General features: G+C 47.8%; 1 protein-coding gene and 1 long non-coding RNA gene across 2 annotated transcripts; both read left to right on the top strand.

Annotated features, from left to right (window-relative positions):
• The first annotated feature begins 33840 nt into the window (after positions 1-33840).
• On the top strand, positions 33841-39073 carry LOC309356587. The gene is made up of 2 exons (XR_014162868.1): positions 33841-34926; positions 38938-39073. It is a non-coding gene; the product is annotated as an uncharacterized lncRNA (long non-coding RNA).
• Positions 39074-42914: 3841 nt separating this feature from the next.
• Positions 42915-59620, top strand: ONECUT1 (one cut homeobox 1). Its single transcript, XM_081887741.1, has 2 exons — positions 42915-44380; positions 58481-59620. The coding sequence occupies exons 1-2, from the start codon at positions 43261-43263 to the stop codon at positions 58771-58773; spliced, it is 1413 nt and encodes a 470-aa protein (XP_081743867.1). The 5' UTR covers positions 42915-43260; the 3' UTR covers positions 58774-59620.
• The last annotated feature ends 11943 nt before the right edge of the window (positions 59621-71563 follow it).

The following is a 71563-nucleotide window of genomic DNA, read 5'->3' as shown; positions in this document are numbered from 1 at the left end:
GACACATTTGGCCCAGTTACAACATGCTCCAGTTTAGGCAGCCCCAAGGAACTATGCTGGGCTGCGTAACATGTCCACCTTGGGAGCCAAGGGGTGCTGTTGAGGCATTCTTTTCACTGCCTTCTCCAAGCCAATTGTTGAAGTTATCAGTTTAATTTCCATAGAATGCTGCTTTTAAACGCATTGTGTTTAAATAGTTGCAAAAGAAAGCTTGAGACATGTAACCAGTATTTTTCCGTAGGGTGTGTTAAGTCAACTTGTGACTCATCTCCTGATTTTGTCAGGAGTTAAACCTTAAAACAGTGGGGAGAGGTGCGATCTGAGTATGTACCTTGCCAGTGTTTGTATATTTAAATGAGGTTGCTTGCAGCCTACCAGCATGCAGAAGAGAGAGAGAGAGTAAGTATGTGATCTTCCGAACAGTGGCGTAGCGTGGGTTGTCAGCACCCGGGGCAAGGCAAGTAATTTGCACCCCCTAACCCGTGGATTTGCGCCCCCTAACCCTAACCCCCAGATGTTGCGCCCGGTGCGGCCGGGCCCCCCTGCACCCCCACGCTACGCCACTGCTTCCGAAACTACATTTTAGTAAAGATGTTTAGAACTTTGGATATAAAGATGAAGGACATGTAAAGCCTGTCCTTTTAAAGAAATAAAAAAATGCTTAGTTGAAATATAATGGGTTTAAGGCGATTGTGAATTTGCTTGACACAGAGTCCTTTGTGGAAGGAGAGACAGGCATGGGTGAATCATAGCCCACGCCCCAAATAAGCCATTGTTGAATTATGCAAATGCTAAATTATGTAAGTGCTGGTGTGTTTTCAGAAGAAGTGGTGCAAGATGGGGGTTGGCCCAAATAGCCTGAAAGAAACAGCAGCCCTAAAGGCAGTCAAAGCCACAGCAACCGTCACTCCATGCTTCTTCTGGAAGGCTGCTCCTTCATACTGACACATGGACTCAGCTGCCGCTCTGAAGTCTCCCTTTGGCCTGAGCTTCCTCTGGCTCGGACGGTTTTAACTCAAACGATGCTGTAAATCAAAGCGCTTCCTCCACCCACAATTCCTCCCACATGGTTGATTGCAATCGGGTCCGCTGCTATCTGTACAAGGCTGCATAAGACTGCCTATAAAAACAACTAATTGCTGATCTGCTTAATTGAACTTTTTGTTGTCACATTTACAAAGATAAATGGAATAATCAGCTTTGGACTAATGAGAGATAATCAGATTATGCAGAATGATAAATAAAGACAGATCACCAGTCTACCGTGGGGTGGTTGAGGTCTTAATGGAGATGCGGGCTGCAACATTTTGTGCTACCCCTCTATCCCCTAGAACCCACCCCTCTTTTTAATAAGGGTAGGTTCCATTTTGGCCAGGGGGGGCCCTCTAGCCCAGCTGCCTGCTTCTTACCACAATGACCAACCAAATGCTACAGTGGGAAACCCACAAAGTAGGGCTGGAGCACAATAGCCTTTGGGACTAAGTGGCAAACTGCCCTGGACCATGGAGGCTCCATACAGCCAGCATCCTTAGAATGCAAGAAGAGCCTGATGCATCAGACCAGTGGGCCATGTAGTCCAGCATCCATTCACAGTGGCCCATCAGATGCCTGTGCAACACGCACAAGAGGACCTGGGCACAAGAACACTCTCCCCTCTTGCAGCCTCGAGCACCTGTGATTCAGAAGCACTACTGCCTCTGACTGTGGAGGCAGAGAACAGCCATCATGGTTAGCAGGCTTTGATAGCCTTCTCCTCCATGAATTTGTCTAATACTCTTTTAAAGCCGTTGAAATTGGTGGCCATCACTGCCTCCTTTAGGAACGAGTTTAACTACAGTCATATCTCGGGTTGAATGTGCTTCAGGTTAAGCGTGTTTGAGTTGCGCTCCATGGCAACCCGGAAGAAACGGAGCGCGTTACTTCCGGGTTTCACCACTCGCGCATGTGCAGACGCTCAAAATGACATCACACGCATGCGCAGAAGTGGCATAATGCGACCTGCCGTCGCGTCTTACGTTCCATTCAGGATGCGAACAGGGCTCCGGAATGGATCCCGTTCGCATCCCAAGGTACCACTGTACTCATTCCTTTTATCTGTCCAAATCAGGGGTCAGCAACCTAAGGCCCATGGGCCACAAGTGGCCCACAGAGGTCATTTTACCTGCCCACAAGCCACCCCCAAACCGAGCCGACCACTCGGTGAGTCCCCACACGCGGTGCTAAACCAGTCTTTCTTCATTGTCATTGTATTTGATTCTTTCTGTGAGTTTTGTCATTTCTGCATATTCCATAAGCTTGGCTTGCCATTCTTCTTTTGAGCATCAGCAAACTTGGCCACCTCCCTGCCCGCTCTCACTCACTGCTTAATTCACCTTGATGTTTCATCAGATGAGAGCTCACTCCATGAGCTAGAGGGAGTTGCATCAGCATCCTTTCTCATAGGGAATCCTAATGGGTGAGTGCCTATTGGTTGGGACTCCAAACTGGGCCACCTCAAAATGAAGAAGTGACAATTAGGTACATATTCAGAAATGCAGAAATGTATAAAAATGCATTAAAAGGAAAAACAAAAAACAAAATGTCTCCACAAGCTCCTGTGGGGTTCAAAGGATGGTGATGGCAGCTGAGCCCACAGAGAAAAATATAGGAGGGTTCCCCCCCCCCACCAAAGAAAGCAGAATTTGGGCAGACTGTGGGAAACTCTTTGTGTGCTTGGGCCTTTTTTATACCTTTCAGAATCAAAGGCTCTTTCTGAAACAAAATGTGAGCTGAAACATGATGCCATCCTTTGAATTTCACAGGCCTCTGAATTTTGCAATGCAGTCCTCCAGCCAAGCCATGTGTACAAAAATGGATATACCAGGGTATAGTGTGCATAAAAATGCATATATGCATGAAAACAACCTAAGAAGATGCATCGCATCAAGGGGAAATGATTTGCAAAAATCTGTACAGGCATCTTCCCACTTACGTGTGTTTGACTCATGCACAACCACATATGTGCATGATGCTGGGAAATAATTGAATAAATGGATTTAAACTGTCAAAAGGAGTGAAAACAGCAAAAATGGTGCAAAAGAGCAGGAAAACGACTAGTTATCCCAGCATGGGCATAGCTAGAGGAGTGCATGGAGGGCAGCTGCCCCCCCCCAATCAAATCAATAAGTAAAAATGCTTAACTAACTGATCAATTGGATTGCCGATAACTCTGTTCTGCCCCCCAACATAAAGCCTGCCCCCCCCCAATAAATCCTGGCTATGCCCATGAATTCTAGGAGCCTTTGCAACAACCGTTGAGGCAGATGGTTGGTGTTTGAGAAAAGAGGTTTGGGAGGAGCGATTGTGGTGCAGTTTGGCATTTGTGGATTTGGGGCAGAATTTGGCTTTTTAGATGGTGTTCCCCACTATAAGTGATTTCGCGTGGTACCTGGCAACGTAACCTCTGCATAAACGGGGAGGAGTCTGAATATTAGAGAAAACTGCTGGTTAATTTTCCCAGGAACTTTTAAAAATAAATAAATCACGAACTGATGTGGAAATGTGGAGTGGCAAGTCTGGAGAACTGAAAGGCATCCCACCTCTTAAGAGGAACCCATTTTTATTTAAAAGTTGCAGTTTTGTTGCTTAATATTCCATTGTTGGTGGGCGGCTGTTTCGACTTACGAACCCCTCTGATAATCTGAAAGTATTCCCCAAAGGGCCTACTTTTCTAAGGGTGTTCTGATGACCTAAGCAAAAAAACCTAAGTACAGGAATCTTGATATACAGGAAATGAGGCCTGCGGCACATTATTTACAGTAAAAATTTCATCCCCATTTGCTCTGCTGGCTCATAATAACTTCATAAGTTGTCTTTCAGTTTGTAAAGTGCCCCTTTTAACCTCCAGCTGCTTGATGACACCATCTGTGGTTTCCCATTAAATTAAATTAAGTGAAAATTCAATCAGGAGGGGAAAACGTTGCTCTTCTCACTTCTGCAGGAGGCTAGAGAACAGACACTTCCAGTGCTTGTTGTTGTTGTTGTTTTAAAAAATAAAACACACACACACACACACCTATGAACCATTTATAATTAAACCTCTTCAAGTGGACGTTTCTGACTCCCCCAGGGTCCTATTTATGGGACATGTTATTTCTGTGGTTTAGATAAGCTTTCATTCTTATTAGCATGTATGGGTTTGCCTTTTCAACATACTGTAATTAGCTGTTGCTGTGTTGACCTCAGAGCCCAAGAGACTCAAACAGTCACATTTGGGATATTGGCCTCTGTGAGGCCTCTGTTACCCTTGACTAAGGTGGGCTGTTCTTTTGTGACCAAACGAAGGCAATTCAGCATTAGCTGTGAGCTGCAGGATGCAGTCATTGAAATTTGAAAAGCAGACATTGGCTGTGCAATCCTAGGCAGACCTACTCGGAAGTAAGTCCATTCTAGGGGAGTTCCTTCCAGATTAAGCTTTTCAGAGAGCAACGTTTATCGTCTGCCAGCCCTATGATGCATGCAAGGCTGGCAAGAAGGAGCGCTTCTCTGCCCTCCGCCCAGCTCATCCCCACACCCCACCCCACTGCTAAGCTCGCTTCTGGCTTCTCACAAACCCTATTAAAAAATTCCCCCCACCAACTCTTCACAACAGGAAGCATAACACTTTGAGTTCAAGAGAATACCAGTAAACACATCTCAAGGGGGAAATCCAAATGGCCAAATTCAGGAAATATAGCCACCGTTATTGCATTTGAGATGGCATTTTGCCCTCCCCCTTCATCTAAATGCATCTGAGGGCAGAATGCGCCCTCCTCTTTCTTCCTCAGCGCCTTCCAGGCCTCCTGGCCCAGGCATGGCCAGCATCCTGCCCAAGCTCCCATAACAGAAGGTCTCAAGCATTTCTTATCGTAGGGTTGGAAGACACTTCAGAGGTCCAAGCAGGGTCCAAGTCCAAGCAGGGTCCAAGCACAAGAGCACTCTCCCCAGCATCTGGTGGTCAGAAGCATGGTGTCCTCCATCTGTAGAAGCAGAGCAGAGCCATTGTGGCTGGTAGCCATTGATGGACCTTTCCCACTGAAATAAAAACTTCACTTTCGCCAGACCGTGTGCCAGCTTCCTTCCTCCTTCCTTCTGCATCCATGTTAGCAATCTATTCTGAATAATAATAATGTAATAAATTTTATTTATATCCCGCCCTGCCCAGGCAAGACCGGGCTCAGGGCAGCTAACATCAAATATATAATACATTAAAACATAAGATCAAACAATTGATTGAAATACAGATTAAAATCAGAATTAAATCAGATGGCAACCCATCTAGTAAAGCCGGTAGCGTTTTGATTGTTCTTGCTTTCTGCAGAGAGCCATATGGTTGTGGCCAATGGATGGGCCATTGGTGACATAAAAAGGGTTAGCGGCAGGTGATGGGAAGTTACCGAAGAGAACATCAAGTGCAAGAACACCAAACTGAAGGGAGCCCTGGAGCCTCCAATTTATGTACTTTGCACCTAGGTGGGTAGGTAAAAGGTAAAAAGGTAAAGGACCCCTGGACGGTTAAGTCCAGTCAAAGGTAACTATGAGGTTGCAGCGCTCATCTCGCTTTCAGGCCAGGAGAGCCAGCATTTGTCCACAGACAGCTTTCTGGGTCATGTGGCCAGCATGACTGAACCACGTCTGGTGCAATGGAACACCGTGATGTAAGCCAGAGCACACGGGAATGCCGTTTACCTTCCCCCCACAATGGTACCTATTTATCTACTTGCACTGGTATGCTTTCAAACTGCTAGGCTAGCAGGAGCTGGGACAGAGCAACGGGAGCTCACCCCATTGCAGGGATTCAAACCACTGACCTTCCGATCGGCAAGCCCAAGAGGCTCAGTGGTTTAGACCACAGCGCCACCCGCGTCCCTACCTAGGTGGGTAGCCGTAGCACATTAAGACCGAAGAAAGAGATTATTCAAATGCAGCACATGGATTCCTCTCACAGGTTACAGACAGACAGCACACTTGTTCCCACACATGTGACCATAGGTGGCCCCAGGAAGTGGCCATATGGAGGAAGTGGCCCTCGGCTTGAAGGGAAACTGCATCCCCCCTCCTTTGACCCCCCAACCCCCATATTTAGGACCATCTGCAATGCTAGGCCTGCTGCCCAGGAAGCTCTCAGCTCTCCATGGCAAAGATGGTGAGGTCGAGGGCAAACGGCAGCCTCCACAGGGATGCGCAGCTGTGGGTGACCTTTTAGCTTGAAAATGGCCACTCAGAGTGGTAATGCGAGAGCGAGGAGTCAGGCGATGGCCACTGAGAGGCCTGCGATGGTGACTCCATGCTGAGAGTGCAAGGGGGCATTTAGGGAAGCCCCATCCACTATGGCACACAGAGGAGGAAACATGAAACTGGATACACTCCTCACTGAGGCAACATTTCTTCACATTTCTTCTTAAAAGCCCCATTGTCACCTGATCCCACAGCAAGGGTTGAATTTGGAGAAAACGGAGAAAGGGGGTTATTTAGGCGATGTGGTTTTTCTACCTCAGCAGCACAAAATGACTTTATGTGTCAATCGGTCTCATGGACTAGGCCTCAGGTGGCCAAAGACATGCTGGACAGAGTTGGGTTGAGCCACAGAAAATAATACATAGCCTTGGAATTGCTACTCTCCAGACAGCAGGTCCCTTGTGATGAGCTTCTGAAGGCTTTAAGAGGGAAGCACAAAGTCCCCAGCAGTTGATCACCTTGCTTTTGGCAAGAGTATTGAGCAGAAACAGCAGTGTTATGGGAATGGGGGGGCGGGGGCGTTTTGAGGGTGGGTGGGTTGGCCTAACAGCAGATCAGTCATCATGAAGGAATCGTGTCTCTGTGTGTGTGCTCTTGCCTAGGCTGCCAGAATTCATTTAGGGGCTCTGGGGAATTTAATACCAAAACAGCAGGCAAGAATGCTAACTTTCAAAAAAGAATATGGAAACACATCTTAAGAGTTCAAAAGAAGCCCCTGAAGCACACCCACCCACCCTTTGTTTTTGGCGTTGCTGGAAGATTCTCACAATGCAACTGGGAAATTAAAAATTGGTTCCCTGATCAGGTCCAGCTATATTTAGTTCCTTGGAAAAATGAAGACATGTCTGTGGGTGCAACACCAGATTTACAGTACAGTGGTTCCTCGGGTTACATACGCTTCAGGTTACAGATGCTTCAGGTTACAGACTCTGCTAACCCAGAAATAGTACCTCGGGTTAAGAACTTTGCTTCAGGATGAGAACAGAAATCGCGCGGCGGCAGCAGGAGGCCCCATTAGCTAAAGTGGTACTTCAGGTTAAGAACAGTTTCAGGATAAGTACAGACGTCCGGAACGAATTAAGTTCTTAACCCAGGGTACCACTGTACTGCTTAAAGGATGCAAAAGTCTTCCATGTGTTTAGAGCTATGCCATGTGCATCCTTCAGATGGGAAAAGGGTAGTGATCATATCTGTGCCAAACCGGACTGCTATCAAGTTAGTGCTGAAGATGAAAATATGGTGAAAATTTGCCACCAGCAGTTCCTTTATCATGCGGCTTTTTGATAAACCACTAGGAACTGGTTGCCAAGCAACATACTCAAAGGCATTGCTATGTTTTGGTAAACCCATTCTTTCAAGATTAAGCAGGAAGTATTATGGGGTTTTAGCAATTACTGGCACTGTAATTAAGAAAAAAGCAGGGAGTGGGAGACTGGCCTCTGTTTTAGGGCAGAATCCTGCACTGTGGTTGATTTCCCCTCCCTTCATTGGGATCAGAACTGACAACTGAGTCCCAGGAAATCCTGGGTGGAGAGGAGGGCTAGGGGTGTGTGGGTGTGGGGTGTGTGGGTGTGTAGGACGGTCCACACCCACAAAGCAATTGCAACTGGCCAGAGCAGTCACATGACTACTGGCTATAAATAGGAACTCTCAGAAGCTGGCAACGGTAAACTACTATCAAGCATAGATATTTGATGTTATTTCAATTTATGTTCCTTTTGCACTCATGTTTTAATCAGTTTCTGAATATGTACTTGTGTGTTTCCATGACGTCCTGTGATTGCATGGGGAAGGATGGTACAAAAATTCCTAAATATATAAAAAGAAATAATTGCCACTGCGTGTTATCTATTAAATGCTATAACACAAATATTCATTTGCATGTCAACATTCAAATATGGTCAAGTATTAAGGAGGAGTATGTGGATCTTGCTTCCATCCTGGCTTGTATCTGCAACAACAAAACAAGTTGTGCCAGATTCACAGAAAGCTCCAGGTGTTCTATATAGTTAGAAAGGGAGGTGGGATTTTCTCACCTAGGAAGGGTCCTGCCAGAAGCATCATGTAAGAGGCTCCTGGTGTTGTTGTTGTTTATTCATTTAGTCGTGTCCAACTCTTCATGACCTCATGGACCAGAGCACGCCAGGCACTCCTGCTTCCACTGCCTCCTGCAGTTTGGTCAAACTCATGCTGGTAGCTTCGAGAACACTGTCCAACCATCTCATCCTCTATCGTCCCTTTCTCCTTGTGCCCTCCATCTTTCCCAACATCAGGGTCTTTTCCAGGGAGTCTTCTCTTCTCATGAGGTGGCCAAAGTATTGGAGCCTCAGCTTCAGGATCTGTCCTTCCAGTGAGCACTCAGGGCTGATTTTTCAGAATAGATAGGTTGGCTCTTCTTGCAGTCCATGGAACTCTCAAGAGTCTCCTCCAGCACCAGAATTCAAAAGCATCAATTCTTTGGAGATCAGCCTTCTTTATCAGTCCAGCTCTCACTTCCATACATCCATACATCACTACTGTGAAAACCATAGCTTTAACTATATGGACCTTTGTTGGCAAGGCTCCAGGTAGGTTTGCCATATTTTGAAGAGCAAAAAAGAGGACGCATTTACTGACTTTTTAACTATTAATTGCTTTGACAACTCTCATTTCACATACCCATGAAAAAGAGGACATGTCCTGGAAAAAACAGACATCTAAGCAGCTTCTGACCTGCTTGGCCCCTTCCCGCCACCAACTTGCTGCAGACGCTGGCATGTCAGGAGCTGCAAACAGGACTTGGAGGACCATCTCTGGGGAATGCCAGCTCTCCCCGCCCCATGTTTGCCCAGGTTACATGAAAATACTTGCACAGCATGAAAAAGGCATTTGATCTTTCTTAAGGCTGAGCTTTTTATTTATTTTTTACAAGTACCCTGTGTGTTGTGGGTCCAAGGAGCTAAGGAGACTGTAATGGGATTCATTCAAAAGTCTTTCTGCTCCGAGGCTGATTAAGCTCTTTGCCTTCCTGAGAAATGCTTTGAAAATTCAAACAGACTTGAATCCAATTTCTGCCAATACAGCACAGAGCGGCTACTTCACAATTCAAGTAGTCAGGTATTGACTCCTGGCAATCTATATCTGCATTCGAATGGTGAGCTTTGGATTAATGGGGAGCTAAAAGCCCAGCAGAGCCGCTCTCTCTGCTGCCAGCCAGGCTGTAATTGCAGCCTGGATTTCGCCAGCCACAAAGGGCAAAATGAATGTGATCATCCCAGTAGTCAATGGGACATTGATTTTTTTTCCCCACTCTACAATTTCTACAAATATTGAAGCTCATTTTTAAAGCAAGGTGCATTGTTTATCTGTATTTCTCAAAAACAGCTGCCAAAAAAACTGACCTTGCTGTGATTCAGTGTGTGTGATTATGCAAATAAGGGAGGAAAGGCCTTTCCTTTTGGCTTTTCTACATCCAATTGGAATCCTGACAGGCCACCTGAAAGCCACACCCCATTGTTCTTCTTCTGTGTCTCACTGTTTGGTAAAGAGACTAGAAAGGAAATGTTGACATCACCTTGGACAATGCTATGAGTTTGTGTTGACTTTCATCCGCCACTGCAGCTTCAGAATTTGTACCCTATTTTTGCAAACATGTTTGAGTACATGAGACTTTTCTTTTTTTAAAAAAAATATTTATTAGGTTTTTACAAGAGTACATGAGACTTTTCTTGTGTTGTTTCCCCCAAATTCATTTCAGTTCTAGAAGGAAGGAAGGAAGGAAGGAAGGAAGGAAGGAAGGAAGGAAGGAAGGAAGGAAGGAAGGAAGGAAAGCTATTTGACATATATTATTCAATCAGCATCATTGTTATTATAGATGCCATTTTGCTAGCCTGAGTTTACATTACATTGATGTCTGCATCAGGCCAGAACCTGATGTAAAAGGGGCAGGGTTGTGCAGTTGAAGTTCTTTAGTACTTAGCAAGGATCAATATGGGTTTGTTAAGAACCCGATTTCTTCTACATTTATGTTAATAATAAGAATGAAAATGTCAATTTTGAAGAAAAAAAAGGAATATCAATCAATGGGAAGGTGGGCCATGCAGAAGGCCCCACACAAATTAAACGGGCAGCAGGAGACTCTACTTTCTGGCTATCTGACTGGAAAGGGGTTCCCCTCATCTGGCCGGCAAGGTAAATCATGGAAGGCCAATGAATCCCTTTGCTGTCCAGGTAAAAAGAGTGGACTAAGCTGGTGAACTTTTACCCTCCTTCACCCAAGCTCCTGCCAAAGCAAAGTACAGATTTTTAAAAATCCAATAGCAGTGTGGTGCAGTGGTTAGTGTGTTGGACTAGGACCTGAGGGACCAGGGTTCTAATCTTCAAGAGCAAGACCTCACCTGGAGTACTGTGTCCAGTTCTGGGCACCACAGTTCAAGAAGGACACTGACAAACTGGATCGTGTCCAGAGGAGGGCAACCAAAATGGTCAAAGGCCTGGAAACGATGCCTTATGAGGAACGGCTAAGGGAGTTGGGCATGTTTAGCCTGGAGAAGAGGAGGTTAAGGGATGATATGATAGCCATGTTCAAATATATAAAAGGATGTCACATAGAGGAGGGAGAAAGGTTGTTTTCTGCTGCTCCAGAGAAGCGGACACGGAGCAATGGATCCAAACTACAAGAAAGAAGATTCCACCTAAACATTAGGAAGAACTTCCTGACAGTAAGAGCTGTTCGAGAGTGGAATTTGCTGCCAAGGAGTGTGGTGGAGTCTCCTTCTTTGGAGGTCTTTAAGCAGAGGCTTGACAACCATATGTCAGGAGTGCTCTGATGGTGTTTCCTGCTTGGCAGGGGGTTGGACTCGATGGCCCTTGTGGTCTCTTCCAACTCTATGATTCTATGATTCTAAGACAACCCCCTTCCACATTAATATCATTAACAAATCTGAGCACTGTGTTGCTCAAAGTGGCCCAGAGCTTGTCCCTTCCCCTGCGGCTTTATGGTTCCACAGCTTCCCCAAGCTCACCTCACCTTCCCTTCCTTTCCTGGCTTGCTGCCCAATCTCTCTCCCTGCCTCCCACAATCAGACTGCAGAGGCAGTATGATATATACAAGCTGCCCTGAGTCTATAGAGTGGTGGATTCATGTTAATAAATTGATTTAATTCAACCTGACCTATCTATTCATATTAGTCCTCTGGGGAAAGAGGAAATAAGCCAGCAGAATTAGACAGCAAAGCTTGTACCATGATGTATTTCCAAACCTCCTTTTTCATGGAGATCATTCTCCCTTGCTCAGGTCCCACCATTCTGAAGTGGGGGATACTTTATTGCTCGGCAATTATTTCAGTCAGCTGTGTGTCAATTCATGGGGGAGTTGTAAACATGGAAATAGATATGAGAGGAGGGGTGGCTTAGTCTAATGGTTGCTGGTGATGGGAACAGTGACTGCAGTGCTATCAAATTCAACATATGTGTAATGGACAGTTGCAAACAAAAAAATAATAATTCAGCACCATCATATTTAACTTCAAGAGAGGCAACTTCTGCAAAATGGAGGAGGCTGGTAAAAAGGACGTTGAATGGCAAAGTCTCCAAAATGCTTCAATGTTGTTTTAAAACACGGCAATAGAAGCTCATCTGAAGTGTATACCTCATATCAAGAAAGGTATCAGCAGGACCAAGCGCAGGCCTGTGTGGTTACCAAGCAGCATCGCAGCAGCTAATTGGAGGCAAGAAGGCTTTGTTGAGAAAATGAAAGTCTTGTCCAAATGAGGAAAACAAAAGGAGCACAAACTTTGGCAAAATGCAAGAAGACAATATATAAAGGTAAAGGGATCCCTGACCATTAGGTCCAGTCGTGGCCGATTCTGGGGTTGCGGCGCTCATCTCGCTTTATTGGCCGAGGGAGCTGGCGTACAGCTTCCGGGTCATGTGGTCAGCATGACTAAGCCGCTTCTGGCGAACCAGAGCAGCGCACGGAAACGCTGTTTACCTTCCCGTCGGAGCAGTACCTTTTTATCTACTTGCACTTTGACGTGCTTTCGAACTGCTAGGTTGGCAGGAGCAGGGACCAAGCAACAGGAGCTCACCCTGTTGTGGGGATTCGAACCACCGACCCTCTGATCGGCAAGTCCTAGGCTCTGTGGTTTAACTCACAGCGCCACCCGCATCCCAAGAAGAAAATAAGAGGTGCTAAAAAAGAATTTGAGAAGCATATCGGGACCTGTGTTTTGAAACTTTAGAGCTAAGGATGAACATTGAAGGAGTCAAGATTGTGGATGATACCAAATTGTTCAGGGTGGTTAAAACAATAAGAGGTTACAAAGAACTCCCAAATGAGCTATCCAAACCAGGAGAAGAGGCAGTAAAAGTACACATGCAATTCAATGTAAGCAAATGTAAAGTGATGTACATCAGGGCAAAGAAAAACACCACCCTTAATTTTACAATGGTGAATGACCAGGATTGAGACCTTGGTATCATAGCAGATAGCTAGATGTAGATGTCAACTCAGTGTGCAGCAGCTGTGAAAAGGGCAAATTCCATGCTGGGGTTCATTAAGAAAGGGACTGAAAATAAAACTGCCCATCTCATAAAGCCATTACACAAATTTATAGTGCAACTGGACTTGGAATCCTGTGTACAGTTCAAAATATATTGTAGAGTTGGGTGTGAAGCAAATTGTGCATGGTGTGGAGAAAATGGAGAGAGAAAAGGCTTTCTGCATTTCTTGTATCATTAGAATTTATGGACATCCAATAAAGCTGAATACTGAAAAATTCAGGCCAGACAGAAGAAAGCACTTCTTCACACAGTGTGCAGTTGAACTGTGAAGCTCACTTCCCCAAGAGGCATTGATGGCCATCAACTTGGAAGGATTTAAAAGAAGATTAGAGCACAGTGGAGTCTATGCTCTGACTGCACTGTCAGAGGCATTATGCTTCCATGTATCAGCTCCTGAGGCACACAAGTAATGAGAGGGGCTCAGGTCCTGTTTGTGGGCTCCCCAAAGGCATCTGGTTGGCCACCATGAGAACAGGACGCTGGGCCAGATGGGCCACTGATCAGATCTGGCCTGATCTTCTTAGGGAAACATAACAAAAACTCCTGCCACATAGATTCTGAGGGGGTCCAAATTGACAGAGTCTGCCCAAGACAAAGATCTTGCCTGGAGCCAAGACCCCCTGGTGGCCCTTGGAGTTGCCTCCCCTGGTGGGTTATTGCCTGGAGGGCTATTGTGTTGGTTGGTTCTTTTACTTATGACACTTCACAGTCTGCTTTTCAGTCCCAAATGAATGCTGGCAGGAGGAGCAATGCCATATCTGCTGTCTGCTGCTGAGCATAAGCTGGCAGCCCACCAGGGCAAGGCTGAGACTCTTTGACCCTTTGGCCCATGCCCAGTTCCAAACTTGCTAGGCTCTGCTGGTCTCATTTCAAGGTGAGCAATTGCCCTGGGTCCTCCTGCAGATGGCCTGCTGACTATTCATCCGTCCCCAGGCAGCTTGAAACTGGCTGCTTCTCTACCCATTTTGGAGCCAACAAACATTTCGTATTGATTTATTGATCCCTGCCTGCTGTAGGAGCTCAGAACCAGCTCTTGCAGCCTCCAGCCTAGATGTGTCCCTTCCTTGCTACCTAAGTATTATTGCAGTTTGTGGTAAAGCAACAATTAGACCATGATGGGGTCCATTGTGAAGGGCTGGATGTATGTGCCTCCAAAGATACAGTGGCTCTTTTCTTCCTCTGTCGCCTCATGACTTGCACAAACATTCTCTTGCTTTCTGATTCTAGTGTACCACTGAAGATTAACTCCAGAGTTCCCCCTGCACTGGTCAGTTCCCTGCCCCACTGCTGTAGGGCACAGCCATTCCTTCTTCTGTGTACAAGGCAAAACTGACAATTGCTGCAAGTGATTCCATGTAGGATGTGAGGCATCCATGGAATGGACTTGGTTAGATCTGCATCAAACCTACTGATGACACTGGAGCCAACTCCAGGGGGCCATGTTTGCTTCGGCACCCACAATAATATATTTGTGGGGCTGGGCCCCCACAAAGTCAATGGGCAAAGTCGAAGCCCTTCGTTGCAGGCACCCACAATCTTTGGCACGAGATAGCACCTATGACTGGTGATATAGAAACAAACAGAGCTCCAAGACTATTTTTATTCCAATCCAGAAATGGAGAGCTCACAGCTAGCAAAGTTGGGCCTAAGGCGGGTTCATGTGAGCTCTAAATGTCAAGCTGCAGAATGCCCTTTGAAGATTAAATCTCTCCTCTCCTCAAAATGAGAGGGAAATTCTCAAACGCACAGATGATTCAATAATGGAAGAGAAATTTGCTACCAACAATAGATATCTAGTAGAAACATATTTGGTCTTTTTAGTGTGGGTTGCCCTATGTAAAATATGGAAGTCATGCACAAAGGGCACCATTGCTAAATGAATTCTGAAAGCATCACACAGAGGATTGATTAGTCAGGATTAGGACTTTCCTGCAGGAGAACCAGAGCAAAATCAAGATTTTAAATAATGAAGGCAATAATCATATTAATCAAGTTAACACAAGTGACTCTCCACCCTGGTTCTGGCATAGTGTGTCTCCTGGTTGCGTCAGTGTATGATCTGGAGTGGGTTAAAACTTTTTGTGGGATATGCAGACCTGGTGCTTTCTTTATATATCCACATATTGGCTATTATGGGCAGTGTCCTTGATGGTGGTGTAACACCAAAACGAAGTGTTGAGCTAGATGCACTGCTATGTACATCATGCCTCCCCGTTCCATACTTTGAAACATTGTTGTAAACTATTGGGAACAGTCATCAGGGGATGAGGGGTGAGGTGTCACCAGTTACACTGACAGGGGCGCCGACTTATAAAAAATATTGGGGGGGCCCATACCGACTTATAAAAAATATTGGGGGGGCCCAAGACCTCCAAACCGCTGCTGCTGGGGGAACGAAAGGGGCGAGCCCCGGGCTGCCCCGACCTTAAGTGAACCTGTGAGGGCCCGCCCTTTGCGGCAGCCGATTGGCTGCCACCGTGGGCGGTGAATATTAATGATGTATCATTTTTGTGCTTCATGCTGTGGCCACAGACATGTGATCTGATGGTGAATTTGGGGTGACCCAATGCAAAAATCCTGAGAATCCCTGTGGATCCATGCTTTGTAACCACATTTTTGCACCATTGCAGCCCCAGGCAACAGTGGGTGTGTGATTTTTTGGGGGCAGGCTGTAGCCATGGACATGCTATGTGATCTGATGGTGAATTTGGGGTGACCCAATGCAAAGATCCTGAGGATCCCTGTGGATCCATGCTTTTTAACCACATTTTTGCACCACTGCAGCCCCAGGCAACAGTGGGTGCGTGATTTTTGGGGGGCAGGCTGTAGCCATGGACATGCTATGTGATCTGTTGGTGAATTTGGGGTGACCCAATGCAAAGATCCTGAGGATCCATGTGGATCCATGCTTTTAAACCACATTTTAAGTGGGGAGGGAAGGAAAAACACAGAACGGACAAGGAGCACAAGAGGGGTGTGCAGAGAAGCAGCTGGCTAAGAATGCAGGAGAGGGGTATTACTGGGAGGGAGGAAAGGAAGGCAAAAGTTTTCCCTCACCTACCCACCCAAGCCAGCCAGCTCGCACGCTCTCTCTCTCTCTCCCTCCTGCCTGCTTGCCTGGAGGGGAGGGGCTTTCCCTGCTCTTTGTTCCGTTTGAGCAAACACAGCAAGGAAACAGAGGAGGGTGGGCAGTAAGACCCTGAGGCAGAATGCAGGAAAGCAGCCGCTTCCTCTTTTTGAGGGAAAAATACGGTAAATATTTTCTTAAATTATTGGGGGGGCTCAGCCCCCCCAAACGAATTTTTGAGGGGGCTCGGGCCCCCTCAGGCCCCATGGAGTCGGCGCCTATGTACACTGATGACATCCAGCTCTCCTCCATGTCATCTGAATCAAGTGAAGCTGTGCAGGCACATGACTCATGTCTGGAGGCAGTGATGGTCGGGATAAGGATCAATAAGTTGAAGCTACTGTGTTCTGACACTTCCCTGTCAGGGACTTACGACTACTCTGTAGGGATTTCAGTCGCCCTGAAAGATCAGGTTCATAGCCTGAGGGATGCCTGGATTATACCTTGTTGCTGGAAGCCCAATGTTCTGTCCCAGCAAATGGTCCCAGGACTGGAAATATAAATTAAGTTCAAATATATCCTCTGCTACTTACCAAAATCCATCCAGTAACTTAATCCCCCGCCCAAAAGAGAGAGGGAAAAACCAGCTTCAAATCCACATTAAATTGCAGTGCAGACTCTGATGTAAGGCTGAAAAGAAATTAACATGAATAGCCAAATGCAGGAACTAACAGTGGGCTGTGATTTGCGTTTCCCTTAATTCCAAGCCTCCCTGCAGCCCATTTCCTAGCACCAGCATCCTGCCCTGTCATAAATCCTTGGGCATTATGTGAAGTTTTACTCCAAGAAGAAGGGAGCCTCTCATCCAATCCCTGTAAGGCACTTGTACCCCTCCTTCTCTCAATCTGCATGCCACTTCCGGCACATATGATAATTTGGGTTATGATTTCTCCCCTTCCCCTTTGCCACTCTGCGGCTTCTTTCCACTTGCTATGCCCATGGACCTTCCCTGATCTTGTCCTTTCATATCCTTTCCCCCTGTTGACTTGGTAAGATCACAATATCCCACTCCAAACTCCAGCTGTGAGATTGTGCCTCCAGGTCCACCAATGACACATCAGATCCCTCCAAGTTCCGCCCCTTTCCACTGCAGCCCCACCCCCATCCCATGTGCTCTGGTCCTCTAAACACATGCAGCCATGGTCCTATGCAGAATTGTCCTGTGCAGCTTCTGCCAAGAACAGCCTTAAGGGTTAATAATTAAAGAATGGTGTTCTTGTAATCAATGGAGTCCTCTAGCTGTATTGATCCAGATAACGGGCTTATTTTGCTGTTAAAGAGTGTGTTTTTTTTAGTCTGTTCAGAACAAAGACACCCTGGGGGGCCATTAGACAAATAGGCATTTAAGACCATTTTTGTTGATACTTAATTATTATTAGTGCCCAAATTCTCAATTTAAATAAAATAATCTAATTAACTCCACTTCTGCCTATTTTCTTGGAAGGAATGGCTGTGTGCAATTGCCTGTAAGTGCCTCTGCCTTACAAGATTGGTTTCTTTCAGATTTATTTATTAAGAATTTATAAACTACTCTGCAGTCTGAGAATCCCAGAGCAGGTGAACAGAAATAGGCCTAGAGCTGTGTCAGCCCCATAGTATTCCGAGGAGCTGGTGCAAATGGAATAATTGGGCCAATGGCTAGGTGGCCAGTGGCAGAAATCCTGTGGCCAGCAGGATCAAACACAGCTGGGAAGCCACATTCAGGTTTACACCGAGAACCCAGACTTTCAAAAAGCTTTTGCCAAAGTTCCTATACTTACAAAAGTATAAAAAGAGTTCACTCACATTCTGTTCACAATCAGATCCCAGAAGGCAGACTTAGGCTTAATGAAGTAATATACATTTAGAATATATCTTATAGGAAGATAGTCCCTTTCTCCTCTCTTGGCTGGGAGCCAAGAGGGCATCTTTAGCCTAGTAGATGTTGCTTCTTCGAAGATGGAGAGGTAAGAGAGAGATGGCTGCCCCTGCCCTGTGCTTTTGTCATTACCTGCACAGGTGAGGCCACACCCACCTCTAGTCACATGCGGAGGAAGTCTGTACCAGCCCAGAGGGAAACAGGAAGTTTACCTGCTGGCTGGACAAACATCCCTCCCCATGTCTAAACATGTACACTCTAGGAATGTTGTAATTGACTGCTCCTGTGTTTCACATCCCACACTCTTATGGAATCAGAAACTGTTTCAAGAACAGGAAGTGGAAATAAATGTACAGTTATCCCAGTGTGGAAGGATGTGAAAAATGGGTGTGAAGGACAGCCACACCACACTGCAGGGCTAACCTAGGGGGGTATATCACTACACAGGACAGCCACTTCTCTCTTCTTGCTACCAGTGGCATGGTTTTTACTTAGGGCAAGAGGTGCAGGATTCCCACTGCCTTGCAGTGGTCTGCTTTGGAGTAGAGGGGGACTGCCAGCTGAACCCCAAGTATCCTGCCTGACTGCTTCGCCTCCCAGCTGTCCTGAATTCCCAGACACTAAAACCAGTAGTGTAGCCCAAATGGGGCAAAATCAAATACCCCATGAGAGTGTCCAGAAACCAGTATAACCTAGAAATCTAATTATGCAGCTTATGTAGAAAAATGGGAGAAACAGTGACCAGGCATAATCAAAAATGAAAATGAAAAACTAAAGCAAAATATTGGTGAATCTCATCACATACTGTAGGAATGGGTTTAGGCACTAAGAGAGGCTATATTATTTAGTTATTATCCTTCCTTGTTTATGTGGGTGAGCTCAGCAGAGTACCATCCTTTGCAGCTTTAAACTTGGAAGGTAAGACAAGGTTGATTTAACCTCAAGCTGTCACCTGAGGCTCAGGTGGCCTTAGTGGCACAGAGTGCCTTCCATCAGCTTTGGCTGGTAGCCCAGCTGTGCCCTTATCTGGACAGGGACAGACTAACTACTGCTGTCTATGTGTTTGGTAACCTCTAGGTTAGATTACTACAATGAGTTATATGAAGACAGTTCAGAAACTTGCTCAGTGGGGCAAGATGGTTTGATCATATTACACCGATTCAGTCCAACTGCACTGGCTACCAATTAGTTTCTGGGCACAATTCAAAGTGCTGGTTTTGACCTATAAAGCCTTAAACGGCTCAGGACCACAATACCTTAAGGACCACCTCTCTCCATATGAACTTGCCCAGACCCTGAGATCATCTTCTGAGGCCCTTCTTCATGTGCCACCTCCTCAAGAGGTCCAGAGGGGGGCAACACAAGAATGGGGCCTTCTCTGCTGTGGCTCCCCGTCTGTGGAATGCTCTCCCCAGGGGAGTTCAGATGGCGCCTTCATTATACACCTTTAGGCACCAGGCAAAAATGTTCCTCTTTAAACAGGCCTTTGACTGATTGACATCCAATACACTTACAACATGTGTTCTGGAAGGGGGAGGGTTATTAGGTTGTCTTTGTTTTTGTTTGTATTATATATTTTCTGTTTTCTATAGTATGATTTTATGTTATGAACCTCTCTGAGATCTATGGTGTAGGGCAGTGGCGTAGCGTGGGTTGTCAGCACCCGGGGCAAGGCAAGTAATTTGCGCCCCCTAACCCGTGGATTTTAGTAGGGGCAGAGAGCTGTGAGTGCGAGCGCCCCCCCCCCATGTTGCGGCCGGTGCGGCCGGCCCCCCCGCACCCCCCACGCTATGCCACTGGTGTAGGGGCAGTATAAAAATAACAAATAACAATAATAATAAAGCTTAGGGTACATCTTCTCCCCCCCCCCCACATCACATGCTTTTTATTGGATTTTGTTGGTTCCAGAATCTGTCCCGTCCAGGGGAGCTTCCTGTTCTCCCAGCGCTCAGTGGCAGAGCAGAGGCAGAGGCCTACTCCCCTGGGAAATAGGGGCTCTTCGCAAAACCCCAGGAGGAGCAGAAGACCCAACTGGCTCTCTACAGGCCAGAAGAGCCTGGAGGCAAAGCCAAGGTCTCCAGAGTCGGGGAGGCCTCATCTTCTGAAAGGAACCGTTGCTCCTTGGCAAAGGCCTGGTCAGAGCCAGAGGTCAGGGCAGAAACCAAATGGGAAAAGGGACAACCAGGTCGTTTCCAGGATGGGATGGATCCTGGGAGGAGGGGGACAGAGGGCAGGCCCCCTGGAGCACACAGAGGAGACCCTTTGCGGAGGCGCAGTCTGGTGGCCCTGTTTCAAGGTGACTCCTCCGTCTGGCCTGAGCCAGCCTTTTCTGTCCCTTTCTCTGCCTGAGCCTCCCGCCCAAGTCTCAGCTGTTGAGCGCACCGCCCCCCCCCTTCCATCCTCCGCGGCGCTGGAGCTGCTCTGCAATTACCGCGCCGGTATCGATCCGGCTGCAGCTCAGCTCCCGGCCGCCTCTCAGCAGCACCTCAGCCGAGGCCCCGCCGCTGCCGTTGACACTCTCGCTCCCCTCCCCCTCGCGTGCCCTGAATCCCGGAGGGCAAAGCCTCTCCACCCAACGTGCAAGCCGAGCGAGGGGCCCGGGGAAGCCCCCGAGAAGCCCCTTGCCCAGCCCGACGTGGCGGGAGGGGGCGGCCCGGGCCAGCAGCTCCAGCCAGCTCGCCTGGCAGCCCCTTCCGTCGGGCGGCAGCAGCAGCAGCGACTCCTCGGTATCGAACGCTTCGATTGCTGCAGCTCAGCCTATTTGCATACTGATCTCTCCTCGCTTAGCCTCGCAGATCCATAACGAGGCGGGCGGCGATTCCCAGGCACATCGCCTCTCTCCCCAGGCGAGGCGAGGCTGGCCAAAAAGCGCTGCCCGGCGAGCAGGAGAGAGCAGGCAGCAGCCGGAGGAGGCCGTCTGCGCGCGGCCCCGACGGAAGAGAGCAGGAGACCAGGCTGGACGGCCTCGGAGTCCAGGCTGCAGCCCAGGAGCCTAGCGACTGGGGCTTTAGCCAGGGCCACTGCGCCGGGCCGCCTGGAAGAGCCCACGCCCCACTTCCGACGGGATGGCGCGCCCTTCTCCTGCGCCCACAGGGCCTTCGATGCTGCCGGCCTGCCGGCCTTGCCGCTCAAGGGTCACGGAGTGGACCTCGGGGGTAAGCCTACTCCGCGGAGTGACGGGGAGTTAGGGGCACGTAGGGGGGGTGGGGGGCTGGCTTCTTAGCTAAGCTCAGGAGAGACGGGGTCGCGAACTCCTTCCCTCTCCTGCGGGCCATCAGGAGAGGCTCAGCCTCTGCCAGTCGCCGGCGCGGACACTGCAGAGACCGAGTGCGCGCGCAGGCGGCCGGGGAGGGGGGCCGGAGGGTCCAGCGCCCCGAGCTTCCTTCCCTTGGAGCTGTCGTGCCTGTGGGGGAGAGGAGAGGGAGAGAGAGGGCCCCGTCTGCCTCCTCGGCTTGGCCGCGACGTGGCTTTCGTTCCACCGCCGCCTCGCCGACGCTTGAAATCAACCGGACAAAAGCTGCCTCGGAGGAGGCGTTTCACAAGCACCGACGACCAGCCGGGTCAAGACCTTCAGAAATGTTGCTGACAGTGGGGGGGGGGGCAGTTCAGAAGCGCCCAAAACAAGGTTGCGACGGGTTGGTTAGCTCCCTTTGCAGGAGATGGAGCTGATGGCCAGGGGGCGACCTCCGCCGTCCTTGGCTGTGCTTCGGAGCTCAGGGGGGCTTCCGCTCCAGTGGCGTAGCGTGGGGGGTGCAGGGGGGGCGGCCGCACCGGGCGCAACATATGGGGGTTAGGGGGCGCAAATCCACGCATTAGGGAGCGCAAATCCACGGGTTAGGGGGCACAAATTACTTGCCTTGCCCCGGGTGCTGACAACCCACGCTACGCCACTGTTCCGCTCACTTTCTCTCCCCGCCCCACTGCAATTCGGGGTATGAAGTCTGAGGCGCTTTTTTCTGACTTCCCCTGATGTCCGACAGGGAGAGCGGGGGCTCTTCGAGGGCGTCCTGCCTCGGGTGCGAGACACCCCCCTGCCGTGCCCGCCCCCCAACTCTCCAGCGCCCTGCTGAGCTGCTTAAGGAGTCTGCTCGGGCTCGGCCTGGAGTAGAGAGCGGATCTGGAGCCCTTGGGCTAGGATGCAAAGACGGCCGGCGTCCCCTTGGAAATCCACCCCTGCCAGACAATAGCGTGCTGCGCTCGGCTGGAGGGGCGCGTTTCTCGCTGCCTCTTGCGCCTGTCTCCCATGCTGCTTCCCGGCAGCCGACCTGCGGGCAAGGAAAGCTCAGGCAGCCGGGCCCAGTCGCTTGGGAGAGTCAAGGGCTTGAGGCGAGGCTCAGAATTGCCACCCCAGTCATGGCTCCAGTCGGGGCGGCGTTTTCAGCAAAGCGGGGGTCGCAGATCTACAGAGATGCCCCCCCTCTTCCGCTTCTCCTACGCCCTAAAGCCGGCCGAGCATTTTGCAGAGCCGTTGCAAAAATTACTTGCGGGGAACCGGCGGGAGGGAGCAGGGGGTCCTGGCCCTCTCCAGCGCTGGCTTTGCCGCTCTCCTCGCCGCCTTCCTCGGCCTCCGGGCAGGCGAAGTCTTCCGGTTCTGCCGCTCGCGATTCGCTCCTGGAAGCTGCCCGCAGGGACAGAGGAGGCGAGCTTTTCCCGAGCCTGGGATGGGCCTCAGCTTTCGCCTTTCTCTCACACCGCCTCCCTGTATTTGTCGCGTGCGCCTTGCCTACCCTTTGCAAAAAAAGCGCCCCGTCCCACTCTTTGCTGCGCTTTTAACAGAAGATGCCCAGCCGCAAAACAGTCCGACATAGGCGCGTGGACCACCGACCTTCACAGGCGGGAGCCGATGGGCTCAGAATAATAATAATAATAATAATAATAATAATAATAATAATAATAATAATAATAATAATAAATTTTATTTATATCCCGCCCTCCCCAGCCGAAGCTGGGCTCAGGGCAGCTAACAACAATTAAAATAATCCAACATTCTAAAAACATTCATTATAAAATTAATTAAAATCAAATTAAAATAGAATTAAAATAAGAATAGAAGAGAAGTGGACTATAAAAGGCAGCAGGGACCTTCGAAGATTGAGGGGGAAGTACAGAAGCAGGTGGAAGCGCCTCGAAGACTGGCCACGAAGGGGAGGTCCGGCTCGCCCGCCCCAGAGCAGCCACTTCTGCTCTGCCCGAGCTTCACCTTCCAGTCGAGGCCGCAGGAGGAGGCAGCCAGTTGTGGAGCCGCAGCGGCCTCTGCTCTGCGCGCCCGGAGGAAGAGGAGGCAGCGGAGGCAACAGGCCCAGCCCTGCGTGAGGGGCCCAGCTCCGGGCAGGCGGGGACTTCTCGGTCCGTCGCGTCTTCCTGCGGGCCACATCGGCTTCAGCAAAGGGCCACCCGGGCCACCTGTGGCTCCTTCTCCCCGGCTCTTGTAGGAGCCGCTAACCCGCAGGCAGGCCGCCGACTCCGCTTCTTTACCCCTGGAAAGAACGGAGGAGCTGAGGCCAAAACGCCGCACTGGCGCTTCGCGGTCTTGTGAATGCACTTCAAATGGACGCGGGAGCGAATCAGCTCTTCGGGAGAGGCGGGGAGTCTTTGCGAATGTCTCAAAAAAGCTGATTTCCACCACTAACCATGCCACGTTTCCTGTCATTATAAAAAAAGAAAAAGGGGGGGACGCAGGAGAGGGGAGTGTTTGGGGGCTTTGTTTATAAGTGGCAGCACAGCCCCCCCTCCAGCCTCAACCCACCACCTGATATAAAAGCGCCCTCCCTCCGCTCTGCTTTTGATGCACAACGTGACGTTGAAGGAGCTACATTCAAATTTTTGTTTTCGAATTAATAGAAACAAATTCGTGCGCTCTGTCGGCTTCACAGCAAGGCAAACACCAAATAAATTCAATTCCAAGTTGTGGTTTGGCGGAATTGTGTGAAGTTTCCTTTGCTTAGTTGTTGTTGTTGTCGAAATAGCGCTGTCTTCTACAGCAGATTTTAAAACATGAAGGGTTAGGAAACTAATTGTTTCGAGGTGGCAGAACTTGTAAAGGTTTGCATCGTTAATTCGCATTGCAAATCCAGTCCAACCGTTCTTACCGCAACGAAGGCCGGTGTAATGTTGGAAAGGGAACTTTGCACGAGACGCAATCTCTGGCGATTAAAATGTCACGACAATTAAACTCAATGCACACGAGTGAGTTTTCAATTCCTCTCTGTTCTTAAATCTCCTTATCAGGGCCAGCAAATTACAGCCATTTTTCTTGCTCTAGTTTTAACCACATCAGGGAAAAGGTTGTTCTGGCGTGTTCCGGGCAAAAGAGCATAGTTGGACGGTTAGAGGAGGCTTGAAGGTTTGATGAAGAATTTTAAGCGGATTCGTCGGTTCCGCTTAACTCGCTTTAATAAAACGGCAGCGTCCTAGTGCTCCTCCCCGTCTTTCTTCAGAGGTTGAGAAGAGGGGGCTACGACTTGCCAGCTCAGGGGTGGAGCTCCCTTGATGCTCCCGGGAACGCAAATAACCTCGGACCTCCCGAAAACTAGGAAATGTCACCAAACCTTCCCAGATGTATAACAACTAGCTTTACACTCAAACACAAATTACCTGGTTTAGACAGACATCAAAATTCCCCTCTAAGGGTTTTGCCCCAAAATGGAGCCTCTTCCAAAAGAAAGGAAAAAAACCGGCTAGACACCTCCAAAAATGCGCTGAGAGGACCCCCCTTTTTTATTATCATTCGAGTAAGCAATAAATAAAATAAATGTGGACTTCCGAGGCTGTTTTGAAACGAATGCTGTTCCTCTGCCTGCAGGACAGGCGGAGGGAATCCCGAGCTGCGACCAGCCAGGCTCCATAGCCCGCACCAGGCAATATTTCTGAGGCCGCCACCCCGACCCCACTCATTATAAGCAAGCGAACGATGTTATGCACCCCGCACCTCAAAAGGCTTTCACTTTTCCTACAGGAAAGAAAGAGAGAAAATTGATTTTCAGAAGACAGATCTATGTAGAGCAATTATATTGCCATAAATATTTTAAAAGATACAAAACTGAGGATAAAGAGAAATCTAGCCAGAGATTTGTAAGCACAATCGTGTCCATTTGCTGGTTTATTACAAGATCTATATTTTCTTGTGCCTGAGGGAGGAACGAAAGGGAACAGGGGACCCGGGCAGCTTCACAGCCACCCACATTCCTGGGGGACTGGAGAGGTGGGGGTTGGCGGGCCTCCTAGCGAGCCCCGGGGGTAGCGGGGAAAGGAGACTGTGGTCACGGTGTTTGCGTGACACAATCCCTAACTCAGAGGAGCGATGCCCCGGCCCTCCCGTTGGGCAGCAATCAACGGGACAAGTGGCCTACGACTCTTTTTGTCTGCATCGGAGGTATTCCTTAAACTTGTCGGAGAAAAGGGGTGTGTGCACATGGCCTCTAAGCAGTTTGAAACCCTTGCCTTCCATTTACCCCGTTCTGACTTGGTCAACTCTTCTTTCGCGCTCGGCTGATAGTATTAGGAATTCTGAATCAGATCCCTAAGTTCGACAGAGCTAAATCGGTTTACATCCAGAGACTTCGATGTCTCCAGGGTTGCCATCGCAAAAACCCCGATGTTTCGGATCTGGCCTTTCAACTTTTGTGAGCTACTCATAAATATTGGGCAGTCTCTGTATTTTAAACTGCTAAATTAAATTAAATTAAATTGAGTACTGGAAGTGTGAAAGACAGCAAGGCAGATTCCAAAGGGCATAGGATTAATAACGATAAAGACGATCGGGTGAAAAATATAGTCTGTCATTTTATGGAAGGGAGCTTGTTTTGTTTTTTTGTAAGCAGATTCGCGGTGATTTCTGCCCGGTTCCCAGCCCAGTTTGGATGGGGAAGGCCAGCGCTTTCGAACCGGAAGTCTCAACTCCTTAAAAAACCTTCTGCTAGAAGCTCGCCCTTTGTGGTTCTCTGGAACAACGAAAAACAGTTCTAGCTGCTGATAAATGCGCAGTTCCTGTTTGATACAATTTGCGTTGACGGGACGAGCTCATTTGATCTTTCTCACTCCTAAAAGCGAACCTTCCCCTCCCTTTTCAGGCTGGTCCCGCTTTTCCTCCGCTCCCTTCCTTTTGGATCGCGCCAACAGCCGGCCTGGGGACCCGACTCTTTCCCTCCGTCTTTCCGTCGTTTTCTCCGGTTCGACGGCGGCGCGCCTGGGCTCTCCTCCCTCGCTCCTTGCCTGCCTGCCTGCCTGTCTTGCAACCTGTTGCTTAGGGGTCTTTGCATTCCTCCTTCCTCCCCGCCCCATTAGTGGAGCCGAGGCCCCCAGAAGTTCAGAGGCATGGGGCAGAACAGTTTATCCGGTCTGGTCATAAATAATACCCCGACGACTCTCCCCAGCCCACTTAATTCATGCTTGATGGCCGGGACTTCGACGGCAGATAAAAAGTTCCTAAGTTGGTTGGGGTTTTTGTTTCCCTTTTCCAATCATTAACGTCATGGAGATAAGCTATCAATAACTCCGCTGTCCTTTCGGAGCTGAGTTCCACAGTATTGATCCGTGGGCCTCTTCATCTCTGCCAAGGAAGACACGGAATAATTTTCGCATTACAGTCACTTGGATTTGCTTTTAATTCATATTTAAAGCTGCAACCGACTCGGCGGAGCTTTCTGCGCAAAGACTGGAGGCGCCTAATTAATAATAAGTTAGAAACGAAGGAAGGCACCAGCCGATGAATAATTAATCCAGACATCTATGTCTCTTTGAATATGGCTGCTTTAAAAACGTGGGCTCACCAGCCCCTCCTATAAGTCTGCAATTTATATGGGGGTGATTTAAGATAGCGATTTCCCCCTGAAATACAATGCTAAATTATTTACAGTGTTTTGCAAGCTTCCATAAGTTCCCTCATTATCAAATGCTGCACTCGGCCCTTTGCGGTGGTTGGGGGGCTAGGCGCGGAATGAGTGGGGGAAATGAGGAGGGGAAGAGGGCCATACCTGGGGAGGGGGCGCCTAGAGAAGGGCGAGGAGGCGGCGGAGGCGGCCAGATCTGTTCCTCGTCCCTAGCACTAACTTAACCCTATCCGGCCCCTGCTGGATTAGATGGCGGCCCCCTCACTCTGGGTGTGTAGGGGAGACCGCGTGAATCACCCCCACATCTAGGCACCTGCTGTTTCGGTGCTCTTTGTACTCGAGCCTCTTTGAAAATTGGAGGCGGTGATGACAGACTAGAGATCCCAGGTTCCAGTAAAAGAAAGGAAAGGAAAGGAAAGGTGATTGCCGTAATACATAAAGACAGATAGTATAGAGTTTGATGCCTAGCCTTTGAATAACTTTATTGCTAGTATGAAGGGGGGGGGAGGAGACCGAGTTGGTCCGTGAATGGGTGGGGGAATCAAAAATAGACAGCTGGGCAGCGCTTTTTATTGGGGCCAATAAAATACTGGGCCAGCTTTCAAGTTCTGGAGAACAGGGCAGCTCGCTCCCTTGTCCGGTCGGTTCCAGCGAAGATCTTGCCCACCTACGGATTTTGGAATCGTTGTTAGCAACAAAACCGGAAATGCAAAGCGCTAATTTTGGTGGGCTGCAATTCCTTGGACCTTGTTGGAACTACCCCTGAGGAAGTTACCAAGTTTTTTAAAAATAAAAACACCCTTTTTCTTGTGGCATGGTGGCGATACCAGAAAAGCTGGTGGAAAGCTGTAAAATGTGCCTCTTTAGAGGTTGGCCGTATGGATAGGGTAAGGGCTTCAGTTGCTGGAACTGACACGGACCTGCCCTTTGTCCGCTGGTAGCAGCTGGTCGGTCAGGGGTGGGGGGATGTTCTGAAGGTGGTCACCTTATGCGCTTTTCAGGTACAGGTGGTCCTTTTGAATGAAAGCCTCTCCAGCATGAATGAATGAAAGCCTGTCAGGGTCCTGCAGCCAAAGCGACGAGAAGCCTTCCATGAACTAGAACCAAATGAGGCCATTTTGCCATCGTTCCCCGCGATGGGGAAGCCCACCTCGCTGAAGTCCACATCGGATAACATCGAAAGTCGTTTGGAATGAGGTCCAGTGCCTTCGTTGAGGTCAACAGCAGCAGCGGTCGAGCTTCCTCCTGCCCGACGTAAAGGTCCCCCGCCGACGGCGTAGCCATTGGTGAAGCTGTCCGCCTTGGCTCCATTTCTTCTCATGCGCAGGAATGGACATGCGTGTCTCTTGTGGACTGTGGAGGGGCACCGTTGGCAGCGGGGGCGGGGAGATGAACGCCCCCCGATTCAGTAGGGCGGATGCAATTAGATGCCCTCATAGCGTTCATATTTGGAGACTCTTTGAAGACACCGTCCATTCCCCCCACTTGTAGCCAAACACTCCCCTTTCTTTCTAAGCATTCCCCCTGCGGGGTCCTCAACGACGGGTCGAGGGGGCGTCTGCGCCTCCAGAGGGGCCACAGGAAGAACGGGGGGCAGGGGCATGTTGAAGGGCAATGGGGTGGCCTCACAGAGACAGGCGGAGCGAGGGGCAGCCAATGCTTATTTTTCAAAATGAACTCGCGCCTGGGTGGACTGGTAACTGGAAGGGCAGAGAGCTGGTCGGGCGCCTAAAGGGGCTTCCGGACCGAGGCAAGGATCTGTAAAACGGAGCAGCCGAAGCATGAAATAGCAAAAAGGAACAGCTTTGCCAAATGAAAGGGGCGCGTGCCTGCAAATTAGGAGGAGCATGAAAACACGCCCTGCTGATCGATCCCTTTGAAATCCCTGCAAACGCCGGCGGAGGAAGCGGGGCGTTCCGAAATGCCTGCGCAGCCCCTCGGGTCAAGGCACCCCTGGCCGAATGGGTCGTGTGGCTTTAGGTAAATTGATCAGCCGAGGGAACGATTACATTCCCATACATTTGCGCCCGGAAGGCAAGAGTTCTGCTGCGAAGACGCGGCACTGGCTTTGTTTGAGATCCGGGCCCGAGTTGGGCACTGCGGGTCTCTGAAGAGAACCATCTCGCAGGCCCTGCTCGGTGGGGCTGGGGAAGGGGGCCACCCCGTCGTGAAGACGGAGTCCAGGTCTTTAAGAGGAACACCATATTACAAAATAATAACCTGTTTTTTAGTTGCTGCTGCTGCCTTTATCTCCATGCCTAAAACTCTGGGCAACCTGCTTTTGGGTAGACATACCAAGGATTGCGGTATATTTTCTCTTTTTAAGAAATAAAACAAAAAAAATTCCTTCCAGTAGCACCTTAAAGACCAACTAAGTTAGTTCTTGGTATGAGCTTTCGTGTGCATGCACACTTCTTCAGATACAGAAGGAATTTTTTTGTTTTGACTATGGCAGACCAACACGGCTACCTATCTGTAAGAAATAAAACGATTATCCTGTCAGTTGACATTGCAGCCCTGTTCTAAACAGCGAGTTATACACTTATTTACGACTCCTCGTTTTCCTCCTTCCGCTGATCTGCTGGAGTTCTCCTTCCACTACCACCCCCTTGGATAAGGGGGTTCAGTCTCCGTCAGCCCCAGACCTCGGGGTTTGGCTGATAGCTCTGCTGCTGACTCTCTTCTTCTTATTCACAATTCTGCTCTGTGGAGGCTGCCACACTGAGAGCAGCGCCGGAAGAGCCGTCCTCGATTCTTGCAAGCTTTGAAGAAGGACGGTTTGGAAGCTGGGCGTGGGGGAGATAGCTGACGCCCCCGCCAGAGTCTACCGGGCTCAGCAGGATTTTGCCCTTCCGCGTTCTGTATAGCTGCCCACACAGAGGAAGCAACATAAAGCCTTCTCTCTTTCTGAAAATAAGCTTTATTGATTTATCATAAACATACTGTATGTACAAACTCATAACATACAAACGACAACAAAATCACACACGGAGCATATTCAGTATTTAAAAAAAATACAGAGATGCAGTTAACATATGGCCAAGATTCTAAGATGAGTCTTTATAGCCCAACCAGAAGCAGGAGTAAGTTATGGGAGGACTTATATAAGACTCTCCCTATTTATTCCTGTATTCAAAAAATGGAGACCAGCCCGCTTCAAAACTGTCCGGTTTGGATTCGCCCCACACACCGAGTCTGTGTCTGACCAGGCCGTCAAATAAAGCGATGTTCCATACAAGCCAAAAGTGACAAAAGTGTCAGCCTTGGGCGCGCAATTTCCTCTACATTCTTCCGCATAGGAACTCTTGATTATTTTCAGTATGGGCTATTGCCAATCTGGCTGCTGATAGCTGCGACGTAAGCACCAGATTTTTAAAAATAAGTTATAGGAGGACTGGCATCGTTCTCTAAAGAAAAAAGGCCCATAGAAGATCTGGAGGCAAATATTGCCGAGTAATAGCTGCTGTCGTTGAGGAAAACCCCGCGTGAAGTTTTCTGAAGAAGCCGCTTTCTGCACATCATGGCCTTGATCCGGCACAGAGCCGAGCTTCTCTTGACTCCAAATGGGGCAGCGTCTTTCTTTCTCAAGCTTCTCCGTCCCTTTGGGTTTTTAAGCCCATTAGTTTCTCTGTCTGTCTGTCTCTCTCATGCTCAGCTTTCTTTGTTCTAATGGAGCTCGGGCATAGCTGTCAAATTTTCCCCTTTCTTGCGAGGAATCCTATTCGGAATAACGGAATTTCCCTTAAAACGTTGGCAGCTATGAGCTCGGGTTAGGCGGGAAAGTGATCCGGCCCTTTGTTTCGGTATCGTTACACGCAGGACATTCTTGCTTGAAAAGAACAGTCCAGAAATTCCTGCAAAAGGGATCCATTCTCCTCTCCTCCCCCCGCTTGCGTAATCAACCAGATCCCCCAGCTCTGGACCTGCTTAGGGCAAGATTTCCTCTTTGCTCAAACCTGACCCGTTTTGCCACGCCATCAAGCAGGGAGTTCGCGGGGCGAAGTCAGGCTGATCCTAACTCTCTGCCACTGGCCCAGAAGACCCACCTGCGGGTGACATTGTCTTCTGCCAGCCAGAGGGACCTCAATGACAGGAAGGCCCGGGAAGAGTTCAGAGAGAATCGCATCGCCGCGGGCTCGTTCATGGGCTGCCTTTGGAGGCATCAGGACCTCAGGCACGGCTGGTCTTTCCACGCCAAAGGCGGGGGACAGAACGAGCTTTGCTTGCAGTTTTCCAGCCAGCAAGGGAAAATAGGTTCCGGGGCTATTTCTCCTTGTTGTTGTTGTTTATTAATATTAAGTGGCAACAGTGTGTAGCATATATATATATATACATACACACATTTCCCCCTTGTTAGCCAGCAATACTATACCAAAGTGTCAAAGAAAGGAAATTCTTAATTACAGCAGTTTATTATTATTATTCATTAAATTTGCATACCGCCCTTGACCCGAAGGTCCCAGGGCGGTTCACCACAAAAAGATACAAAATGAGAATACAAAATATATAATAAAACAATAACAATAACCCCGCTCCCACAAACAAATTTCAAAAGCAATAGAATGTTGATTCTCTATGAAGACATCCACGAAGAATGCTGTCAGGAAAAGTATTGGTGTCTTCTAGTCTGAATGGTCTGGTTTGGATGTGTCTGTCCGTCGCTAACAGAGAGACATTATTCATGACGTCACAAGCAGCAGATCAGCCTTGAAAACCAGGCTCCGTTTACTGCCACGTGATGCTGCTGTTGTTGCCACTTACGGAGGGAACTGAGGTTAGAAAGGCTACATGCTGCGATTCCTCACTTCCCAGCTTCAACATTTGCAAATCAGGGACTTTATATTTGCACGTGCCATAATAAAATAACAACAACAACAACAACAACAACAACAACAACAACAACAACAACAACAACAACAACAACATATTATTTATCTCCCTCCCATCTGACTGGGCTTCCCCAGCCACTCTGGGCAGCTTCCAACAAAAGATTAAAATACAGTAATGCATCAAACATTAAAAGCTTCCCTAAACAGAATCTTTTGTCTGGTAAAGGCTGGGTGGGCGCTGGGCTTCCAGCACCCAGGAAACTAAGAAGAGGAGAAGCCGAAAGATCACCACTCCTACCGCTGTACCGACTGGAGTGGTGGTCTTCTGGCTTCTCGTCTTGTGTGGAAGGCATGGAGGGGGGGCAGCAGCATTCCGCCAGGTCCACGAGGCCTCTGCTCACTGAGAGAGACAGGTGAGATGCGGTGCATAAAGGAGTCCCTTGGCCGCCCAGCTGCTACTCATCAGCTCTGCTGAGACAGCCACATCGCTTGCTCTTTTTCTCCTGTGAGGATTGTACTCTGGTCGTCCGTGTGGTTTTGGTCAGAAAGGAGCTTACCTCCTGTTGCTTGGAAACCTCAATATGTGGCTCACATCATGCACTTCAAGAAAGGAGACATGGTCATGTCGCCCAAGCATTCATCCTGGTTGCTTCTAGTGATGTTTTAAAAACAGACTCAGCAGCTGGATCCTAGTACAGTGGTACCTCTGGTTACGAACTTAATTCATTCCGAAGGCCCATTCTTAACCTGAAACTGTTCTTAACCAGAGGTACCACTTTAGCTAATGGGGCCTGCTGCTGCCGTGCCGCCAGCACCCAATTTCTGTTCTCATCCTGAAACAAAGTTCTTAACCCGAGGTACTACTTCTGGGTTAGCGGAGTCTGTAACCCGAAGTGTTTGTAACCTGAGGTTACTGTACTTGTCTCCCAATTGCTAGGTCATTGGGCCCCCTTTTGTCTGGAGGAATCCTATGTAGAGCTAAGTTAAAGTTGCTTCTTCTCCTCATTCCTCCGGTGAAAAGTTTTGCGCCAGTGTAACATTTGTTGCACGACAGAATGCAGAAGCAGGTTGCTATTAATGTTGCTGCACAACAGATTTAGCCCTTGTGCCACGAGTCCTATTAGCACAACTGTTGCGCTGGATCCCTCTTGCATTGGAGTCCTTCTGCTTGTAGACACAGAGTACTGGATTCAGCCTATAGTAACTAACAAATATCAGCCATACCTTACATTTAGCTAGCTAGCATTTTCTGTGCCTGCATTTCTGCTTTTTAAATAACTTGATTAAGTGACCTTTTGCCATGAAAGCAGTCACACCCTCTGCCTCCTAAGCTTTAAGACACCACTAATGCCATGCTACTGGACAGTTCCATGGTACTGAAGGAGGTGGCTTATCTTCAGGCTGACAATGCCTGGTAACAGAATTAGACCCTTGAAACCCAAATGTGTGGGAGAAATATGAGAGTAAACAGGCTGTGAAACCTTTTTAGCAGCGTAAAAACATGTATGTGCTTTTGCAGCTTACTGGAAGATAGTATTTAGGCAATTCCTAAAAAAAATATTCTTGTTTGTGGTCTGCTGACCTTCCCTTCTTTGCCCCCATTGCTAAGAATGAACCACACATTTTAGTATGATAAACAAAAGGGTTTACTTACATTTAAGTGCAGGCAGCAAATACATCGGAGTAGTAGTATGCAGGTAAAATTACTTCTTAGTTATAAAATACAAAAGACGTTTCCAAAATGGAGTCTGGGCTCTGAGCAGAGCCCAGGCATGTGTGTCTGCTCCCATTGCTGGCTTGAAAGAAGAGAGAAAGAGCTCAGACAGGGAGGAAGTACATAAGATTATCTCCTTTGTTAGAAATTCCCACCAAAGCACTAAGGAAGTGACCTCATACAGTCCCTTCTATATTGATTCAGGAACTCTGAGCGTCAGCCCCTCATCTGCCTTTCTGGCAATCATGCATTTGTGATTTTGATTGGAAATCCCACACTTTTCAGCATGGCTGATGTTCAAGTCCCACTGCAAGGGAAGACAAAAAAAATTCCTTCCAGTAGCACCTTAAAGACCAACTAAGTTAGTTCTTGGTATGAGCTTTCGTGTGCATGCACACTTCATCAGATACACTGAAACAGAAGTTTCCAGACCCTTCTATATAGTGAGAAGGTGGGGAGGGGTATTACTCAGAAGGGTGGTGGGAATGGGTGATGGGCAGATAGCTGTGATGAGCCTTGCAGTTACAGATAGGTAGCCGTGTTGGTCTGCCATAGTCAAAACAAAAAAAATTCCTTCCAGTAGCACCTTAAAGACCAACTAAGTTAGTTCTTGGTATGAGCTTTCGCAGCTGATTCAAGTGGGGCATAAAGGGCACTGCTGGTCAGATGGTTGGCGCTGTGGACTTTAAGCTCTGCTTTTGGCAGGAGTCAGCTCCCCTTGGCAGCACCAATTAAGACTGAAACCTAGCCCTAGTGGGGCTTGCTTTTGGTACCAAGTATAAAAGGTGCTGAGGACAAGCCCCACTTGTCAGGGACCCACTGAGGAGTTTGTCTTTACTTGCTTCATACAAGATATCATAAATGATTTCATGTGTATGCATGACTTGGGGGAAATGGCCTAATGGACCAAATTAATATCTCTGCCGGACCTCATTTTGCTGGGCCTTTCCCATCACTGCTCTAAGGTTTGCATGGTTAGGAGAAAGAATGAGCTCAACCTTGTTGGTCACTGGCCAGTTGTCTGCACTCATTGCTACATGTGTCAAATGTGGATACCCTCCCCCCCCCATTTGTTCCAGCCTCATAAAGCTCCCATTTCTGCCCCTGACCATTTCCCCTCCTCCTCCTCAATGGGGGAAAGTGTCAGCAGTGCTAATCTCCTTCTGGCATCCATTGGCTTTTGGAGTCTTCAAGCTTCACCTTTGACACATCCTTCTTTGCAAAGGGAAACAACCTCTATCTACTGACCACAGCAAGCTGTCGCTATCCCAAGCACAGCAAAGAAGCCTTTTATCAGCTGTGAATAAATAGCCCTTGCAAAACCCAGACAGAGGCTGGAAAGGCCCGCTGATTTCAGAGAGTTGCACAATACCCAGGCTTCACTTCCATTGAACTGGCTTGCCTTGCCCTCCACTACCCCTTTGTCTTTGCACTGTTTGACCCTCCTTCACACACACACACACACACACACACAGAGAGAGAGAGAGAGAGAGAGAGAGAGAGAGAGAGAGAGAGAGAGAGATTCTGTCTCCTCTGTGCTGTGGTTGTAATAATAATGAATAATAATAACCTGGATGTTTTGTTTCCTTGCTGTTCTTTTAAGCCTGCCATCAATATGAATTCACATAGCAGCATTGATCAGTTTCAAGTGGAGAACTGCAGGCTCTGGCTGGTCACTCCACTTGGGTTTGGCAGCAGAGAAACTCAAAGCTTCTGCATTCAAGCTTAATCAGGTTCTTCTTAAAGCTGATAATCAGAGACCCTCAAACAAGGTAAGGACATTCTATTAAATGCATTGTATTTCACTACCAAAATAAAAAGTGGCGCAAGCAACCAAGTGAGAAGTTTGTGCTCTTGGATCAGTCCCATAAGCGACAACATAAAGACTAAAATATTACGAAGACACCGTTTCTGCCCCAAATTAGCCTCACTATTGGGCAGCAGTCAAGAATACTGCTAATGAGCTTCAGCCTTGAACATTTAGCAAAACAATTTTCCTCAGCATGGATCACAGCTCCTTGCCTCCTTAACATGGAGGGTGAGAGAACAAATGGGTATCTCCAAGAACAGGTACCATGACCTGGGCACCATGGGGCCAGGACAAGAGACACAGAAGGGCACAATTCCAGCAGCTGTATCCTTTCGCCAGTTTGGCCAGGGAAAGTCAGTGGCTGAAGTTGTCCATTATCCCCAGCCTCTTACCTGGAGAGGATGGACCAACTACCTCCATCCACAGGACAACAAACAAACAAACAAACAAACAAACAAACACATACACAACAGTTGGAGAGTGAAGGAGTTAGTTCGGGGGAGGGGAGCACAATTTGTTTTTTCAGTGAAAGCAATTGTTTGTGAAAAAACTAGCCTGTAGAGAAACTTGAAATGCAAATTGTATGAAAAACCCACTTTTAAAATAACATCGACTGCAAGAACCTCTTAAGGGTCTTTGCAGATGTTCTGCATGTGCTCCTGATGGTGCCTGCTTTCCTACATGTGTGTGTGATTTATTATTTATTGATCAGGTTTTATAGCTACAGGGCTCCACAATATACTCTTGTGGATGTTTCCATCTCTTCCCGAGGAAGAATCAGCTCAGCTTCGGCTATGGGGAAGCCCACCTCACCAACATCTCACAATTCTTGTTAATCGTATCAGCAAACATTTAGATAGGGGATGATGATGATCTCGTACCTGTCCTACACCTTACAGAAGGGTGGGTTACAATAATGTAAAAATGCAATATTAAAATGTTGAAACAATTCATAATCAGAAGAATACGTTGATTTCTAAAATATCTCTCTCAGATGTCAAAGGGCAGAGAAGTGTGCCTTCAGCAAATGACAAAAACTATACAATGGAAGTGCAAGCGGTACATCTGTGAGGAGTTAATTCCAAAGCAAATGCCCTCTCTTGAGCCCCTCCCCCGAAAAGCCACCAAGGGATATGGAATTACCATAAGGCCCCTCTGCTGATTTTTACACCTGAGGTGGTCTATAGAAAAGGAGCTGATCTATATTTGTGGTTTTAGGTGCTCAGGACTTTAAACTGTGAGCAATTTGAATTGCCCCCCAAATCAAGCAGGTTCTAAAAGGAACCACAGCCAGTAGCCTGGATCCTGCATTGTTAGACCAGCAGGTATTTCTAAGTTGTTCAAGGGCTGTTCCGAGTTGAGTGTATTGCAATAATCCAATCTGAAAGTTACCAGTTCATAGAGCACGGTGACCCAGTCACTTTCATTCAAAAGGGCCACGAGTTCTCCACTTAAAATGTTGGGTCCAGGAGTAACCCAAACAACAGACCTGCTTCTTCCAGGGAGTACAACCCCACACAGAGCAGGCATCTCCCCACCTCTTGGACCCAAGAAATCAGGAAGCATAACATCTTCGTCTTATCAGGCTTCAACTTCAGTTTATTGGCCCATATCCAGGCCATCACTGCTTCTAAGCACAGGTCTATCACCTGAGCCACCTCTCCTCACTCAGGTGGAACGGGGGGGGGAGGTGCTGGGTGTCATCTGTGGTGCCTCATTCCAAATTTTCAATAGATGTTTAACTAGCATGAGGGACAAAATGGAATCCTGTTGGACACAACAGGACAACTCCCACGGTGCCAAGCAATAGCCCCCTAGTCACTACTTTATGGAAACACCCCCCCAATAGAAATATAACCACTGCCCCAACCCCCCCACCTCCTGGAGCCACTCTAGAAGGATATTGTGGTAAATGACATCAAAAGCTGCTGAGAGGTCAAGGAGAACAAGCAGACATAAACACACACTACTGACACAGATCATCAGCCAGGAGGACCAAAGCAATTTCAAAATGAAACTGAAATGAGTCCAGATAATTAGCTTCCTCCGAGCTTAACTGCATGTTTGTCACCCCACACTCTTGAGCACCTTGCCCCCAAAGGGGATATTCACCACCAGGAGATCATTGTCAAATGCTCTGAACTCTAATGAGGTTCTCTCTCTCTCTCTCTGAGATGAGGAAGAAGGCACTGCCCCATTGTTTATTTATACATGTTAATTAATTTTACAATATGCAGCTCTAAATTTGCCGACATTCAGAAGACAAATATTTAAGAATACTTAAAAGCCAGGACAGAATTCAATACAGGTACACACAAAAATGTAGAAGTAATACCGTAATACCTAATTGTTCTGCTTAGTTTAATGCAGGGTCACATCTTAATGTGAAATATGCAATCTAACAGAAGCACAGGGCAGAGTGGGGGAGGATTTGCCCCAGGATAAGAATGAATTAATCTCAAGGGGTGATATTCAGTCCATGTGCTCCATGGAGTTCTGAAAACTGAGCCACGTACTAATACAGTTTCTTTCTTTCTTTCTTTCTTTCTTTCTTTCTTTCTTTCTTTCTTTCTTTCTTTCTTTCTTTCTTTCTTTCTTTCTTTCTTTCTTCCCACCTATCCCTGATGGAAGTGTTTCTCCCCATTTATTTATTTATTTATTTATTTTTAAATTAATAATCCTACATAAATAATCATAAAAATGTGCACCCCACCACAGAGACCATTTCACTGTAACTCTCTAACCTCCCAAAATTTTGACACCTCTCGCACTGGTTTAACCCCTTTCTGTTTTAACAGTACAAATTTGACGAACACCCTCCATATTTCTTCAAAACCATTTCTCCTACATATTCCCCCTTCTTACCTCAATGGCACCTGTTAATTTATCATTAATCGCTATATCCCAAACAAACTTCTTTGTAGCATTCTTCCATTTTACATTCTGCTTGCCCCTTCCACTTCCTAGCTATTATAATTCGTGCAGCTGTCAGTAATAACAATGAGGTTCTCTTAAGAAGGGGAGGCAGCACTAGCTCCTTCAAGGTGGATGGTACCCCCCCCCCCCATCTCATTTTGGTGAGCTCTGGTGAACTAAGATGGACAAAGATACAGAGGGCAGGTGGTTGGCTGCACTCCTACAAGGAGTGAGTCTTCATCCTCAGGCTGCAATAACTGAAACTGATCCTGTACAGATGGAACAGGTAATGCTCTGGATATCTCTGTAGGACTTACTTTAACTGTGGCATCCATTTCTGCCTGAATCTGAGCAACCTTTTCCCTAAAGCAGGCATGTCCAAAGTCTGTTTTGGGGGCCTAATCCGGCCCACCAGTCAGTTTAATCCAGCCCCTGTGGCAGTTTATTTCCTGGGATAAAATCCTAACCTCAACAACTTCAATCCTAAGAAAAAGGTCAACAACCTTGATTGGCCCTTTGGTCAGCCCTCACGGCCCTTCACTTCATCAGATCTGGCCCTCTTTGAAGAAAGTTTGGACACCAGTGCCCTAAAGTGCTTTGCAAAATTGTCATAGCAAGCTTCAGTAGGGGGGCAGAGCAATTATTTCCCAATCAGACGGCAAAATCCCATTCTTCACTTGAAACAGCTCTGCCAGATACAATGGGGTGAAAAAGCAAGCTTTCTTCACCACCACCAAAATAGTTAAGAGCTATAATGTGCTCTCATCCATCTTTGGTCAGCTTCAGATGGGCATTTATGTGGGAGATTGCAGTCAAACTAAACAAATGCATACCCTTGCTAGTTAGTAAGTTTAAGGGCAAACAACCAGAGCAGCTTGATAGGCAGGCTCAGACCATAGGAATGTAACTGATGGAGAGAGAGAGCTCTGTGTGATGTCATTTCCCCTGTTTCTAGTAATGGGAAGAAACAGGAGATATAAACCCTTTTCCTGTTCTCTCTGTGTGTCTTCTTTTCACCATGATTCTGATGCTGATTGGACATGTTCCTGGGATCCAGGCACAAAGACGGACTTTAGAAGCTAACCTCTGTATTTTTGTAATTAAGAATGCTGTACCTGCATATTTTTTACTGCTGCCTTTGCTGTGAACCAATGCAAGAACATTAAGTAAGAAAACACTATTTTTAAGACTTACTTCATACGTTGTTGCCTGATTCTTTGTTATGCAAGGTAAAAAAAAGGAAAGCTAGCTTATTTCATAAGCTGCAATTGCTCGGAATAAAAGGAGGCTTTGTGGCTTATTTTCCTAAGATTTCATGCTGTCAAGGATGGGATTTTAAAAATTCGGTTTAAACCCACACACCTGGGAGACTGGATGGATAAATTGTAATTAATATATCCACTCCAATCTAACAAAAATCCCACCCCACAACTTACACCACCGAATTTTGCAGACATTGGCCCTCCTGTTTTATCAGATACAGGTCACTCCAATGTGCTCTGCATGCTCCACTGCAACAGGGATGGCACTCAGGAGCAACTGAATCAATGGTCCTATGCATCTCACCATTCCATAGTGAGACAATAGTCTCAACAGAAATGCCAGCCACGTCAACTGGAAAATCCCCCAAAGAAATCAGGAATCCATCAGATGCCGTAAGTCTCTGTGGTACAGAGCCTGGAGAGTGGTCCCCTTGAAACATTCAATCCAAATGTCACCAGGGAGTGATCCATCCATGACAACAGACAATAGTAGCCATTCAATATTTGGATTTTGCAAAAGGTTTTGAGGAAGCCTCTCACCAACTGCTCCTAAGAGAAACCACAAGATTCTCTTATGGACCAGTAACTGCTTAAATTGTACAATGTAGCAGCAAAAATTAAACCAACTGTTTTCCTAACAGAAGGGAGTGTGGTATTCAATTCATGCATACACAACATGGAATTCAAAACTGATGGCAAAGAACACCAACTTGGCCACTGTGGGAAGGACACTGCAAGACAATAGTCAATGCAAATAAGTGCAAGATGATGCAGGCAAAATAAACAAGCCCATACTTCACATTATGCTGATGGGGTCTGGACTGACTGTCTATGCAGGAAATCGGTCTTGTGTTTCTGAAGGGAGGATCAGTGAAAACAATGCAATACAGCACAGCAGTGAAAAATCAGAAAACTGAGGCTTTCATAGAGGACACAGGGCCAGCTCAACCAAGAGGCAAAGTGAGGCAACTGTGATTGCCTCAGGCAGCTGGATTCACTGGGGCAGCAGATCCCCAATGACCATCCCTTCTTACGCCTTTGTCCCAATGTAGATTTACCCTCACCCCATCTTCTCTGGCAGGAAGGAGGCACCATTTTGGGGACCATCTCAGGTTCTCTTTGGCCATCCCTGGGATAACAGGTCTAGCACAGCCATTGGCCATGACGCTTAACTGACTTGGAGCCCCCCATCCACACCAAATGCTCTTATCGTCCAACTGAAAACCTTGTGCTCTCAAAAATTCCTGGTTGCCCCATTGTTGTGCTCATAACATAAATGTGTTCCACATGTGGAATGTCCCCTTTTTTGCTGTTGCAAAAGGAAAAGTACTATGGATGCCACGTGGCAGCATCACACCCCCCACATACACTGGTGCCGATGCAGCGGAGACTGGCCCAGTAAGGCCCAGTAAGCCTCAATTTGCCCTCAGCCAGCCCCACTCCACCTTCCTGCCTTCTTACAATCAGCCCAGGGGTTGGTCCTGGCTGGCAGCTTCATCCTCCTCCTCAGTCTGAGTTTTGCCCTTGGAATGGATTGGGTTGGCCCCCCACTCTGAATGCACCCACTCCCTGGGAGATTAGCAGCCAAACTTAACAAATACACATTCTTGCTAGTTAGCATGAGAAGGGGCCAGGTCCACAGAGCAGTTTTCCTGATAGGCACTCAGACCATAGAAATGCAATTGGTAGAGAGGGCTCTGTGTGATGTCATTTCTCCTCTCCTGGAGAGGAAGAAGCATATAGCAGTTCCTGTTCCTCTCTCTCCCTCCCTTTGATCAGCACTGGACGCAGACATTCCTCTGCTTGCTCCAGCTTCAAGGCATCTGGCTGAAGCTGGTTATACTGTAAATATAAGTGTTTTGCCTGCACAGTTTTTAAATGCTATTGTTGCTGTAAACCAAAGTAAGTAAATCTTATTTTTAAACTTACTTCACAAGTTATTGCCTGATTCTTTGTTAAGTGGGGTAAGAATGGGGGAAGCTAGCTTACTTCATAGATGGTTATACAGTCTGATTCCTATGCTTTAAATTTTGCTGCCAAGGAAGGGAATTTTGAAACTCTGTTCACACATGTGGACACCTGGAGGAATGAATTGCAATTAATATATCCTCTCCTACCCATTAAAGCCCATCCCACATGTTCCTCCACCCCAACTGAAGCACCCTTGCAAAGAGAACTACACTTCCCAGGATTCCCTGGGGGGAAGCCATGTGTTTCAAAGTTGGCTGAAAACTCTTTAAACATGAAAGGTGGATCTGCCCAAGGATGAGGCAGCAAAGGCTCATTCCTCTAACCTGGCGCTCTAAACCAAAAAACGTTTCCCAGCAGTCTTCATACTGTTACGAGTTTGGAGGGGAGGAAGTGCGCTGTGCAAGGTCTTTCCAACCCTAGGTAAGCCCCTGGAAGCCCTGATATCTCGCACCGCTTGGTTTAGAGGCAGGTTGGTTGACTCAGGAAGCAAATCAGACCCGCGAGGAAGCTTCGATGACTTCTTTTCAGTGCTCTTTCTAGTGACAGAAAGGGGCAGAGACCAACCACAAGCTGCCCGCGTGAGATGGAGGAGTGGATGTCTGGACGCTTGTGATCCGGTTACAGCCCCAAGCCTACCCCATGGGGTTGTTGTGAAAATAAAGCAGGGGAGGGGCAGCAGGTACCCCCGCACTCTTTGGAAGGAGATGCGAGAAAGAGGAGGGACACCAGCCTGAAGAGAAGGGGGAGGGCCCTGTGGCTCACACGGGCGTAGCCAGGGGAGTGCAGGGGGGCAGATGCCCCCCCAATCAAGTAATATATAAAAATATTTATCTAACTGACCAATTGCGTCTCAGATAACTCGGTTTTGCCCCCTCCCTTAACATAAAGCCTGCCCCCCTAAAATAAATCCTGGCTACGCCCATAGTGGCTCAGTGGGAGGAGCGCCTGCTGTGCGTCCCAGGTACAATTCCCACCGGAATCTCCTGCGGAGGTCCCTTGAACCTCTGGACAGCCTCTGCTGCCGGTCAGTGTTGGTAATACGGTGCTAGATAAAAGGGTTGCCAAAGAAAGCTACCTTTCCCACGCCTACTGACTTCTAGGGGGACCTCCTCCCAGGTAAATGTGTGGCACGGGATGGCAGCCTTTTGAAGGCAAAGGAGTGACCACGGGGACGCCTCTGACTCCCTCTTCCCGGCTTCGTCTGCCTTCGTCCCCGCCCACTCTTGGTCCTTCGGCGCTCCTGCTCGGCCGGCAACAGCGGAGACTGCGACCCGCTCCGAACCGGCGCTCTCCATGCGTGAAAAACCCGCGAGGGAGTCTTCCTATCCGCCGCCCGGAGCTGCGCGCAGCTTCTCTGCTGGAAGTGCGAAGTGGCGGAGGGGATGGAGCACCCAGCGGCGCCGGAGGGAGGCGCCGCCTTCTCGTGGAGCTCAGGGCAAGATGAGCCACGACCCGCGGGAAGTTCGGGGACAGTCCCAAGCCTGGGGGGGGGCGGGGGGAGAATAAGGGCAGGCCTCTCCGGGCGCCCTCCTCCATGGACACACCCCGACACACATTCTTGGTCAGTGCCTGGCCACTCTCAGCCTCCGACGCGAGCGCGCAGCAGCCCATCTCTGGACTAGCCGGTCTTGCGCGCGCGCCAGCAGCAGGCACGTGTGAGTGTGTGGGTCCCGACGCGCGCGCAGGTGGGGGGGCGGAGAGAGGGAGAGAAGGGGGAGGCGCTGCGTGAGTCCCCAGCGCGCATGTCCGCTTTCTCCCAACCCCGGCAGCTGCAACCGCGGAGCCCGTCACCAAAGCCACTGAAACAGTAAGCGGGAGAGCTGGCGATGGCGAGGGAGGCGCACGGAGCCCGACTGGCGGCGCGGCTGTTCTAGGGAGACCGGCGGGGAGGCATCTGCCGTGGGCTCATTCCCAACACCTAAGGAAGCCCCTCCCCAGCCGCGTCTCCCCCCTGGAATAAAACCCAAATTCTAGCCAGCAACATCCCAGGCCGGGCGAGCCAGCGAGCGAGCTTCGGAGCGGCCTCGGGGGCAGGGAAGGTGCCGGCGTTGCAGGCGAGCCGGCCAAGGGAAGCGCTTCCTCGGTGCCTCGCGGGCCACCCCAAGCCAGATAGATGTGCGCGCCGCCCGCCCGCCCGCGCGGCCACCATGAACACCCAACTGGCGATGGAGACTCTGGGCGACCTCCACGGGGTGAGCCATGAGCCGGGCCCCGACCTGCTCCGGAGCGCCCACTCCCGCGGCGGCGGCGGCGGCCAGAGCAACCCCTTGGCCCACGGCGCTCGCCCGCTGGGCATGGCCGCCCTCCTGGACGGAGGGGACTACGCGCACCACCGGAGCGGCGCGGAGCACCCTTTGGGCGGCCCTCTGCACCCCACCATCACCATGGCTTGCGAGACCCCGCCTGGCCTGAGCATGAGCAGCACCTACACCACCCTGACGCCCCTGCAGCCGCTCCCGCCAATCTCCACCGTCGCGGACAAATTCCCCCACCATCACCATCACCCCCACCACCCCCACCACCCGTCTCAGCACCCTCATCATCCTCACCAGCGGCTGTCGGGCAACGTGAGCGGGAGCTTCACCCTCATGCGGGACGAAAGGAGCCTGGCCGCCTCCATGAACAACCTGTACTCGCCCTACCACGCCAAAGACGTCCCCGGCATGGGGCAGCGCCTCTCTCCGCTCTCCGGCTCCGGCCTGGGCGGGCTGCACGGCTCCCAGCAAGGGCTCCCCCACTACGCGCACCCGGGAGCCGCCGCCGCCGAGAAGATGCTGGCCCCCAACGGCTACGAAGCGCATCACCCTGCCCTGCTGGCCAGGCACGGCGAGCAGCACCTGACGCCCACCTCGGCTCCCGGCATGGGGCCTCTCCACGGGATCCCGCACCACCCCCACGCCCACCTGAGCGCGCCGGGCCACGGGCAGATCCTGGGTGCCGGGCCCCGGGAAGCCCACCCGGGAGCGGCGGCGGCGGCGGCGGCGGCCTCCGGGCAGGTCAACGGCGGCGGGAGCGGCTCCGGGCAGATGGAGGAGATCAACACCAAAGAAGTCGCCCAGAGGATCACCACCGAGCTCAAGCGCTACAGCATCCCGCAAGCCATCTTCGCCCAGCGCGTCCTCTGCCGCTCCCAGGGGACGCTCTCGGACCTGCTGAGGAACCCCAAGCCCTGGAGCAAGCTCAAGTCCGGCAGAGAGACTTTCCGCAGGATGTGGAAGTGGCTACAGGAGCCCGAATTCCAGAGGATGTCCGCGCTCAGGCTGGCAGGTGAGCGGTGGGAATGGGGTCGGAGGGAGGCAGCAGCGCGCCGACGCGAGGTGGGGGGCTGCACACGCAAGGGGCTCTCTCGGCTTTGTTCCCCTTCGGCCAGCTCGGCCAAAACGCCCCCTGCACCGTTCCCAAACAAAGGCCCACCAGCCCGAAGATTGAGGATGGAATGGGTGGGTGGCCACTGCGAGAGAGGGGTGTGTAGTGTTGTTGCGGTGCCTTCAGGAGCGAGGGAGGGACCTCTCCGCGCGGCCTTTTTTTTTTCTTGTCGCTCCCTGGCCGCGAATCCGGATGGTCTTCCGAGGCGCAGAGCTGGTCTACAGCGCTTTGTGGCGCGTCCGGACGGGGCAGGAATCGGGGCCACGTGGGAAGCCCCCCTCCTGCCGAAAGCGTTTTCCACGCGCTCTCCTCGCGTCCGGAGCCGCACGGTTGTGCCAAGGGGCTGCGGCAGACACACACAGAGACACACACACATGTGTGGCCACTGCAAGAGGCGGCGGCCGATGGCTGCAGCTCTGGCGTTTTCACCTAAACGTCCTCGGTCCTCCTGCTGCCCTGCTCCTTCTCTCGTGGAGGCCTTCTCTTACACGCGTGCGCCGCGGAGTGTCTTCCAGTCTGTCCGGATTAATGTCCAAGGTGGTGGCTGCAGGTCCCTTTGGATCGCGTTCAGTGCACGATTCCTTGCAAACCCAGCTCATTACTGTGCTAATTTTTGGACCTCCCGCCTGCCCCTTGCTTTAGGCGTGTTCTTTTGCTTTGCTTTTCAGACAATACAGTAATAGCCAACGGTTTGCCCACAAAATTTTCCAGAAGCCAAAGTCAGGAGCTTCCCTAGCTGGCACCTCCGAGGGCGAGGAGGGTCAGGCGAAAGGCTGGCCTGGGAAGGGGCTTCTTCCGCCTCCTTGACCCCACAGGTTTCTGTTACGCAGGAGAGGCGTTGGGCACAGCTGGCTCTTTCTCTGCAGGGTCTCTCGGCTGTGTGGATGGAAAGTGAAACGAGGCGAGCTGTTCGGGCTGAACTCCTGGTGAAAGGCCGGCCTGGCGCGATGGTGGAGGAGCGCGCAGGTCCCGCGCAGGTGGCGCCTGTGCGCTTCAGAGCAGCGGCGCCTGGAAGAGCCGAGGAAGTTCCTGGCTTTTGTAGGCGCTGGAATACAGCTCTTGTTTCCCTCCGGGCTCGGCCTGCTGCCTGCAACCCGGCAAAAGCTTTTAACAGCCCGCAAAACTGAGGCTGGCGAAATGACCCTTTGACTGAGGGAAGTCCAAGCCTCTGAGAAGACCCGAGCCGTCGAGGCTCACAAGCAAGAGCAGCGCTTGCCGGGAAAAGTCGTGGAAGGATGCGGCAAAAGTTGCGCAAAGCGTGCGCATCACCCACGGCTCCGTCCTGCCTTTCATGAGTGCCGGGCTGGAGGCGCTTTGGACGGCTCTCCCGCTGCCAAGAGGCTGCTTCCGTGGGGAGGGCGGCTGGGCGGGGAGAGAAGAGATTCCCCTTCGATTATTGGGAGGGGATTTGCATAGATCGATACTGGAAGGAAACAACCCTTGATCTCGGAATCACTCGACACGCCCTTTCCTCGAGAGGGAAGCCGGTGCGCGCGCGCAAAGCAATCCTCGTGGCTGGAACTGGAAAGGTTGCATGCATTTTTGTAATGCAGTTATGAAATACATTTCGTTATTTCTATTATATTTTATTATCTAATAATTATGAGTCCATCCTATATGTTGCAGCCGAGGCTGTATAAGACTACGGGATTTCCTACCCCGCTTCTCCCCTGATCATTCTGCGGGGAACGGACGACGAGTGAGGAGCCTAAAGCTCCCTGCTTGGCCATTTTTGCTCCACCAGCCCCGGGTAGCTCCAGGGCGGATTGTGGCCACGAGGCGGTGACATCCCCAAGACGCAGCAGAGAAGGCGCCTGCAGCGTCCGTGGCGGCTTCCCCGCGGTGCCGGCGGCCCAGAGGTCTCTGTCTTCGAGGAAGGCTTTCTCCTTCCTCCCCGGTGGCTCCTCGGGGAGGCCGGGCAGGTTCTGGACCGCCTTCCTGCGCCCCCTCGCCCCGCCGCCGCTTTTCCTGGCTTCGAGCAGAGCCAAGCCAAGCAATCTGCGGCAAATGCACCCACGATCGATTTTATTTTGTGCAGGTTTTAAAGGCGAGATGATCTTCCTAAGTGGCAAAAATCTGCGCCGATTGATATTGATGTATGAACATCAGTTCGAAACGTCGTAAATTACTCCAGGCAATGCAAATTAAATTTCGCCTCCGGATTATAACTCGCTCTCCGGCATTTAAGGGAAGAATTATCGGGCCGATTAAGATCCCGCAGCAGCCGCAGCAACTCGCCCCTTCGCTTCCCTCATTTCCACCTCTCGGCTTTTTCCAGTGGTCCGAAACACGTGGCATCTGCCGAGGTCTTTCTTTCCCCCCGCAGCCGCCCCTCCAAGCTGCTCTCGCCCCCCTGAAGCGCCCTGCCAGGCAGCCCAGCTGGCCCAGAATGGCAAGCAGGCGGCTTCCAGCGCCCATCCAGCGTCTCCCAGCCCGCCATCTCCTAGGCTTAGCTGTGGCTTAACTGCCCGGAGAAAGGCCCAGGGAGGGGGGCTGGGCAGGTGATGAAAAGTTTGGCCAAGTTGCCCTTTCCCGGAGAGAGCCTGGCAAACCGAAAGGAAGAAATGGCGGACCCCAATTGACTAGGAGGGGGCAGTGGCGTAGCGTGGGAGGTGCAGGGGGGGGCCGGCCGCACCAGGCGCAACATCTGGGGGTTAGGGTTAGGGGGCGCAAATCCACGGGTTAGGGGGCGCAAATCCACGGGTTAGGGGGCGCAAATCCACGGGTTAGGGGGCGCAAATTACTTGCCTTGCCCCGGGTGCTGAGAACCCACGCTACGCCACTGGGAGGGGGGCACAACAAGAAAGGGTCCCTTGGGGGATGGGAGGGGGAGAGCGAGCGAACAAGAACCTCGGGGTTTCTTCTTCTTCCCTAGAAAAGTTTCACTGGGCCGCGAATGGGGCGGAATACCTGAAATCGGAATAAAGACCGGGGATCCTCTCTGCGCATTTCGCAAGCATTTAAATTCGTGTCTCCTCTTGATCTTTCCAGACAATTGCACTAAACGGGGTCAATTTTTTTCCGGTGCGCTATAAAAGAAACCTGGACTGGGTGCGGAGGTGCGGCTTTGCGTTTTGGTTCCTGACAGGGTTTCCCCGGTGACGTTGAACGCGCCCCTCCCCCTCCCCCTCCCCCTGGCAGCTTCTTCAGAGAAAGGCGAAATCCTGCCGCGGCTTTCCGCTGGGTCTCCTCCGACTTCCACTCAAGCCAGTGGACCAGCCCCCCCTGGTCTTCATCTTCCACTGGAAAAAGGCCCAGTGCTGGAGGAATTAAGACGAAGAGAGAAAAGATTCCCATTTTCACCTGGGAATAGGAAGGAAAAGGGATAGAGAGAGGAGAGATGGGGTGCCTGTTGCTACCCGTGGTACTGCACAGAGTTGGCGCTGGAGGTGATGGTTCTTCTCCTGCGCTCCTCGTAGACATGAAGAGTGAAGGGTAAAACCAGCAGCCTGGGCAGGGCCTGGTAGTAAACCTCTTGGCAGGATAATTGAGGTGGGTGTGGGAGCTGGCCTGCTTTGCTGAAAAACCCGCTCTGGTTTTCTAATTTCCTGCTGTAGCAGCTTCTGCTAATCCCACAAAACTATGGAACATGAGAAATGGACTGGAGGAGGTGACTTCAGCAGCTTGGCCATTAATCTCGGCCCCAAAGGAAAATGCCCTTGAATCAAGAACTGGGGGTGATGCGCTGTTTCAAGTCAGTGTCGTCTTCCTTAGCTATGTGAGCATTTCTGAGGATAAGGGACCGTTCTTTTATGGATTTTTAAAAATTTAAGAGCGTTTAGAAACTTGTTTGGGCATGAAAGCAAGCAAGGGAGATGCTCAACACTAGCATTGTCCAATGGGTCATGATTATCAAAATACACATTTAGGGCTGGTCATTGAAATTTATCAGGCCAAGGTCCAGTTTTTCCACATCATCACATGGAAAGCAAAGGAAACCTGCAGAACTAGTTTCTGCATTGGAATGAATCTGAGAGGGAATAATAATAATAATAATAATAATAATAATAATACATTTATTATTTATACTCCGCCCATCTGGCTGTGTTTCCCCAGCCACTCTGGGCAGCTCCGAACAGAAAATTAAAAATACGATAAAACATCACACATTAAAAACTTCCCTAACAGGGAATCCTCTTTAACACTGTCTTACAGCGCTAACTTCACACATGACCCTCAAAGCAGTTCCTCCAGTTAACCTGTTGTGCAAATGTAAAGCTTGACATTTAGGTTTCTTTCCTGCCTTAATCTAGGCCACATGTGGCACTGATGCCACCACAAAGGCTCAAAAGGTATTTTAGGCTCCATTTCTCAGCTGAAGTTCAAACCAGGTGTATTCTGGACCCCTTCAGACAACTACTGAACATTTGTTCTGATTTGCTTATTTCAATTATTTGAAAATTATTCACTCTTTCTTAGAGTATAGCAATGTGGCTTACAACATATAAACTGGAACAAAATAAGTCTACAAGTATTTGCGTAACATAATAAAAAACATTAAAAGATAATGAATGCTTTAGATAAAAAATAATCTTGCGAGGGCCTGTCTAAATAGGGCAATTTTCAGCATTTTGCTGGGCCAGAGCTTACTTGGAGGTTAGGCCATCTTTACTGAGCATTTGTTCAGATTTTTTTACTGGACGGTTATATGGCAGAGAGCATTCATCCTAATTTGCCTGTGGGGTGCTGACACACCTTCCTGCTAGCCACTAATTCACCTCATGCTTTTCAATGCTTGTGTCCATGCGTTCCCAAACTACCAAAAGGTCCGGGGCTTTTTAAAATAGTGGATTTGTCGCTCTTGGCTGAGGAGCCCTTTAGGAAAGGTCCAGTCGTGGCCTTTAATCCACTTTAAATGCCTCTTTTGCACTTGTTGTTCTGTGGTGTGGGTGTCATTAGAGAGAAATGCAGGTTTCCACACATGTCTGGTGAAATCCCGATTGCCTCCTGTGTGTTCTTCTCTCCAACTTGATGTTTTGGAGCATCTCTAAGCCAGCACACATTTTTGCTACAGCACACTGCAGTCTCCTATCTGCCCATTTTTTATCTTGAACCATTTCTTTGGGCTTCTGACCTCATTTGGAAAGTTCAGAATATCTTTCAGCACCCTTTAATGCCCCCTCAATGAGCAAGTTGAGAGCCAGTGTGGTGTAGTGGTTAAGAGCGGTGGAATCGTAATCTGGGGAACCGGGTTTGATTCTCCGCTCCTCCACGTGCAGCTGCTGGGTGACCTTGGGCCAGTCACACTTCTTTGAAGTCTCTCAGCCCCACTTACCTCACAGAGTGTTTGTTGTTGGGGATGAAGGGAAAGGAGAGTGTTAGCCGCTTTGAGACTCCTTCGGGTAGTGATAAAGCGGGATATCAAATCCAAACGCTTCTTCTTCTTCTTCAAGTTGCAAGAAGAGGTCAAACGAGGACCCAGGTTCCCCTTCAGCCACTTTGGGGTTCACACCAAGGCTCTGACAATGTTCTAAAGCAGCCTTTGGGGAAAGAGAAAGAGAGGCATCACCAGCCTGTTCCATCGCTGGCCTATGGAAAAGGCTTGTGCTGACATTTGTATTTTAGTAACAAGTTAGGAAATGAACGCCACTGCAGCTTGAAATATTCCCAGCCTTGGACAGGTAATTAAAGCAATACGATACAGGCAACAATCAATCACCGCTCTCGAAAATGATAGCAGAATTCACTTTTGCTGCCAAGAGCCGGTCTTGTGCTGCTTCCAGGAGGAAGGGGTGCTGGGAATGGGGGAGGCTTCCTGCCTTGCCCCACTCTGTGCCATGGTGATGCATGGAGGAGATGCCAAGACTGCATTCGGCCAGCTGGGACTCTTTGTACCTCCTCTGACTAGCACAGTGCCTCTGCTTCCAGGGTCTCTTAGCCAGCACCCGTTCCCTGGTCCTCTTCAACTAGACTGGCCAAGAATCTGCTGCAATATAAAGGGGCTGGTCTGCCACACCCTCAGGTGTATTGTGAGGGGGCTTAGGAAGGATGGGGTACATTCTCTCTCCTCTCTGTCATTTCCGCATGCTCTCCTCCAAATACACTCTCTCCCCCAAAGTCACTTTTTCCTGGCAGATTATCTGGCATCAGCCCAGCAAGAATAATAATAAAAAAAGCTGCAATCAAAGCTTGGGGACACTGGATGGAATCACTGATCATCAGACATGTACCATAAATACGTTTTATGACCTAGGATGAAACTGTAATGTGGTGCAGTGGATCCTGTTATTATTGCATAATTAATTTGATCGTCTGCGCCTGCCAATGATTTCAGTCAGGTGCAACATTGCCTTCTGCTTAAGCTCTGTAGCAGAATGTCTGCGGGAGACTGCTGCCCTTATGCAGGGATTTTATTGTACAGTGGTACCTCAGGTACCTCAGGTTACAGACGCTTCAGGTTACAGACTCCGCTAACCCAGAAATAGTACCTCAGGTTAAGAACTTTGCTTCAGGATGAGAACAGAAATCGTGCTCCGGCAGCGCGGCAGCAGCAGGAGGCCTCATTAGCTAAAGTGGTGCTTCAGGTTAAGAACAGTTTCAGGTTAAGAATGGACCTCTGGAATGAATTAAGTACTTAACCCGAGGTCCCCTGTATGAAGAGTGGGTACCCACAGGTTACTAGCCTCCCCACCAGCACCACATACTTACTCCAGCCCTTTGGGGTACGTTAAGAAACGAGGAAAGGGAAATGGCACTCCAAATACTTTTTCACCTGAGTGCCTGGCTGTAGGCACCTATTGGCAGAACAGAAAGAGGGACTGGATCTCTTCCAAGCCTTCGGATTTTGATGGACCCGTGAGGCTTTTTAACCCCAGCATCAGTTTGTTTCCAACTTTCTACTTTTAAGGAATGCTCTTCCCCTTTGTCTTATCCAATGAGGGTGAGGGGGATACATGCCACTTTGTGTGGGATTCTGGAGCATCTTGTAGGGCACATAGCCAGCTCATCTCACAGAGCCCCAGTTACCCTCATGGGTGACCTTTACTGGGAGAGGCAGGTGGGGAGTGAAGCCATGTCACTGTTGCTTGACCTCTCAGTGGCGTTGAATACCGCTGATCATGGTACCCTGATTCTGTGGGGTAGCTATCCAAGGTGCCATCCTTCTGTGATTCTGCTTTTACTTATGGATGCAGTTTCAGAGAGTGGCATTGGGTGGCGGCTGTGGGCAGGATTCCTGCATAGCAGGGATCACCCTCAGGGTCCCTTCCAACTCTACAGTTCTATCATTCTAGGACAACTGAGCTGTGGGGTGCTGCAGAGTATCTTCTGGTCCCCAATGCTCTGCCCCAAGTTTTTTAGAGTTCAGTATTCTAACTGCAGAACCTTAAACTTGGCATAGCAAACTGACAACCGTTGTTCTAGCTAATGCACCCCCCTCCCCGATATTAGACATGTGCTGATGATTTTCAGTTTGCAACGTTTGTTAAAGACCTTTTTGGTTTGTGGGGAGAGGAGGAGGGGTATTTTATCCAACGCTTCCTCCTCTCATCACCCACTTCTTAGAAAACCACATGCAGGCCTCCTTCGATGCTTTAATGGCACCTGTGCTGATGCCAGAAGGGACTCTGCAGTTGCTTTTTGGCAGCGTCCTTGTGGCTGATTGATTTATAACCTCCACTCCTCGGGCTCATTTATTCTTTGTTAATGTTTGTCTACAAGAGAGGTTGGACGGTTGTTGCCCAATAGTGGGAACAAGTCAGCGGGGCCCTAATTCGGAACTTAGATAAGCATCGGTGGCAAATAAAACCCAAACCGCCAAATTCTGAGTGGCAGTGAAAAGAGACGCTTCTACTCTCACCAGGCTGCAAAAGGACCCCCAAAGAGGCTCCTCGGTTGCATGTGACTCCCCAAAAGACCACTTTGGAAACTGCTGCCAGATGCGTTGCCTGCAGCCAAATGCCATGTGTCTCACTGTTTTTTACTTTGTTGGGGGCTCAGACACACCTTCATTCCAGGCAACAATCCAAAATGTTCCTTCTCCACCTTGCATTTGCCAGAGTCTGGGATGCCAATATGGCTATGCTTGACCTCTGAAAACCTGTTGCTGGGAATGGCAAGTGGGGAAGAGGACTGTGGGGGGAGGTTATTGTTATAGTTATTATTACGCATTTTGTGTTTTTACCTTGTATTTTTATGCTGTGAACTGCCTTGAGATCTATTGGTGAAGGGCAGTATACAGATTTAATAAGTAAAAATAAATAATATAAAAATGGACTATACCAAGAAAGATGGGCCAATGGTCTGACTCAGTACAGTGGTACCTTGGGTTACAGACACTTCAGGTTACCCAGAAATAGTACCTCGGGTTAAGAACTTTGCTTCAGGATGAGAACAGAAATTGCACGGCAGCCGGAGGCCCCATTAGCTAAAGTAGTGCTTCAGGTTAAGAACAGTTTCAGGTTAAGAACGGACCTCCAGAATGAATTAAGTTCTTAACCCGAGGTACCACTGTACTATGTTCCTCTGGCTGGCTACTGGGAGAACAGGGTGAGGGGTTATGATGGGCTGCCTTCAGCCCAGTGGCAGAGCATGTCTCCAGGTCACCCAGGGGTGTGGGTGCATGCATGCATGCTTGCTTCTCCAGGCCCTCACCATGTTTTATTTTGCAAAGAGAGAGGCTGTTTCAGACCAGAAGCAGCACTGATCTACACCTGGTCAAATATTGTAAGAGACATGCAGGTACATGGAGGAAGCAGGGGAGAGAGTTGGTCCCCAAAATGGAAAGAAAACAGGTGATTGGCCATTGTGGGAGGAAGCAGGAATTCTGGGAAGAAATGATCTCTACTGCCACCACCCGTGGTTTCTTCAAAGGTGTTCCAGAATGCCTAGCAATGCTCAGCAAATGTTCAGGTGCAACATCTCTAACCTTGTATCTGCACCACATGACTAAGTTTTCATTTCATCAAGCTTGAAGTCATGTCAACTCAAAATATTTGAGCCTTTGTTGTTGCTGTTGTTGAAAAGAGGAACTTTTATCTGGGATTTATGCTCCTCCCTCAGTGCATCACTAACTATTTAGAGTTATTGGTGGTCTGTCATTCATCTTGGTTCAACCGAAAGAGGCAGATTGTAGTGACATTGTCAGTATTTCTACTTCCTCCTACCTGGTAGAGTATGGCAGCTAGCGCCATTACCTTTTGGCAGAAGTTTCGATTCCGTTAAATTGGTTGCCTATTTTCCGTTTGCCACATTGCCGGTATTTCAGAACAGAGCTCAGAGAAGGCAACTTTGCCAGCAGCTATTTAGAGGAAATGGTTCATTTAGCACATGGGTAGGCAAACTAAGGCCTGGGGGCCGGATCCAGCCCAATCACCTTCTCCCATCCAAGTACTAACCAGGCCTGACCCTGCTTAGCTTCCGAGATCAGACGAGATCGGGCGTGTTCAGGGTAGTATGGCCGTAGACCCCAATCGCCTTCTCAATCCGGCCCGCGGATGGTCCGGGAATCAGCGTGTTTTTACATGAGTAGAATGTGTGCTTTTATTTAAAATGCATCTTTGGGTTATTTGTCGGGCACAGGAATTCGTTCATTCCCCCCCCAAAAAAATAGTCCAGCCCCCCACAAGGTCTGAGGGACGGTGGACCCGCCCTCTGCTGAAAAAGTTTGCTGACCCCTGTTTTAGCATTTTCTACTTCTTGTACTAAAGTTGGCCTCATTCTGCACACTTCACTAGAGAAAAAGAGGCACATGCCATTAATCTTGACATCTGTTTGTATGTATATGGCCTTTTAAACTGTGGGCTTTTTATTGTTTAGTTTGTTACAGTGGTACCTCGGGTTAAGTACTTAATTCATTCCGGAGGTCCATTCTTAACCTGAAACTGTTCTTAACCTGAAGCACCACTTTAGCTAATGGGGCCTCCTGCTGCTGCCGCACCATCGGAGCACAATTTCTGTTCTCATCCTGAAGCAAAGTTCTTAACCCGAGGTAATTTTTCTGGGTTAGCGGAGCCTGTAACCTGAAGCGTATGTAACCTGAAGCGTATGTAACCTGAGGTACCACTGTATTATGTTATGTATTTTTGTACTGTAAACCACCCTGTGATGCTCAGATGAAAGGCGGTATAATGATGATGATATGCAGAGGGCTGCTAGAATATTGCTGTTCTGACACCTCCAACATCTTCTGAAATGGGAATAGATGAGTCACATTGAGCATATGCCTTACTTTCCCCCTTTTGTTTGGCTGTGCTCCTCCTTTTATGCAGAGAGCGTGTTCCATCTAGTGGACAACAGTAGCTAGCACAGGAAGCATCTCACGCAAGGCTGTTTGTTCTCTAAGCACTTGAGATGTTGCAACCAAAATTTTGCATGCTGGTTCCTGACATCAAGGACCATGTTTTTGTCTCTGTCTGGATAAAATCAAACACCATTTTGAATCAAGAAGGCAGACTGAATCTTTCAAAAGTACACTGATTCTGACCACTGATTTCAAAGCTGCACTGACTTTTTTGGGTTTCTTATAATTCCCAAGCAATGCTGGATAGGAGGCTGCTAGTGCTGTCATACATTTGGTTTATTGATCACCTTGACTGCTTTGTGCAAACAGGTGGGAGAAATATTGGGGAGAAATTCACATGTATTATGGTTACATACATGAAACTGATGTATTTTGGCTCAAAATTTGACCCAAAACACTCTAAATGAAGGTGAAAAGATAGCTGTAGATTTGCAATTGTAGATGGATGTCATTATTCCAATGCACTGCTGTATATAACTGGCTCCACTCTATTTCCCAAACCACTATTTTGTCTCTGGCTTCCATGGGGAGGGGAGCAGTACTAAAAACAACAACAACAACCCTCTAAGCATCCTAAAGTCTGCTCTGCCTCCATGGCCAGTGGTGGTCATGCCCTTGTGCTCGTCTCCTGTTTGCTGGCTTCCCACTGTGCAAATAGGATGCTGGACTCAATGGGCCCCTGGCCTGATCCAGCAAGCTCTTCTTACTTTCTTATGCCCCATGGATGAATGAAGCTGTTCCTCCATTTATGCAAGGGCCTGAAGGGCCTTTTCAGTGATGGCTCCGACCTGCTGGAATGCTCTGTCCCACGAGACTAGGGCCCTTCAGGATTTAACCTCCTTTCACCGGGCCTGTAAGACAGAGACTGCCTGGCCTTTAATTTGAATTCAGCCTGATCTTTTATTTCCCTTCCCTTCCCTCCCCCTTCCCTTTTATGATGATTACCCACTCTGAGACCCCAGAGCTAATTCTCCCCTGGCCTCCTCACTGGCCCAAGTAGGACCAATTTAGCCAGCTAGCCCTGGGGATTATCTAATGTTTCTTTCCCCTAAATTGATTTCTGAATTTTGAATTTTATTGTTATTCATGTTTTTATACCGTATTTTATGCTGCTTTTACAATTAAGTGTTTTAAATTTGTTGTTAGCCACCCTGAGCCTGCTTTTTGAACCAGGAAGGGTGGGGTACAAATAAGAAAAATATTTATTATTATTATTATTACTATTATTATTATTATTATTATTATTATTATTATTATTATTATGCAAGCTGCTCAGTTCCTATATGGAGCTGCATCGAGCTGTGATCAAAAATGCAGGAAGATCAAAAACTCTTACTTGTTCCTCACAGTGTTTTTAAACAGAACAAACTTTGCATGTCTAGAACCTGTACTTAATGATAAGGAATCCTCTGGCCTCCAAGGAAGACGCTGTCCACTGCTGTTTTGGCAGGGACAGCGACAAAATACTCCTTGGAGTCTGGATCTGCCACCTCCTTGGCAGCCTTCTCCCCAAATGCCATCTCCACAGCAGCTCTGCTGGTCTCCTTCCACCCTAGGGAGGTGGGGTGCCTTTCAGGGGTCTCCAGGTTTCTGCACCCACCACTGAAACGGCCTTTTATTCACACTTCAGCCATTGCGTAAGGTTGATTTGACTCCCTCGCTTGCTCCTGAAGTACGGTAGATCTTCACACCCCTCTTGTCCCTGATGTAGGCCTCCATTCACTCCTTCCCTGGAAGTGGGGTGGCATTTTGTGTTTTTGCCTCAGGAGCCAAAATGTCTTGGGCCGGACCAGGCTTTGCGGGGGCAGAGCCTGCCAGTACAACCAGATGGAGCTGAATGCTCCTACTCTACTTAAATATTCTTCATCAATGAGAACAAGGCCACCACCTAGTGACCACCAAAGGGAACAATCATGCAAAATTATGGGAGCAGCTGGCTAAGCGTGTTTATCATATTTATGCTGTCTAAAAATCATTCCTGGCCCTAGAAAACCTATGGAGACGGGGTGGAGTGGGGGGGGAGGGGAGGGGGAGTCTACACTTCATAAAGGTAAAGGTACCCTTGACCATTAGGTCCAGTCATGGCTGACTCTGGCGCTCATCTCGCTTTATTGGCCGAGGGAGCCGGTGTACAATTTCCGTGCCGTTTACCTTCCCACCAGAGTGGTACCTATTTATCTACTTGCACTTTGACGTGCTTTCGAACTGCTAGGTTGGCAGGAGCAGGGACCGAGCAACGGGAGCTCACCCCGTTGCGGGGATTCGAACCGCCGACCTTCTGATCAGCAAGTCCTAGGCTCTGTGGTTTAACCCACAGCGCCACCCACATCCCTACACTTCATGGCCACTTCCTAATCCTGCCAAGCCTGCACCAGTCAGGGCAGAGGGTGGGGTGCTTCCCCCCTTTTGTAGTTCACTCCAATGGGAGAGCAAACAGCCATACTAGCTCCTGGGGGCTGGTGTGTTTTTTCTCCCCAGTCTGGTAGATAATCTGAGAAATAGCAGGGAGAGCTTTAGCTGTTGTGGATCTAAGGCCTCCCTGATCTGCCCTCTGCACAGCAGGCCCCAACTACTCAGCCACAACATCAGAAAACAACTCCTGAGGCTTTTATGTTCCACCAGCCTTAAGGCTGGGCCATAGATACCAGGAGCACAGGAGTTTGGTAAACTGCTTGTGCCCCCCCCCTTACAATCAAGCTATATATAAATTTAATGGGGTGGGGAAAACAAATCTTGATCCTAAAATATCAAGAACTATTGCAAATGTCAGCAGTTACCACATTGCCGACATTTACTGTGGGAGACAGGGATTGAGAAATTTAAACCTCCTATCCACATGTGTAGGAGAAATAAAGAAAGTAAATGGGCTGTGAAGCCTTTTGAGCAGAGTAAAGCAGTTATACATTTTGCAGTTTACTAAAGTTTAGGATTAAGGCAATTACAGTGGTACCTCGGGTTACAGACGCTTCAGGTTACATGCTTCAGGTTACAGACTCCGCTATCCCAGAAATAGTACCTCGGGTTAAGAACTTTGCTTCAGGATGAGAACAGAAATCACGTGGCAGCAGCAGGAGGCCCCATTAGCTAAAGTGGTGCTTCAGGTTAAGAACAGTTTCAGGTTAAGAACGGACCTCCGGAACGAATTAAGTACGTAACCAGAGGTACTACTGTACACCATTTTATCCCTTTTATTTATGGTCTGTTGACCTCCCCTTCTTCACCTCCATTGCAGAGAATGAACCACATTTTTTAGTAACAAAAAAGATTTACAGTGGTACCTCTAGTTATGAACTTAATACGTCCCAGAGGTCCGTTCTTAACCTGAAACTATTCTTAACTAGAGGCGTGCTTTCGCTTATGGGGCCTCTTGCTGCCGCTGCGCTGCCGGCACACAATTTCCGTTCTCATCCTGGGGCAAAGTTCTCAACTCGAGGCAACTCTTCCAGGTTAGTGGAGTTTGTAACCTGAAGCGTTTGTAACCTGAGGCGTTTGTAACTCAAGGTACCAGTGTACTTACATTTCAATGCAGACAGCAAATGCAATACAGGTAAGAAGTATCATAGATTATCTCTTTGTTACAGAATTCCTGCCCAGAACAGGTAGGGGAAGTGACCACATAGAGAGTCCTCCCTAGGAAGTTCAAGAACTCTCTGTGTACTGGCCCTGTGCCTGTCTAGCAAAACCTGCATTTATGATTTGGCTGCAAACCCCACACTTTGCACAGAAGTCAAGCCATAGTGTTGTGTTCTTTTTCATTTCAGCTTGCAAACGGAAAGAGCAAGAGCATGGGAAGGACAAAAGTAACACCCCCAAGAAGCCCAGGTTGGTCTTTACGGACGTCCAGCGCCGGACTCTACATGCAATATTCAAGGAAAACAAGCGCCCTTCCAAAGATTTGCAAATCACCATTTCACAGCAGTTGGGTCTGGAGCTCAGCACGGTCAGTAACTTTTTCATGAACGCGCGACGGAGGAGCCTGGATAAGTGGCAAGAGGAGGGCGGCTCCAATTCAGGCAACTCATCTTCCTCATCAAGCACTTGTACCAAAGCGTAAAGAATTGACCACAAACTAATCTTCGGTGGAAAAGCTTTAAAAATAACTGAACAGGACTTCAAGAAAGCAGGTTTATACTTCAACTCTTTTTAAAAAATGTTATTTATAAGCCCCAAAGAAACCAAAGACTTAACTTCACCTGATGATGACTTGGCTAGAAGAAACACACTTTAGTGGGATGGTGGCTTGCAAAATGAAGAGACTGGGAAAAGAGAGCAGGCTGCTGGTTTTACACCTTTGCACCATGATCTCTTCCTCCCTATGTGGCCGGCTAGTGATCTAGAGGGCAGCCATTGCTTCTTACCAGTGATGAGGATGCTCTCGGATACGGCCCTTTGTTTCTACGGCAACACCATGGAGGTGAAAGATGTACATAGGATTCCGGGTGCCCACCAGCAGCGAGGAACATAGCCAGAGCTGGTCTCAGAAAGTACAACCATAACAGCATTGAGTCACATGAGTTCGTTTTAAAAAGTAGTGTGATTTTGCTCTTTTAATTGTTTGAACTTTTCCAGTTCAATACCTGGATACAAGTTCAGAAAAGGCAAAGAAATTTGAATGCTTCCTGAACCAATTGCATTCTCTTTGTTTGTTAAGGGACGTGTCCATTAAAAACAACAACCAAACAAACAAACCAAAACAACCCCACAATTTCATTGTAAAAATATCAGGTAGGTACCAAAGAACACGTTTCTAATTATATTGCAGGTATTTTGTTGCAATGCTTTTAATACACCAAAGCTATTTTTACACAAAATTCTATGTAGAGATGTAAGGGTAAACACCTCAATTGTTGTCAGGCATCCAGCTTTAAGCAAGACAAACTGTTGTCCCAACTGTGGCAATTTCCTCTCCACTCAAGTGGTACAAGATAGTTAGTGTAGAGCCGATATGATGGTAAACTACACTTTGTAGAGGACCCTGCATTTGTTGATGTGAAAACCCAGGGCTCCAGTAGGAATACTTGATAGTCTCCCCAAGACAGAAAAGAGGCGTATACTACAGAAATTCAGGTTGCCCATGTGTGTCAAACTACCTTTTTATTACTAGAAATTCTAGGCAAACAGCTGCCATATCTCTAGACAGTGTGCATTTTATTTACATATTTATTTATGCTCGTAAAATTTAAATTGTTTAAAATACAGGCAACAACTTTTCCGCCCTAGCTAAAGTGAGCCACAAGGCAACTGACAGTTGTTGGGGTTCCCACTACCTCAGGGTAGAATCCTAGTCCATGACCTTAAACCAATGGAAGGAAGTTATTTTGAAGTCCGTGCAGATATTTTTTAAGATGATATGGTTAAAACCAGGGAGGAATTCTAATGATATTGAAAGTAAATGAAGAAACCTCTGTTGCTTCCCTTAGGAAGCAGGCGTCACAATGTTTTCTTTTAGGATGGCAGGGGGAGAGGCAGTTTGGAGTGCCACCAGTTGTGTGAAAGCTTAAACCAAATTTAAGTTAAACCCACTTGACCTATTGCTCAAGATAAGCAACCCAATGTCAACAGCACCATGACATTTCCCTAGTGTTGCAGAGATGACAGGATGGCATCGCAGTAAGCTCAGGATTTCATCACCGGCTGAAATACAGAATCTTCTGGGCTATGAATCAGATGGTGTATTTGTACTAAAGCCCATATAAGCTTGTCATTTGGGAATTATATCTCATAGAGACCAAGAGCAAACCTCTTTTAGGCACCGCGAACAACTGAATCTGGCTCATTCCTCTGTTGGCGCTTACTAGGTTGTTCCCTGAGTGCAGGGTTTTGTTTTTGTACTTTATTTATTTATTTATTTATTTATTTATTTATTTATTTATTTATTTATTTATTTATTTATTTATTTGAGAGAGTTCTATACAGATAAGATTTAACAGGCACATTGTTTTGTGAATGAAAAGTTTTGAATGCATGGTTGCAAGTAATTTGTTTGCCCATCTAATGAAAACTTCCATTTAACACGTAATGGAAGCAGCAGTGTTTACATTTGGTGACTTGGCTTGTCTTTCGCTTATTTATTTATTTATTTATCAAATTTGTACACCCCCTGCCCCCGGTTGTCCGTAGATCTCAGGGCAGTCCACAGCATAAGAAATACAAGATAAAAACACAAAATGCATAGGACAATAGATATGTAAATGTGCACATATATCTCTTAGATCCTGGGATATTGATATGAAACACTTTGTTTTAGTAAATCAGGGTTGGAGTTAGAGGATCAAGTTACAAAAATTGTCATGTTAAATCCATATCCCCCCAGCCCTAGCCCCAGCCCCCCCCCCCAAGATAAACTCCTATGAAAGGAGTGTGATGAGGCCTACAGAGTGCAATGCAACAGGGCCAGACTTTGACCATACAGGTGATACCTTGGGTTAAATGTGCTTCAGGTTAAGCATTTTCAGGTTACGTTCCGCGGCGACCTGGAAGTAACGGAAAGCGTTACTTCCGGGTTTCGCCACTCTAGCATGCGCAGACGTTCAAATGACGTCCCACACATGCGCGGAAGCGACAAATCGCGACGCGCGCACGCGCAGACACGGGTTGCATTCGCTTCAGGATGCGAATGGGGCTCCGGAACGGATCCCGTTCGCATCCAGAGGTACCACAGTAAAATAAGCTTGGGGTGACTCTACAGAGACCAAGGAAGCCGTAAATATTTTGGAAAGCTCTTGACTGTGGGAAACTGAACCAAATTCTCCACTGCAAACCTTTTCTCCCTAAAGAGGCTACTTACTGGTAGCACTTAGTATAACTTATTTTGAAAACAGGGCTTACACTTTGTTCCACAGCATCAGGGTTGCTCATTGAGTACTGTATCTGAAAGAAGCAGATTTTGAGTTTCAGCTTAATTGGAAGAAGTTGCGATTCTACATTGCAGGGAGTTGTCCCTTCCAACTCTACAATTCTGTGATTCTGTGAGTGTTGAGACCTGTGGTCAGGTCTTTAAGACTGCAGTCCCATGTACTCTGACCAGTCATACTGATCAGATGTGCACAGATTTCTGCCTCCAAATATGCTTTCAAAATATATTATGCAACAGAGAGAGGGCACATTTCAGGGTATGGAATAAACTAAAACTTAATTTAAGTAGTTGAATCTCAACTTAGCTTGATATTTCTGTCCCTCCCACCCTGCCCTCATTGGATTCATTTTTTAAAATATAGACAAGCCAATTTTCACTTGTGATATGATTTGTGACTATTTCACTTTATGATTTTAAAATTTAGGGAAATGTTGCTTTTGTTAAACCTCAAAAATCCAGAAATGGAGGAATATTTAAACTACATTACCACAGGCTAGTGTTATTTCCTCTGTTATGTATTTTGAGACAACATGCTAAAACCAAAGAGAATAATACCAGCATACGCTTTTTACCCAGTTATGCAATTTCAGTATCTCTTGCTAGATGTTTATATTTAGAATTCATTGACTTTTACAAGCGATCATTTGATTCTCCCCAAATGCTCTGTTCAAGATACAGGCCATCCTCTTTGGACAAATGTAATGTGTGAACTGAGCAGTTGTGGATGCAGCCATCAGCAGTTTGTACCTTCGTAACAACTGGGACGTGGGTGGCACTGTGGGTTAAACCACAGATCCTAGGACTTGCCAATCAGAAGGTTGGCGGTTCGAATCCCCGCGACGGGGTGAGCTCCTGTTGCTCGGTCCCTGCTCCTGCGAAAGCATGTCAAAGTGCAAGTAGATAAATAGGTACCGCTCCGGCAGGAAGGTAAACGGCGTTTCCGTGCGCTGCCCTGGTTCGCCAGAAGTGGCTTAGTCATGCTGGCCACATGTACGCCAGCTGCCTCGGCCAGTAAAGTGAGATGAGCGCCACAACCTCAGAGTCGGTCACGACTGGACCTAATGGTCAGGGGTCCCTTTACCTTTACCTAACAACTGGAAAAGGATCACAGTGCCAGAAAGTGCTGCCAGCTTATCTTTGTATCCATGTACATGCAGAACTGCCAGCTGATGTGTGGGCTGCTTGTATGTATAAAAAATGTCTTTTGGAGAAACGCCCCATATATTTTATAGCTTTTCTCACACAAGTAGGTCCTAGCTATTCCTTTGGGAGCTGGCCTCCCTAGGTATGTCCTTCTGGGTGGGAAATGGGTTGTGCAATTGGGTTCTGCATGCATCATTCCCCAACGTAATTGACCTCATCTGCTGCGAGAATCTGCTCTTGCAACTTGCTTCCTCTCCTGCCAATCAATGCACTTCCCAGGTCTATGCAGACACATTGGTCGGATCAGGCCCATAACGTTGTACTTTCCCAAACCCCGCTTCTCATGTTGCCCAAGGCAATTTGCCACCATACATTTTGAATGGCCATGTTTGCTCTGGTCAGCCAAGGGTCTTTAGTAAAGCCAAACCTGAAACTAGAATTTAACCCCTAATACTTGAAGTGGCCCATTAAGTGGCGCAGGCTGGTTATCTAATTTTACTCTTGCAGAAACCTTTACAGCCAGCCTCTTATAGGCTTCCCCCTCCCCCACAATCCTTATAAGCCCCTATAATGTTTTACCTCCAAATTCTTATCGTCTTGGGGGTTCTGTGAAGACACATGCCACCAACACCAAAACATATAAATTGGTTAAAGCTGAGGTAGGTGGTCACTTCAAACACATCAATATGCTTCTGAATACCAGTTGATGGGGGAGTAACAAGAACTTCAGTCTTCTTATGTGATAACTTTGCTGAAATCATAAACAATGTAGAACTGACTAGTCACACTCCAGCTGCAGTAAAGGAGACCAGGAAGAGTATAATTGCATTTAATTTACTGCTCACCAAAGTGTTAAAAGTTTGTTTTGAACTCAAAATATCTCAACCCACACAAAAATGCTTTAAAAATAATAATATCCCAAACATTGCAGCAAGGACAGGCTTTCATGTTTCTTCACACACGAAGCAGAACAGCAGAATATTTCCTTTATTTTTAAGTTGCCTCCCTGCAGCTGTATCTCAGGCGTCGGCCCACGCAGCACATTGCCTTAACCACATGAATGGCCCCACTAATGGCAAAGGGAACTTTCATGACGTTCAGTTCTATTGGGTGTGTGAGGTGTTTATATACTGTCAGGTGTTGCAGAATCTGGTCCAAGTCCACATGAACATTTTGCCCAAATGGACTGAAAGTCCATTGTTGGCTTTGCTTATACCAAAGAGTCCTAAGACACAGTTCTTCACCAGAGTTGAACAAACCTGTTCCTCACAAAGGGATAGTCCCATCTCCTCATTTTTTCTTCCTTTGGATGTGAACACTATGCATTTAACGAACAAAGAGAAAGCAATAAGCTATCTAACTGTGTTTGGGATGCATTCAATCGCCCTAGAGGCCAACTGGGAGTCTTTCTTTGGCTTTATGGGTTATTTATTGTGGGTTAGTTTTACAATGCATTTTGTAACTATTTCCTTTAAACAAAGAAGCAGAAAGGAAGGAATACTTACACTACACCTTAAAAAAAAAGAAAAGAAGCGGGGAAAGTGTGTTAAAGCTCTACTATTTATAGTGTGAACCAAAGATGCTACCTCACTCAATTTCCACTGGTGATTTTGATCGCATTGATGAAACCAAAGAATACCAAAGATTTTTCATGCACGGCCTGAGTCTGAAAAGGGAACTCATTCTGCTAAATCTTCCGTTTCCATTTACTTAGTGTGTAAATTTGTCTTCATTCATATCTGTAATAACCACACTGGCTTATCACAACCATGATGGCAACCGTGACAATAGAGCTCTAGGCAACCGTGTTGCAAACTTTATAAACTAGGATGAGTGCCTTGCTTGAACCAAAGTGTTAAACCGCTCTTGACCTCTTTATATCTCACCTTTGAATACCTCAGCCTAATAGAAAGGCCACTGATTAAAAATAAACGGAATAATTCTTCACCGTGGTGCTTTTTGCCATGCTATCATGCAATGAAACTTTCTTTGATACCAAAGGAAAAATACTTGTTTTGATTTCCACTTCCTTGCTGACAAACCAAAGGTTTCTCCTTTCCCCTTGCAAGTAGCTTGAGTCCTCTCCCTAGACAGGCCGTGCCTTACTTTTATCAATTCCTCCAAATACCTCATATAATAATAAATCATTAGGGTTGTGTTGTATAAAGAATCTATGTGCTAAGGCAGAAGTTACTCGTTTGCTAATTGTCAAGGTTGTTTTGAAAGTTTTGTCCTGTTTATTTGGGAAGTTTGATTTCTTTGTATGGGTTATTTTGCTTGAGCCGGGGTTTTCTTTCCTCCATCTGTTTTGCCAGAACTGCTCAATAACCCAACAAAGATCTTTCTTCAAAATGGGTTTGGAATGTTGAGGCTGTTGTTGAATAGTTTGAGAAAGGGATTCCTCACCCCCCAGTGGTTTGAAGACTTTTTGTTGACTTGTCAATGTCCTTTTTACAGGGTACAAACACAGATGTGTTCCTATTTTTTCTAATATTGTATGCTTTCAATTGAAATTATGATTTATATATGTTTATTAAACCAGAGCAGCTTATGACAAACTTGTATATAATAACCAATATTTTATCTTACAATATTTTGTGTTTCTGATGTTATGACCATCTGAAGTTCCATGTGCTTCACAAGACTGTTTTTTTCCAACTGGATCTTCAGGACAGTTTTAGCAAGTGCTTCAATGTGCATTATTCTGAACACTGCCAGGTTCCCCTCCCTTCCTCCAAGATAACTTGTACATGCCAAAATGAGTGTTTCAAGGTAGTACTTTTGTCACATAGAATGCAGAACAGCACTCTTAATGAAGTTTCCCCTCCCTTTAATTTATTTGCATTTTCCGTTAAAGGTTATTTTGTGGGCAAGAACTGCCCACCCAAAGAGCTTGACATTTGTTCCATTTTTAAAAGCACACACATTTGTGAGAGACTTTGCTTTTTGTTGTTGCTGTGATGGTGGTGGTTGTGTTCTTCTTCATTCATATAGATAAGAATAGCAAAACGCAGGAAACTAAGTCAACGTGAAAATGGACCTATCCTTCAATAGACGAGCAACAGCAAACAGCTTTAACAGGGCAAAGGCAATGCACTCAGATTTTCTCTGGCCATTGCGGGGGTCCCAGGAAATGCAGCCCACTTGCTATTACTAGATGGGTATCTCAGAATGAGGGAGAACATTCTTTCCCTTTCATCAGCTTGTAGGAATGTCCTGGAAGAATAATGTATCCTTCACAAACTAGCATGCAAAAAAAATGCTGCAATATTTTGCATGCTGGTGGTGGGGTGTCCACAATGTCCTCTGGGATTTACATTCTGCCTGTGGGCTGTGCAAGCTCACATCTAGGGTGTTCCCCAGCAGCATATACAAGATGCACTTAGATCCCTCCTGGTGCCCATGCCAGACCCGTGATCTCTGTCTCCTGGGTGCTGCTACATTGAAGGAGGAGGCTGAAGCCTGTATAGTCCCCTTAAGCCAACACCTTTATGCTGAATGCACCATGGCTGGACTCTGGCCTTTCAAGGGAGAAAAATTCTCCCAGGCTCAAATAAGCCTAAGGATTAGGTACTCCAGACCTTCTGGGGAACAGACAGCTCATTCCCCTCCATTTTCTATTTAGTCACAGAAAAAGGCAGGACAATGAACACCACACAGCAGGGTACATTTTCATGAGAGTTTTCAAGAATCGGCTTGGAATGAAGTACAGGGATTTCAGAACTTGCCTCAAGTGGGGCAAAACTGATACAGACTGTAATTCATTTCAGATCTAGGGCATTTGGGAATACTGTGGGGGTGTACTACACCCTCCCAAAGGCTGTCTTCAGGCAAGTTTCTGCTGGATTGTGGCGCGAGAGATGATGACCATTATAGCTGGGCTGTCAGGGATAACATCCCCTCTGTCTCCTTTCTGGCACTGAATGCACTGTGGATAAATATCCCTTTAAAGAACATGCCAAACTACCATGAAATACAAATATTTACTTAGCTGGGGTGAATTCAGCTTAAAAAGTTTGAATGCCTATATAGAAGGTGAGAGACTTGGTTGCAAAGAATAGGTGGGAAAGAAACAATCACTTCCTTGCCTCTGACCAAGGAGTTATGTTTATTTGCATATTCTGTTGTCACCATGCTAAAGTTTGCATTGCCTATGCAGTTTTAGGACTATAAAGGCTGATTGCTTTTAAAGAGCTGGTCTTGATCATTCTAAGGTATAAATTGAGCAAACATGCTTCCATTAAAAGGTTGTATATCAACATAATACGAAATTCACATAATTAGTGTTCTTTCCCGGTGCATTTCACGCAATATATTGCTTGAATTAAACGGTGGTATGACCGGAACAGGATTGCAGCCTTAAATGAACATATTACACTACAGTTAGTGAAATGGAGCAATAATGTGGCTCTGACATTCATTACCCTAGAGTAATCTCATTGTTTTGTTTAATCCTTAAATGAAAGCTGTGCAATAAGCTCGCTGTGGGTGAGAAAGTTTTAGAGTGCAATCCTATGCACACGTATGTGGGAAGAGGTCAGACTGAACTCGGCGGAACTTACTTCTGAGTAAACATGCATAGAATCAAGTAGCCAGTCCACTAGTCCAGGATTAGAACTGTACAAAGTAAAATACTGGCTGTGTTCCTGCTCCTTCCATGTACAGAGAGCCCAAGTCTGGATCAGCACCTTATATCGTGCAACTCTCTTTTCCATTCTGCCCTTATGCCAAGGTGCCAGATTGCCAAAAGGGGGCACCAAAGAACTTCAGGCAGCAGCAGAGCCAAGAGCCAATGCTTTCAGTTTGCTCTTGTGGTTGGTGCAGGCAGAGAGAACCAGCCGAATGTTTGCTTGGGCTCTCCTGCGAGCTAAAGGAGTTGTGCATCAATGTGGAAATGAGAGCAACTCCCACCCACCCAGCTACCACCAGTCCTGCCTTGAGGCCCTCAAGTTGAGGAGGGCACACTTCACAACCCGGCAATACACCATTGGCATAAACAGGCTGAGTGAAAATGATGTGCTTTACTGAAATGATTAACTCAGCCAGTTCTGCAGTCAGCACAAAATTCTGGCAACTGGCTCAGAAGTATAAAATTAAAATAAAATAAAATACAGCAGTGTGGTTTGATTTTCCTGATTGTTTGGCACAGTAGGAGCATCACTGATGCCATGTGAAGGCCAGGAGGTAGACAGACTCACGCAGAGTCATGGGAAGGCATTCACTAGCAGGGAAGGGCGATGTGCAGGGACTCCTGCTGTCACTGGCAGCTGCAGCAGCAGCTGAGCTGCAAGTCATGCAGGACTGAGGCCTCTTTCCACGTGTTACTATAAAGAACTACATTCTGCACCAATGCACAGCCATTTTAGGTCCATTATCCTAACCCACAGAACTCAATGGGACTTATTTCAGAATAGGACTATATGGGATTGCTCTGTAAAAGAATAAACATTGTCCTTGCAAGTTGGGGTTGCATTGGTTCATCACTTTTGTGTTTTGTGTCCCTCCAAAAGACATCCATCCATCCATCCTTCTGCCTTCAAAAGTTTGGATTTTGATGTTCTCTTGTAACTTCATTCCATTTTCTGTCTTCAACAGCCTTTTTCTTTTCTGTTTGTTTCTCTACCCGTCAGTTTCCATGCTCAAGTTAGTTTGATTGTTTGAAATGTATAGGAAGCCAAAAGACAATCAACAGATATAGTATCAGTCAACTCAAGGGGATTTCCCTGAATTAGAGAATGTTCTTCCATAGCAGTGAAAAACAGGAGGAAGTTTTTAAAAAATTAAAAAAAGAATAAGTTGTCTCTTTTCTTTATAGAAAACAACTGTCATTTATGAATTGCTGCTGCATTTCAGTTTCAAAAGATACGGCTCTTGTTCCCACTTATTGAGCCCCCCCCCCCCTTTGCCAAGCATTTGTTCCTGTACTTCCATGTGCATCAGGAAGAAAAAGATAATGTACTAGGCATTGTTTTGAATTGTTTCCGTGTACCTCCTGCACTGTTTTCAGATTTATTTTTGTTCCTTTTTAAGCTTTGCTACTGATTTCACTTTATGACTTACAATATCATTGGCGGTGTTTGCTAAGCAAAAAAACAGAAAGAACAAAAGCAAATGATGTCATTATGCTTTTCAGTGTTAAAAAAAATGTTTCAGCATTTATGTAGTCGCAAAAATGTAGTAAATAAAAGGTTGGAATTTCCAGCACTTTACATTTAGTGGACTCTTGCGTTCTTCTGTTTGCCTAGATTGGAGCATGCAGCACCAATGGCCACTTCTATGGTCAATGACGATAAAGGGTTGGGAGAAAAGTGACCCTACCCCCGTTAACAGAGGGATGGTGGAACTAACCACCCGGAATCTGTAAACGTTGGCAAACATTTTCTTGCAGGGATGCCTCCCTTAGAAAACAGTCTTGTCAAAAGCATTCGGAACAGAAGATCTGTAAATGAAAAGAGGCTGCTCGCATTTGCCTGAGTCCTCCAAAATTCATGGAGAAACAGGTGTGAGTGTGAACAGTGCCGAATTTACGTGTAAGCCAAACAAGCTATAGTTTGGGGCCCCACTCTCTTGGGGCCCCCCCAAAATTAAAGAAACAAATCCTGGATGTACATTTCCAAAATATAAGATAAAAAACAAATAAAATAAAACCTACATACAGTTAGAGCTTAATAATTATTTCACTATTAATATACTTCTTAATTGTATTTAAGTTCAACAATTACTTTGACAAAATACATATTTTGTTATGTGCAAATGGCTTTAGATACATATTAGGCCCATAAATTTCCATATAGCATATATTCAACACAAAAAAAATCAACAATTTGTTGTTGACAAAGGACAGCTGGACATATAAAGGGCCCCATTACCTTCAGTAACTTAGGGCCTCATCAAACCTAAATCCAGCCCTGGGTGCAAAAATGACAGACCTGACCCAAACGCATTCCCAGTGAGACACGGGAACAGAAACACTGTGACAAGCTGAAATGACGCAAGCCATCACAAATTCAACAGAAAGGCTAAATTAGATGAATGAATGGTGTGAGGTGCCCCCTTAGAACTTGGACCACCTACATGACTTTGGACCTTCATGATACCTGCAGCCCAGTAGACCCCTAGGCAGCCCCAGCCTTTGGCAAAGGTCAAAATCCTCCCAGGTGTCACCAACCTTTTAGAGGTTGGTGTAGTCACAAAATGGCTACCATACGGGGTATGGTGTAGCATGAATTAGCTGGCATGAGGTGTGGCATAACTGAATTAGAGGGTGGTGGCAGCCAGGGGTGCAGTCAGTGTGTCACGGTCCGGGTTACAGGCGGTCGGAGTCCCGGCTTGGTACATTGGGACCAGGGAGCAGGAATCAGCAGTCCAGGGTCAGCAGTCCAGGAGTCAGGGAGCCAAGAGTCCACAAATCAGGAAACCAGGAGTCAGGAAGCCAAAGCACAGGTAGGTGGTGGATAGCATGTTGCTGTGGCGAAGAGCCAGAGGGAAATGCTGGTCTTATATACCCCTCCCGGCCCTTGCCACCAGGTGCTACGAGTCTCCTGTCAAGCCTCACCTGTGTGATGTGCCTTGCCCTTCCAGGCCCCAGTCCTGTGAGGCCCTACCAATCACAGGGCCTGGCTCCTGCACACACTCCTGACACGGTGTGTGGGGGACCATAGGGGCCATGGCCCCGGATGCAGAATCTCAGGGGGGGGGAGAACCAGGTGCCCCCTGCATTCACCTGGTGCGCGATCCCCCACCTGTAAAAGTGGTGGGGGTAGTCAAGGGAAAGGGGAAAGTGAAATGAGGGTCACCTTCCCCTTCAGTCTCACTCTCGCCCTCCCTTTCACCCTCACCACGGTCTCTATCATGGTACCCCTACTTCTGTTTGCCCCTCAGCTGAACACAATCTAGCTCCCCCCCCCCCCCGCCGCCGCCAGTGGCCCAGATGTTTCTAAGTACAGTGGTACCTCTAGTTACAAACTTAATTCATTCCAGAGGTCTGTTCTTAACCTGAAACTGTTCTTAACTAGAGGCGTGCTTTTGCTAATGGGGCCTCTTGCTGTCCCTGCGCCACCGGCACACGATTTCCGTTCTCATCCTGGGGCAAAGTTCTCAACTCGAGGTAACTCTTCCAGGTTAGTGGAGTTTGTAACCTGAAGCATTTGTAACTTGAGGTACCACTGTAATTCACAGAAGGCTAAGGTGGAACTGACCTCTTCCTTGCCTGGGAACTAAATGATGGAGATATAACTAGCGGAGGGCTGGCTCAAGACATTTTGCTGCCAGAGGCAGAGTAGCAAATGGTACCCATTTCTCCAACTCATGGTGCCCGCTGCCAATGTCTGGTCAAGTTATTTGGCACCAGAGACTGAAAAAGCCTACAAGGTTGGCTCAAAATGCGGTGTGTTTGTACATGAAAGTCACTTGTCTCAACAAATGAAACTGATCTGTAGAAAATGTAACTTGAAAAAAGAGACATTGCACACACTTTTGTAAACCAATAAATCTTTAATAAAAATACATTCATTTATTTTTTAAAGTCACTGGTCTGACCATGTATACCTGTATGCATACTAACAGTAAACTTGGGTCATGGGAAAATGACGGAATAGGGAGCTGAGCTATTGTGACTCTTTCTGCTGATTTGGCTTGATGGTGTAGAGACAACTTGAGCAAGGTTGTATTGGACAAGAACCAGCAGCCTCAGAGCCCCTCCAGACTGTTGTGGTTGCGGCTGTTTGCAGGTATATTCCATATCCTTGATGTGACAGCAATGCACTAATCATGGTGGATTTATACTGGCCTCCCCACTCATCATTCGACTTCCTTAGTCATTCCCCCAATGTTACCACATTTTTTG

The sequence above is a fragment of the Podarcis melisellensis genome (genome assembly GCF_964234715.1).
Source record: "Podarcis melisellensis genome assembly, chromosome: 14".
NCBI classification, from domain to species: domain Eukaryota; kingdom Metazoa; phylum Chordata; class Lepidosauria; order Squamata; family Lacertidae; genus Podarcis; species Podarcis melisellensis.
The sequence above is the reverse complement of the archived record's forward strand: the minus strand, read 5'-3'. Positions and strand labels throughout refer to the sequence as shown.

Coding starts and splice junctions, on each gene's coding strand:
- ONECUT1 (XM_081887741.1), top strand. CDS start 43,261: ATGAACACCCAACTGGCGATGGAGACTCTGGGCGACCTCCACGGGGTG. Junction 44,381..58,480: donor GTCCGCGCTCAGGCTGGCAG/GTGAGCGGTGGG, acceptor TTTTCATTTCAG/CTTGCAAACGGAAAGAGCAA.